The 72,089-nt window shown below is 32.8% G+C and overlaps 2 protein-coding genes across 14 annotated transcripts; both read right to left on the reverse strand.

Annotated features, from left to right (window-relative positions):
- Positions 1–2,571: 2,571 nt before the first annotated feature.
- LOC143231342 (uncharacterized) lies at positions 2,572–39,162 on the reverse strand. 13 transcript variants are annotated; one of them, XR_013017241.1, is made up of 6 exons: positions 37,957–38,491; positions 26,749–26,885; positions 17,053–17,156; positions 16,188–16,374; positions 13,777–15,054; positions 2,572–3,989 (listed from the first exon to the last, which is right to left on the reverse strand). XR_013017241.1 is itself a non-coding variant. In XM_076466021.1 (6 exons), exons 3-6 carry the CDS (start codon positions 26,855–26,857, stop codon positions 14,027–14,029), a joined length of 1,431 nt encoding a protein of 476 aa, XP_076322136.1. In that variant the 5' UTR covers positions 26,858–26,885; positions 37,957–38,104; positions 38,879–38,976; the 3' UTR covers positions 11,018–14,026. The 13 variants fall into 13 exon arrangements, 11 of the variants coding, with proteins under 11 accessions (XP_076322136.1, XP_076322074.1, XP_076322189.1 ...); XR_013017232.1 differs by lacking the exon at positions 2,572–3,989 and adding an exon at positions 11,018–11,572; XM_076466021.1 differs by lacking the exon at positions 2,572–3,989 and adding an exon at positions 38,879–38,976 and having other exon boundaries at positions 11,018–15,054; positions 17,050–17,156; positions 37,957–38,104.
- A 25,285-nt stretch (positions 39,163–64,447) lies between these two features.
- LOC143231900 (uncharacterized) lies at positions 64,448–68,611 on the reverse strand. Its single transcript, XM_076466750.1, has 2 exons — positions 68,454–68,611; positions 64,448–67,645 (listed from the first exon to the last, which is right to left on the reverse strand). The coding sequence occupies exons 1-2, from the start codon at positions 68,560–68,562 to the stop codon at positions 66,573–66,575; spliced, it is 1,182 nt and encodes a 393-aa protein (XP_076322865.1). The 5' UTR covers positions 68,563–68,611; the 3' UTR covers positions 64,448–66,572.
- Between the last annotated feature and the right edge of the window lie 3,478 nt (positions 68,612–72,089).

Raw genomic sequence — 72,089 nt, forward strand, 5'->3', positions numbered from 1 at the left:
ACGAATAGTGAGATTGACCGTCACTTTATAACGGCTGAAAGGGCGAGCATGTTTGGCGCAACGGAGATGCGAATCCGCGACCCTCAGATTACTAGTCGCACGCCTTAACACGCTTGGCTATGCCGGGCCTCACTGAAAGTAAGACACACTTCTGTTACATATTACAATTTATTTTGAAAAAGCCTGCAACTAATTTTGTTAAGTATTACAAATTGAAGTAGCCTGAAACTGAATTAAATAAGCATTCAAAATTAGAAGTTAATTGAATTTTGGAAAGTACAAAATTTACTATATTTGCCAACAAGATTGATATACAGTTTTCGTTCTCAATACAAATAGATTTTAATATACAAACTATAATACAGTTTATAATAACGGTTTTTACAAATAATGCTATATATATATATACAATAGTTTTACAAAAGTACAAATAATTTGAGTCTTCTATGTGGTCTAGAGCTGAATATCTTATCGAGGGTTCATGACGAGGTTCCTTGTGTTACTCATCATTTTGATATTTTCCTTCTGTGACACCTGACAATAAATTTACACATTACTAAACAGCTTGTGTTCCTTTCTTCTGAAAAGGTATACCTGAAGTGAAGAGGTTATTCAATCCATGACCTCAATGCCATTGACTATCAGCAAAATATGATAAACTATAATTTTTCACTGGGTATTTGCAATATTAATCATATATGGTTGGTTTGTGATGGTAAGGTGCTCTCATAATATCATAGATGACAAAAGTTTAGTATTATCATGACTTTGTTATGTTCAATGGAATAAGCCAATCCTTGTCATCTTTTATATTGATCTCAATAGTATGAGAAATTTGTTTAGAAACAGGTCTATAAGGAGAATCTGTAAATGTTTCAGTTGTCATGTCTCTTTCATGTTCTTAAACTTGAACGATTTATAACAGTATTATATGTGCATCATCAACAACACTAGGTTGCACAATATCTGAGTAAACAGAGTCTACCAAATACATTAACAGTATGTAGAGATGCATACGATCAATATCGTGTATGAATCGTAGCAAAATACATAATATTTGTTGGATTCATGAAGTAATTTCACTAACTGGTTTAGAATTCCAATTAAATCTTCAGTTTCCTTGTAATGACGTGGTTTAATATAAATTATTTTATTGTAATCATCAGAGATAGGAAAGAAAACTATCCATCTTCAGCCAACTACACAGGTACTATAATTCTCCTAAATCCACTTTCTTGAGGTAAATAGATTTCGGAAGATGTATATGATTTGACGACGTATTGGTGGCAAGTATCAGTAACATCACATACAACCAATCCTCGCACAGTAATTAGTAATACAATTATTATATAACATTTTTATGGCAATTGATTGAAATTAACATTAGATATTCAGCTGCCCCCCAGTGGTACAGTGGTATGTCTTCGGACTTATACACTAAAAACCGGGTTTCGATACCCGTGGTGGGCAGAGCACAGATAGCCCATTGTGTAGCTTTATGCTTAATTCAAAACAAACTATTCAGCTAATTAGGGATTAAGCTATTTACTTATTTGGACATTATCCTTTACATTTCGTCTTTACCCATCCTTGTTTATATAAGATATCCTTTATAGTATAGACACTGCTTGGGGACTTAATAATACATTGTAATTTGTATTCGTAAAATGTTTCATCTAATTTTATCCAAGATAGTCTTGCAGTTTGTACACTGAGGGATTTATTTCCAGTATTTTATGAATTGTAAATAATTCACTCAGGCATACACCCTTTCTTATGTTGACGTTTTGCGCTAGTAATTTGAACTTGGTCATCCATTTGAAATTGAAATTTAGCCTTTCTGATTTATAGACTATTTTCAACATTACAGTGTAGAGTTATTAACATCCATTTTAATACTATGGTTTTATAAAATATTATAAGAACTGGCTAAATCTATAAATACTGTGATGTAGTTCTGTGTTCCATGATGGGTAAAATAATGCCACATTTTGGTTTTAAGGTTATGATTTAAATGTTTAACCACAGACGCTTTTGCTTCATTATATGTAGTAAATAAGTGAATATCTTGTCCATTGAAATAAGACTTGAACACAGGATTAGTAAGTACTGCTTCAATTTTGGTTTTAAGTTTACAAGGTTTATAATCTTACGTTTAAGTAGAATAGCCCATGCTTATTTAGAAAATGCATCAAAACACGTCACCAAATATTTAAATTGATTGTTATAGAGACTTAGTAGATCGATAGATCTACTAAATTAGCCTGATATAATCACTCAGTTTCTTGAACATATTAATATTAAATAGTTTTATGTGAAGTATATGTATCTTGACGCCTTTCCTTGATCTAAACTGAGCGTTTTACTTAATACTATTACTGATCTATACAAAGGCTACACACCATATAGCTAGCAAGATTTCAATTATCATAACAAATGGATTGTAGAATGTTATTCATGTAATACATTATTTACGACACCTGATTAATTTGGTTTTTACAGCAGACAAAATTAAACCTTAGATGACTGATAATATTAACAGTATTCAGTGGTTAACAATCAAGAAACAAATGGTTATGCAATACAATGTTCATTTATTTAAAATGAGCTTATTTAGACATATTTCGAACGTTCAAATATCATACATGTGGTAGCCAGCGAAATAGTCGAGACTTTTGGCTATTTACAAATACTTGGAACACATGGGAGTTTCTAACAGAACTGGAATTAATATTCAAACTAACATTCCTATGTATTCTACAATGAAACATCATCACACTTAATTTCTTCAAAATATCTTTCGATTATAACTTATTGACGTAATGATCGTAAGCTGCTGATAAAAAACGTTCACATATTATGAATGAAAATATTAGCCTCAATACAAATTCAAACGATCCATTTATTCAAATTGCTCTCTCTCTTTCTTTAAATAAACGTTGTATAATTTTGTAGCACTATTCAGTGTATTTGTACGGCAGAATTATTATCTTTAGAATTGATTTTCTTCTTTTATATCAACAGATCTTTCATAAACTTTAGGCTGATAAAGTGAGTGTACTAGTTCTATATAAATGAGAAGCGTTCATTCTGTGTGTTCAGTTTGAAAAGTCTGGTAACATTACCAGTGGCTTATTCTGCGAAGTTACCAAATACTGAAGGTATTGGTGCTACAGGTAATACTCAAAATCATTCTTTCTGTATAAGTGAGTTTCTTTTCTGATGTTTCATTCTCAGACAACTCTCTCAATAATGAGTTGTTTCTGCTAATGACTTGTTGAAAATGGATAGTATTTTCATATCCCAGGATATATTCCTATCGATCCCTGTTGTAATATAATGCTGAGAAGGATTTAAAATATCTGAGATTTTTCTCTCCAATAAAAATAATTTAACCTCTCATTAGTAATAGATTTGAGAGTAAACCTTCTAATTTTACAACAGAATTTCCATCTTCACATAAGAATCCAAAGTTATTGAGACCACTACTGATCTATGATGAGACGTAAATTCCTCAAAATAATCTCTTAGAGGGAGATTATTATTTTTATCTGAAATGTAACAAACACTCTTAATGTTTTAGTACAAAACAGATGAACCTAATGTTTCTAGTAGATGATATAATTTAAGATTCATAGGGGAAGTGGTGAAAGATCCCGAAAAAAATATTTGTTTCATATTTCCGAGATAAGTCTTCATGGGTGTCTCTAATAAAAAAAAAACACTAACTTTTGAGTCACAAAACTGGACGCTAGACTCGCAATCCAGGGGTCGCATGTTCGAATCCCCGTCAAATCAAACATATTTGCCCTTTCAACTGTGGGTCAATCCTGCTATTCATTGGAAATAGAGTAACCCAAGAGTTGGTGGTGGGTGATGATGACTGGCTGTCTCCTCTTTATTTTTTCGCTGATAAATTAGGAATGAATACGATGGATAGACCTTGTGTAGCTTTGCGCGAAATTCATAACAAACAACGTCCTTTAAACCTATAAGTAGGGTTAAAGAAATATGAGAGAACAGTAACGATAAATTATAAGATAACTTGGAGTTTACAAAATAATATTGAATTTGAGGGTATTTGTGTTGATCAAATTAAAATAACTTTAAGATACAGATTATAGCTACATAAAGGTTACATAAGAAATAACAAAACGTAACAACAATGTACAGATAACAATACAATTTATAACAACGGTTATTACTAATAGTTATTACAAACAATGATTTATATATACAAGTTATACAAACAATATTAAGTCTTCTATTTGGTCTAGAACTGAATATTTTATCGACTGTTCACAATGAGCAAATTAATTCTGAGTTGATAAACTAGCTAGCTCACTATTCTTGGCTGGCCTCACGCCATTTACCAGCAGACTTTTCTCAGACTCTTCTCGGAAAAATATCGTCTGAAATTAATTCACTAAAATTAAACAGTTTGTAATGTTCCAAATATATATAAATGTCCCTGGTCAAATATCTCTAGGTTTTCGATTAATAAGCTTTTATATTAGCTTCTGAAAATTATAGTGTAATAACTGTAGCAAACCAACAATACTAAACTGTCAGATAATCACGAAGTGACTTCAAACAGCAGCCACTAAAGGAATACAAACATAAAACCACAAAAAAAACTAATAACGCTAATCAAGTTTAGACGTCAGTTAAAAAGACAATTCATGGAAACAAGAGATACAGGATTAAAAACACAAATAAATAAAATAATAAATCAAATCAGAGCAGAAGTAGAATTATTAAAACAAGAAAAATGGGACAATTTCTGTTCCCAACTAAATGAAAAAAAACAGATCCGAAATAATTTTGGTTGCACTTAAAACGACTCACAAATGGAGATATAGCAACAAGAAAATACCCACCACAAGAACACAACACATACAAATAAAGAAAAAAACCGAAGCATTCAAACAACAACTTCAAAACACGTTTGAAACATACAACGACCCAGACATGAATGCTGTAAATAACTTTATAATGAATAACAGTGAACTATTTGAACCACTCTTCCCAGTAGACTTAAATAATTGTCAAATGAACAACACAAACGAATACACAAACACAGTGCTAACAAGCACAATTCTCGCACAAGAACTCATAGAAGCAAAAACAAACACTAAAAATAAATCTCCAGGAGAAGACAGCATAAAGCCATTCTTCTTAAAAAAGACACTCTGAAATTATTTGAGCATCTGACAGTAGTTTTTAATTTACCATTACACTCTGGTTATATCCCGGTTTTATGGAAGCATGCAAACGTATTAATGTTCCATAAAGAAGAAAAGCCAGCCAATAACCGAAATAGCTACCGACATATCAATCTGACCAGCTGTGTAGGCAAAATTCTTGAGAGAATAATCAGTGAGAGACTCTCCACATTCTTGGAGATACATAACATCAACACTGTATGGCATAACGGTCTCCGGTTCCGAAAGCAAGAAATGGGACTACCGTGGGGAATTATTCACTGGCTATCAAACTTTCTGAAAAACAGAATATGTAGAGTTAATGTTGAATGGACCTTCTCAGAATGTTTTATTCCAGAAGCTGGCATCCATCAATGAGGGGTGCTTAGCCCTATCCTATTCATCAGGTACGTGAGTAATATGCCTCAAAAAGATCCAAATAAGGGATCTTCTCACAGTTCGCTGACGATGTGGCAGTCTGAAAAAGTACATCAACACCAGCAATAGCAGCCACAAATATACAACCACAATTAAATAGAATAAGTGAATATTGTCAAAAATATAGAATCAAAATAAACACAACTAATACTATTCACAAAGTTAACTGAACAGAAAAAAGTACAACCACAGATCTATGTGAATGGGGCATTCCTTCAGACTACTACATCTGCAAAATGTTTAGAACTAACATTGGACTCTGAATTGATATGGATAAACCACATAAATAATATTAACACAAAAATTTAGCTAAGAACAAACTATGCTGGGAGTTTAACTGGTAAATATAATGAAGCAAGGACAGGTAACATAAGAATATATAAAACATACATTAGACCCGTCATTGACTACACCCTTGTGCAAATTAATTGAAACAAATGGTCATTTTACAATGTTTTCAGCATAGCTGCCGGTGTAGGTTCGCTGGACCCGCTGATTTCCTTTAATAGTCATTTTTTCACAGAGACGGCGTCATTAGCTGTGTTTTGCAGTACGGTCGATCAATTTTTAGGATATATGACGAAATTTTGAGAAATATTATGTCATTCGAAATTGCGTTAGAAGGACAAGGAGACCAGTCAAAAACAACTTCTTACCAACTCAATGAAGAAAAACGGTATCGATGGGGTCTAAAATACAAGAACTGGACGCAAGAACAATGGAGGAAGGTGTTATTCAATGACGAGACTCATTTTTTCGTACAGGGTCAAAGAAGTCTGCATGTTCGCAGATCTCCAGGTGAAAAACTTCAAGAATCTCACATCAGTTCGTAAAACATCCCTTAAAGAAGATGTTATGGGGCTTTTTCAGCTACTATGGCGTCGGAGGTTTACATATCGTAGAAGGTATGATGCGAGGACCACAGTACATCGAAGTTTTGCAGAGAAGAGTCGTTCCAAAATTGAAAAAGAGATTTCCAGATGGATCTGGTATTTTTCAGTAAGATCTGGCTCCGTGCCACACATCGAAACTTGTGAAAAATTTTATGACTACAATGCAAATAAAGGTGCTGAACAGGCCTGGAAAATCTCTAGACTTAAATCCTATTGAAAATCTTTGGGCGATTTGTAAAGAAAGACTTCGGGAAAAAAACTGTTCTACGAAAAATACCTAACTGAGGCCATACTTGAGGTGTGGTACCGCGATCCAAAAATTATTAAAGGTTGCAGTCAACTCGTGGACTTGATGCCAAAACGGATTAATGATCTTCTGAAAAATAAAGGCGGCCATATCATGTATTAATTTGTGAATAATTTTTGGATTCTCAGAAATAAAAGGAAAAAAAATTGAAAAATCGTAATTTTCCGTCTTGTTTGAATTAATTTGCACAAGGGTGTATGTAGCCCCTGCATGGATAAATGTATGTAAAAAACTAGTAAAGTCAAACTACAAACAATACAAAATACACTACTTATAACAGCTTATAAAGTACCCAGAACTGCATCATGTGAATTCATGCATAAATACACACACATAAAAACAATAACAGATAGACTCCTACATAGTACAATAAATTATTTTGGCAAAAAATTGGAGGAAAAACGAACTAGTAAGCGAACGAGACAGATACTGCAAACATGATGAAGATAGTCCTAAACACCTTTCCATAGTAAATATATATTTTCAAAATAATACAAAAAAGCCACCTATAAACTAATAGACGTTAGCTAATAAACATTAAGAAGGATTTATGTGAATGTTTTATCGTTGACACCTATCTAATGATAGTGCAAATAATTATGGAACTATAAAGAGAAATGATTTATTTGCACCAAGTGTATATGTAGATAGTACATTGACATTGCCCTGAGTAAGTGCGGGTTACTCTAGCCTTTACGTACAATGTATAAGTACACTTGACAGTTGCTTAAACAAAGGAAGGAGGAACAGGTTGACGAAACCTGACCCTCCTGGATGTATAAACACTAATCCCAACTAACAATGAGAGAGAGAGAGAACCTCCTTGGTGACTTATTAAACATGTCAACTTCTTGTTTAATATATTGCTCATGTATCTGAATTATGGATAAGGTTGGACGACTTACAGTGTTTTAAAAAGCTTTTGATAAGGTGATTTTTAACAGTGAAATAATTATTAAGTTAGTATATTCTTATAAGTTTAAGTAAAGGAAAAATTAAAACTCCATCAACCACAGTTACAACTTAGGTTTATTAATCTCAAAAGAAATAATTAGTGTTTCTTCCTGTTCGTACTTTCTGATTAATTCTAGTAATTAAAATATTATATCATTTAATAAAATTTCTCATCATTCTTTTTAAGAAACTCTTATTATTATTATGAAATAATACGTAGTTAGATTTATATCTGTAGACTTGCTAACTTTTTGAAGTACCATAATGGAGCAAATGTACACAGTAAGGAGAAGTGTGATGTATATTCACAAAATTATATAAAAAATATTATATACCGGCGATTGGTATGAAAAGAAATATGTTGAAAAACGTTTCTGATCATGCTAACTACAAACAACGCTCTCCAGGTCATGAGAAGAGTTTTGAAAGCTAACGTTTCTGATTATGCTAACTACAAACAACGCTCTCCAGGTCATGAGAAGAGTTTTGAAAGCTAACGTTTCTGATTATGCTAACTACAAACAACGCTCTCCAGGTCATGAGAAGAGTTTTGAAAGCTTCATTAGAGAGACCGAACTGAGATTGTTATGTTCGGACTTTCTTCCTTTGTTGACAGTTTTGTGTATGACAGTGTATGCATTAACTCCCCACTGCTGCGACAGCGCAAGCATTAACTGTAATTCTTCGAGTTAAAGCTTAAGTGCTGCACTCGCCACTGCATTGGTACAAGATGGAAACTGAAGTAGATGAAGGCTTGGGTTCTTTAGGAGCATGGATTTTTTTTAAAAACTGATATTGCTCTCAGTACAGTTTTTCATATTGCAAAATAGAGGGAAAGGTGACATCATGAAAGAGCTGTGTAAATTTTTCCTTTTGGACAAATATTTTGTTCACAAGAAGACCAAAGAGACACCAAACTAGAAGAGTTACAAATGACAGTTTAAAGGAATGTGTATCAGTGCAACATTAGGTGTAAAGTATCAAGTAGGATTATGTACCATTAATAGTAAACAGCAATGGTCATCTGGTTTTAACACCTACAAGATGTGGCTTCCATCAGTCAATGTATTGTAGTGACCTCACTTTGACTGAGAGGGTTCAATTGGGCATTCAGCAGATGAGAGCTTGCTGAATGGGTGCAATACTGAGTTCAAAGAGACCACTCGGGGACTGGACTATGCATTCATCCAAATAATAATGCTCGGCACCTTCTCAGCCAAGTTATGTGCATGCGAGTCTCAGGTCATTTTGGTTTGGAATGCTCAGATGATGTGGTGATGCCAATTTGAGTAGATGTGCACTTCTCTTCTACTGTTTTGATTTTATTGTGAGCAGTAATATATTGTTTTTATTGCATATTTAGAAAATACCCCAAAATAAAAACGAATTATAAGTTTCTTTTCATCTTCTGTGAATACAAATGCTAGAATAAGTAAGAAAGTGACCCCACAATAGGAATTAACAGCATAGTGACAGTTCCTGGTCCATCCAGTATCAATGAGCTGTTGGACTGTTGGTAAAAAAAGAAAGATTTCTGTAGGAAGTATGATTAACAGAATATTAGAAATAAAAAACTTAAGAGATCCTAAGAGGCCACTGCTAGATACTTGTCATAGTGTACTTTATACAGTGAGCCAAAGCTGATCTCTAAGTTAAAGACTAGTGCAGAATATTTGTAGAGGAGTTGACCAAGAACTAGCTGACATAATTCATAGCACTTGAAGATATTCACATTTAGTAGGTAGAGTACTACAATGGCAAACTGTTCGATGATGTGTGAAGACTTACCTTATCATTCATTGTATGATGACCAGAAGAAAGAATGGATATCTTACAGATGGTTGAGTATACATTTCTGAAAGTAGTTATTGTATTGCAGGCAGCACAGTTCGTTTATTTTTTCTGTAATTTTATACAGTCTTGTTCATTCACAATGTAGGTACAATGTATAAACATAAAACATAAGATGTACAAGAACTTCAACAAGAAGATTTGATAAGTTATAAAACACAACTTACCAATAACTGAATAGAAGAACCAATACAATGTCACTCACTCAATACTCATTTGCTATTTCAATTGCCTCTTTATATTCTTGTTTCTGAATACTTTGCAACAGCTCCCTCTAGTAAACAAGCTATAATACTGAACATACAGCTTACAAAATTAAGTCTTCCTAAATGCAACAGTCCTTTGAATAATCCTAATACAAAATTTAAGTACTGCCCTAAAATTTCATTCAACAAGTCTTTTTGGTGTTCTTTTCTCTGGATTATGTCATGGAGATGAGATGGCCTCTCATATTTTTATTTAATGACATGTTAATATCTCTCTAGATAAGTTGTCAGGGGAATCTTTTAGTGGCTATTTTTATTAATCCTCTGGAAGGGCTCTCAACACAAACAATCGGCTTCACAGAAGTTCAACTTTCAGTTGTCAAATTATCCTTTGAGGTTACCTAGTTAGTTGTTACCTTCACTTACTGCTGTACACACTTGTTAGTAACAGTACAAAAACTTGATCTTACACTTAATCTTCATCCACATAAATAATCAACTGATATAAGTGTTCACTCACATCCTTCAACTATCTTATCAGAACATGGTCTTTTTGATTCAAAGTATCTGAAACCTTTAACCCAAAAGTTCAAAGTTCCATCCCTAATCTAAGTGAAGTTCTACTGGTACTCCAAACTTAAAAAAATTTGAATTTCCTTCCTAGTTTCTGATTCCTTCTTATAAGCAGTGCATGCTTCTCATGCTTTTGTTAAACAGTTTTATGCATCATACATCATTTGAACTTCTAAATTCAGTTTAATTGAATATAATCACAGAAAATATCAAGATATTAAAAGTAAAAATAACAGCGACAAAATTTTACACAGATTCATACTTTAAACTTCTCTCCCTAGTTCAAAAGAGGTATTAAAAACATAAAGGGAGCTGTTAAAGTTCTCCTTACTTAAGGGTTAAGAATAGATAAATTCAACTGTGTAAATACGAAAGTATAATATTGCAACAACAAACTTTACTTTCAACCACTATTTCATTTATTAATTTTAAGAAATACTCTATGGTTTTAGTTTCAGTGAGTGACTACCACAAAATCTTCTAATGCTTTGTCCTCTTTATATGTTAACTCATATCAATACTTTACATTTTTTACTCAAAAAATAAATATGCTGGTTAAATATCCACAAATACCAAACATTAAACAAAATGAAAGTGTAGTGATATTTTATTTAGTCTTTACAATAATTTTACTAGAAATTGTACAATTTTTCTTCAAAATGAAAAGTTGAGATGTATAATTTTAAATCATTAAGTTTTAAATCCAAGTCTATAACTGTTCAGAAAATCAAATTCATAGAAGTTATTCATAGCTGTACATAAAGCCATGTTTAAATGTTAATGTAAGGAAACTTGTTCTAATCAATACTCACCATCAATACATGAAAAAGGGAGGAAAGAGAAACTGTCAGCTATAGTTTCTTTTTTGTTAGTGGAAATATTAATATTCCTTTACTGTAAACGTATTTCCAGTAGGAACTTGCCTCCTTTCATAGAAGTAGCCATTGTCTTATAGTGCCACCCTCTATATGCTATTTTTTCCATGCTGCAGGCCTTCAGCCCCCACATACCCAATGATTAGCGTGGTTCAACTCTGTCTTGCATGAAGATCATAACAGGATAACCCTCCAGCAACAGGAATGCTACACACCCTCCTGAAGCATGTGATTTCTTCTAACTGATTCTATCAAGTTATCACTTTGGATACTGGAAGAAAATGGAAGCACCAGTTTTCAATGGAAGGGTGGAAAGAGTTAAGTATCTATCAGAAACACATTTTCAGTTATAACTTCTGACATAGTACCTTACCTCTTCTTACAAAAATAGCTGGAATCCCACACATAGAAGCAATAGCATGTGTGGGAAAGAAAGAAGCATATTTTGAAAGCATCCAAATAACACCCGGAAAAGGTAGATCCTCACAGTAAACAATTATACATTGGAAACTTCACTTCTATACCAGGTGTGGAAAGATGTGCCAAGAAATGGGAAAAAATAAGAACATCTATATGAGAGAAAACAATGGGTGGGTAGTGATCCGAACACTAAATCCATATGATGACAGTAATATGGGTAAGAGTAAAAGGATATGTATCAAGGTACCATACACAGCAAGTCAACTTCATTCAATTCATTGGGAACCAAAATCCATATAAGAGTAGAACTAGGATCATACCATTTGCAAGTCACATATAATATAAAACTGACATCCATGCAGAAACAGTATCATACTAGTATCAAGTTAACTGCAAACCAAAACAAAGCCATCTGGTGCAAGTAGGAAGGGTACAACAGACTGGAGGAATATATCACACCTGCCAATCTGTGATAACAGTAAAGTGATAAAACTATTGATCCAGGAACCCACCATCCAAACAATAAGAAGAAAGATGTCATTGTATGGTGAAATATCCTACTCAAAATCAATCAAATAGGAAATATTGCAGCACATCCTTGGTATATGAATATCCTCAAGGGATAGCACAAGATAAAGAACCACAGTAACTTGCATGTTTATCCCCAACAATCACAGCATGGTAGCAGTGAATGAGTCCAACTGAGTGAGGAAACAGAGACACCTTGAATACATGTGCAGCCTGAGTAAGTGTGCTGGTAGGTGGTATTATCTTCACAGTAGTAACTTGGACTTCAGAAATCATTGTTGAAGATTAATAACCACACATAATACACAATAAAAGAAAACTAAGAGAAAAAGGTTATCTTATATTCATGAAAAATTTGAATAATAATTCCACTTCAGAAGCAATAACTAAACAGCAGAATCAACATGAAAAGAAAATGTAAAAAAATCATTAAGTTGATTTACATGATCAACTTGGTTGACCCATGTTAATCATGAAGTATGTGGGAGCTCAAGGCAGTTAAAAATTATTTTCCATATATAGCACTGCACTATATTACAATAGCTATTTCTGTGGGAAGAGGTAAAACACCGTTATCAGAAAATAAGTTACTTCCGCCAATTTCCACTCAAATTTAATTTTAACATCTTTTAATTTTCTTTTGTCACTCTATCATGTCAAACACAAAGAATAATTCACAATTACAAACATCATAAATACATCAAAGATCGATATATTTTGGTCCTGTTTCTTGTGCATCAACAACTTTTAAGCAACTACAACATTTTGTAACAGTCACTGCAAATTCTTAACATAAACAATAACAGTATGTTTTATATCCCAGGTGTATGTTACCTGAAAATTGTTTAAATTCCTTATTAGTTCTAAAGAGTTTATCACAAACTACAAAACTGTGTAGTATTTCTCAAGTATGTATTCCTTTGTCAAAATGCATGGTAGTTTGTTGGGTGACCAAAACAAACTACTACACGGCACATTGTGCGTTATTAATGTACGATAGTTTAGCAATTTTCACCCTCTGTATTTTGACTGTGGCAATCCACACCTTCAAATATTTTTGGTACATGTGCTACACTGGAGTCAAAAGTCATACAGGTGAATGATTTTTCTTGATTATTCATTACCAAATTTTCAGCACAAATTTACAAAATATTTTGAAATTATCCTAATTAAAGACCTTTTAACACAACAAGATATTAGCTTAATCAATTAACACACATAATGATGCTTGACAGGGCTTTACCTACTGCATGGGGGTAATGATAAGAAACTGTTAATCTAAATTCCATGGCATTACTATAAAAACTACTACCATATATTTTTAAAAAATCTGGTAATTTCTGCAAAGTAAAGGTCTATCTCAAATAATTGGGTTATGATTCTATAGATAATGCAAGTTACTATTGAGTGTCAGTTTCTTACTATAATCTGTTGGTGTGTATTTACAGAAAGTCACAATATAGAATGTTCTTTTTTTATTATTAGATATCTTAATGCACTGTTTGCTCTAAACTACTTATTACTTACTATATAAACACAAGGTCACTCCTGCATATATATATTTGTTGATCTTCAAGTTATTTCAAAATTCCTTTCCACAAATGCCACAGTTGTAAGGATTCTCTTCATTATGTATACTATGATGTATTTTTAATACAATATTTGTTCTTAAGTCTTTTCCACGTACAACACAATTATAAAATTTCACTCACTGTGAATGTTTTCATGCATTTTAAACCCATTTTGTTTGAAAATGTTTTCCACATACTTCACAATTCTAAGATTTCTCTTCAGCATGTATTCTTTTATGATATTTTAATGCACTATTTGTTGTAAACTGTTTATTACATACTACACACATATAAGGTTTCACACCAGTATGTATTCGTTCATGTTTTTTTAAGTTACAGTTACTTCCAAACTGTCTTCCACAAAAATCACAACTGTAAGGTTTCTCACCAGTATGTATCATCTGATGTATTTTTAAATCACCATTTGTTCTAAAGTTTTTTCCACAAATAGTACAACTGTAAGGTTTCTCACCAGTGTGTATTCTCTGGTGCATTTTTAATTCCCCGTTCCTTTTAAAGTCTTTTCCACAGATACCACAACTGTAAGGTTTCTCCCCAGTATGTATTCTTTTATGATACTTTAGTGCACTAGTTGTCGTGAACTGTTTATTACATACAACACAAGTGTAAGGTCTCTCCCCAGTATGTACTCGTTCATGTTTCTTTAAGTTACAGTTATTCCCAAACTGTTTTCCACAAAAGTCACAACTGTAAGGTTTCTCCCCAGTATGTATTCTTTGATGTATTTTTAATTCAGTATTTGTTCTAAAGTGTTTTTCACACATTGCACAACAGTAAGGTTTCACATCATTGTGAATTTTTTCATGCTTTTTTAACCCACTGTTTGTTTTAAACTCTTTTCCACAATCTGCACAACTGTAACCTTTCTCTCCAAGATGTATTCTTTGATGTATATTTAATTCAGTATTTGTTGTACAGTGTTTTCCACAAACCACACAACTGTAAGGTTTCTCCCCAGTATGTATTTGTTTATTCAATTCACTATTATACAGATTCTCTCTTGTAGGTGTTCTCTTGTGTTCTTTTAGGTTATAAACTGTTACAGATTCTCTTCCACATGTTATATAACTGTGGGGTTTATCACCATCCTGAGGTATAACAGATTGTTTTATGTTGTTTCCATTTAAGTTTGTTTTTCCATGAACATCTTGTTTTAAAACATAATTTTCAGGAAACTGACTTCCACAACAGATGTTCACACTGCTCTTTACATCTAAGGTCAAAACAGAAGATACAACAAAGTTAAAATAGTACAATACATATATTTATTTCATAAGTTTTTTTAATTAATTTGATCTATTACAACTTTCAGCATGAAGAATCATGAAACAAAAGATGTATAATACATAATTCATTTCAAAAGTTTAATATAGTAAAAAATATCAATAGGACAATATTAAAAACAATTATAAAGAAATTTTCATAGTCCCACACACAATAAATAATTACCTCTGTAGTACAATTCAGTAATGGAAACGTGGGTATAACAAATTGTTGAACAAAAAGGTTTATAATGGACAAAGTGTAAAATAAACTGTATATATAATGGAAGTGTAAAAATAACCAACTTAAATTTAATAAATACCTTATTACTTTAGCTAGATAAATATCACAATATATCCTAATGTTTTGTCCTCAACATTTTGAGTGACATCAATGTCCTAATGTTTCTCTTCAAGAGATCTATATGCAAGTTAATTACCTAGAAATTCCAAATCCTTCACATAATGAAGTTGTTTATCAATGTTTTTTTATTCTGCTATCAAGTTTAGGATCACTTTTACTATAAACAGTGTAAGTATTTGCTTCAGTATGGAAAATTACGAAAACTTTGGATTCATCACCATCAAATTCTCAGGTGCGAGTGTTTAAAAAAATGAAATACACAAAAAGCAATCACAGCAGTAAATCCTCTGTACATGTTAAAATACTAATCTACATAAACTGGTTCCAACCATTACTCACACAAAGTGTATACATAAAGAACTATAAACATCAGACAAATTGCTAAGTTAAAAGGTTGTTTCATTTTATAGTAACAATGACTGTTCTCTCCATCCATTTCCATTCAAATGTAATGTTAACATTCTTCTGTTTGTTTCATCATTATATAGTAAAAGTCCTTCTCCAGACAATCTTAATTTTGGTGTATTTTAATTTTTTTTTCCTTTTACTTTTCACTTCAAAATATTCCTCATAGTATAAATAAAGGTATAAAAACACAAGATATAAAAATGTGATACACCTATAATTAACAGTCTTATGTAGGTTAACAACTTCTAACAAATCAAACACTTCTATTAAGACAGTGTCAATCAATATATAGTTTTAGATGTTTCTACTTACCAGATGTACTTTCCAATCTAGAATCAACACACTGAACATCTTCTTGTAATTCAGTTTCTATCTTCACATTGATAACACCACATTTTGAACTATCCAAATCATCATCAGTACTTTTACTGAACTTTGACATAACCTCACTTTGTGTTAGATCATCAGACTGTTCTGTTTTCATTGTGACAAATATGTTCTAAATCCAAACAATACATTCAACATGTTAATTACAACTAGTGGCATAATTAAGGCTAACAAGTACATATATCCAGTATATTACTGTAAAATATAATGATATAAAACTATGACTTCATTATTAGTTATGTGTGTATTAAAAATATATATAGTTTTAGATTAAGACATAGTAACATATCAAAAATCTAGGATAAGTCGACTTTAATAAGAAGAGTGAAACATCTTTAGATAACCAACATTAAAGTTGCAATGAGAACAGTGTAACATTTGCGAACAACTAACATTACTGCTACAATGAGAACAGTGTAACATCTGTGAACAACTAACATTAATGATACAATAAGAAGTGTAACATCTGTGGATAGCTAACATTAATGTTACAATGACAACTGTGTAACATCTGTGAACAACTAACATTACTGTTACAATGAGAACAGTGTAACATCTGTAGACAGCTAACATTAATGTTACAATAAGAACAGTACTGTCTGTGTACTTCCATCATTAATGACACTAAGATAACTCTACTGAACAGTTTACTAAATTTGTAATGAATTTCTTAAGACTATAACAACAAACATCTGAACAATGATACAGGTCTAGTCAAATTAAAATACATCATTACAGCTAAACAATCACTTCAATAATAAAACTGTAAAGTCTTTAGTCTACAAACTACCTCAGTTTTTTCTGTTACTCCATACTTGTCTTCTTGTTCTTCTTTTACCAGACCAGACTTCAAAATGGTAGTTAAAGATCTTTCTTGTAAGGAACCAGCTTCTTCTGTTGGTATAAATAATGTACATTTGTCTACAACAAGTGTGGATATAAATCATTTTTCACTGGATGTGGTTTATACATACTCTAACATCCACCAGTAAAGTACTAATTAACATCAAAGTGCAGAGAATAATTCTAAACATACAATGAAACAAGAAACACAAGTAAATCAATATTCAGTCTTTATTCATACACACTAAGTTTTTATTAACTAAGATGTATATATTTACAGTGGAACTTTACATCATTCAATCTACTATAATACATACAAGTTGTACTTTTTATTCTGTGCACTTCAGCTGTGTCATATGCAAGATTTTGTTTATAAGGAGTATTGGTGAGAAAAGACAAATGATTAAATCACTGATTGACAACAATGCTTGGGTGGATGAGAAGTACCTCAACACTCATGAACACGAGTTTACGTTCAAAATTTAAAATGATATACCATAAGACACAACCATGGTGTACAGATAAAAAAAAGTCTGACTTGTAAATGTGACAGCTGCAGCCGAAAGGTTAACTTTCTGCTCGAACAGAGAGAGACACATCATAGGATAGATATTAAAGTACATTTTAAAAAGTCTAAATTTAAGTGATACTTTCTGATAGAATATTGTAACCCTTTTATAACATTACTGAGTTGTCTTCTATTAACAACTACAAGATGTTTGATTTGAATGATCTGGAATTTGTGCCATCATATTTCTCAAAGTTCTCTACTTTACCCCTTTCTCCACAGCATAAGTTCTATCAGCAGAGGATACATACACAACTTTTCCTGCCATGAACCAGATTTTTGTTTATGTCATGATGCCATTGTGAAGGAGAGGGTGTGAAAGTACCTTTTTCAAATTAATTTTAATAGTAAATTTTGACAAGATGTGAAATGACCAAAAATTGTCCTCAGGGCAACAGTGCTCTTTCATCATGAATCTACACAAGGTTGATCATTTTCAATAACCACGAAAGAGAAAATCTAAACCTTTTATCTTTGTAACTTGAAATTGCTTTACTTTATTCTAAATAAATATAAATTATTAACAGTATACATCTATTAATAGTTACATTTTATTGTTTTATTGCTCTTTAATCTGTATCTAACTAATAATCCTACCATACAAGTTGCAAATCATTTGGCAAACGTGTAGTTCATGTAACCTTACTGAATTATGCAACTCGCATGCTACAAGTAGTTTGCTTGCAAGCATACCTTGTGAAAAATTATTCTTTATTTAACATAATGTAACTTTACCTAACCTAATTTTTACATTTTAGTTACTTTCATAATAATAAATACAGAATGCATATGAAAAAAAAGTATATATATAATACTTACCCAGGTATTTTTTATTTCCTCAATCGACTTTTGAGAAAACACAATCATGATGTTTTTTCATAGTAATGGTACTACTGCACTAAATAATTTTTTATTTAAATACATAATGCACCAAGAACACAAAATAATAAAATGCAAAAAACAATGCAGACAATTACCAGTAATTAACAATTTTTCTAGCATTTTAACTTTGACACAAGAGCCAGTTGAAATTCAGCTAAGCGCATCAACATTTTTCCTGTGGGAATAAAGTTTGAATTGGAAGTAAAATAGATAATTCTTTGTACAGAAAACAGCACAATAAAAAATATTATTTGGTAGGTTAGAACTTTATGTTCTATTGATTATAAATAACATAGTATTAAATGTTAGGAATAACCATTAGTAAAAAAAGGATTGTTGGTAGGAAAAGGTTCTCATTTTGTTATTTTATTTTGTTCACCATCAAATTACAGATTAGCATTCACTTTTAGTATTACAATTAGTCAAATACTCTAAATATCAAATTTTGTGTATCACATGGTATGATTCATGAGATTACATTTTATGATACCTATAATATGTCTAAAGTTTCTTACAAGTTAGAAACTCAGTTTACATATATTGCAAGCTATAAAATAAAACAAGAACTTCTCATCTTTTCCATTTGCTGATATATAATTATATTTAGAGAATCAACCACTGTGGCCATTCCACTTTTTGGAAATACTTGTTTACAATACACCCATTGCTTTCTATTACATATTTATTATCAACTGAAAGCTCAGATTTTCCACTGTATATAAATTTCAATAACCAAAAAGTCATAAATAACTACACTGATATCAAAGAATTTCACTATAATTTATTAAGCTTATTAACTAAGATTTTAGATTTAAAAAAATATGAAACTTTCAGCAACTAAAGACACAACCTACTTTCTTGACAAAACAACACTCTGGGTACATTCTAAACTGTTAATTGGTTGTTCACATGTCACATATTGAAGTAAGTGTACGTAAGGAACCATTTAAAAAACAGAAAGAGTTGAACAGGGCCATCTTATTTGATTCAGTACATAAGCCATATCTCAGCAAAATAAAAAAGATATGGTGTTATTATTTTATATACTAGATTGTTAATATTAGTATTTTAAGTTTCTAATTTCTGTGAACCTACAGACTTTGTATTTTGACATCACAAACTCCTAATTTTAAACAGTACTGCATTCAACATACTATTTAACTCACCAATATCTACACTCAGTGGCCACTTTATAAGGTACATCAGCTCTTTAATGTCAGTAGCCAAACAGTGAATCATGTGGCTGCAACTCAATACACAAAGAATGTAGACTTGGTCAAGAGGTTCAGTTGTTGTTTGACCAAACATTAGAATGGGAAAGATGTGTGATCTAAGTGACTTTAACCGTAGTACCAGACATGGTGGTTCCAGTATCTCAAAAGCTGCTGACCTACTGGGATTTTCATGCAGTATAATCTCTAGAGTTCACAGAGAATGGTGCAAAAAACAAAAACATTCAATGAGCAACAGTTTATTGGGGTTGTTAATGAGAGAGGTCAGAGAAGACTAGCCAGTCTCATTACAGCTAACAGAAAGGCCCCAGATACTTAAATAACCACTTTTTACAACAGTTACATGCAGCAGGATATCTCTGAATGCACAACACATTGAACCTTGAAGTGGATGGGTTACAACAACAGAAGACCATGTCAGATTCCATTTCTGTCAGCTAAAATGAGGCTACAGTGGACATGAGAACACCAAAACTGGACAATTTACAACTGCAAAAAAACATTACCTGGTTTGAAATCTCGATTTCTGCAATGACCTGCAGATGGTAGAGTCAGAATTTGGCATAAATAGCATGAATCCATGAGTCAATCCTGCCACATTTCAATGGTATAGGCTGATGGTGTAATAGTGTTGGGAGGATTTTTCTTGGCACATATTAATTAGATCCCTTAATATCAACTAAGCCTCATTTGCATACAGTTACAACAGAAAGTGTTCGTACCCCTACGCCCCAAGTAGGTTTTTGATTATAACTTAAAAATTATCATGATTAGGCTAATAGACATATATTATAAATATTATACTAACTCACATCTACATAAATTTTTATGTAAATTAAATGACAAATAAACTGTTTATAAACAAATAACCAAAAATAGGAGGAGCAGAAAGTGTTCATACATTTAAGAACATGTGAAAAACTGATATTCCTGTAAAAATTTTGTTTAGTTTGGTGAATAAACTACATTATACCATTCCAGAACTAGACATTGGGTTCATAGTTATTGGAATTTAGCCAGCAAAAAATGTACTTCCGTCAATTTAATGCCGTCCCGTCATTATCTGTTTGGTCATCATGGCAAACAGGAAACAACTGTCCAGTGATTTAAAAAACCAAATTATTGTAAAATACAAGTCTCGTGTGTCTCTTTCCGGTATTGTTACACAACTTAATGTGCCAAAATCTACTGTTCAAAGCATAACTGAAAAGTTTAAGCTTACAGGATCAACTGCTAACCTCCCTCATTCCGGATGCCCCACCAAAATTCCAGAGAGAACCAAGAGGAAGGTTCTCAAAGAAGTTAGTAGGAAGCTTCGTTTAACACGTGCTTCTTGCATACCTTAATCGTGCTTCTAAATGAACAGACTTTAAATATGGAGTTCTAAGAGGACAGCATGCTTTGAACTCAGAAGTAAGCACCTCTACAGTTATGAACATGTTACGCTCTTCTTGGTTCAAAGCATGCCATCCTCTTAGAACTCCATATTTAAAGCCTATTCATTTAGAAGCACGATTGAGGTATGCAAGAAAGCATGGAGATAAACCCTTTACCTATTAGAAGAGTATTCTTTGGTCAGACGAGACTAAAATCTAGCTTTTTGGCCACAATGATGTTTGCAATATTTTCCGTAGGAAGGGGAAACGAAATCTTCCAAAGAACACCATCCCTACAGTTAAACACGGAGGTGGCTCCATCATGCTATGGGGTTCCTTCAGCTCTTCTGGTGTAGGCAGCCTTCACCGCATCAATGGAATCATGAAGAAAGAGGAGTACATTGATATACTAGGCACTTATATCAAGAATGATGCTCAGAACTTGCAGTTTGTGCATCGTTGGATTTTCCAGCACGACAATGACTCTAAGCACACATCGAAATATGTGCAATCCTGGTTGCAGAGGAACCATATAAGCATTCTGGAGTGGCCATTGCAGTCACCTGATCTCAACCCAATTGAAAACGTTTGGCATGAGTTGAAGACCAGGGTTCATCAGTGTCATCTGAAAAACATGCAAGAGTTGGAGGCCTTCTGTAAAGAAGAATGGTAAAAAAATACCAGTCGAGTACTGTCAAACGATCATGGAGGGCTATGAGGAGAGATTGCACCAAGTAATTCACCTGAAAGGCTACACAACTGACCATTAAAGTAGATGCATGAACACTTTCTACCCCTCCTATGTTTGGTTATTTGTTTATAAACAGTTTATTTGTTGTTCAATTTTCATAAAAAGTTATGTAGATGTGTGTTAGTATAATATTTATAATATACCATACTTTCATTATCCTAATTGTGATACTTTTTAAGTTATGAAGAAAAAACTACTCACGACGCAGGGGTACAAACATTTTCTGTCGTAACTGTACCACAGTGTACTTTAGCAATTTTGCTGACCACGTGTTCCTTGTATGGCCACAATCTACCTGTTTTCCATTGGTTACTTCCAGTAGGATAAAGCATCATGTCACAGAGCATGCCTCAACCAAAGATGGTTCCACTTTCATGACACTGACTTCAGTGTTCTCCAATGGCCTGAACAGTCCCCAGGTCTCAATCCAATAGAGCACCTTTGGGATGAGATGGAATGGGAGGCTCAAAGCATGAACATACGGCCAACAAATTTACATGAACTGCATGATACTGTCAAAGCAGCATTGACCAAAATCACTACAGAATATTTCCAGCACCTTTTTGAATCCTTGTTATTCTAGGAGCAAAAGGGAGTCCTAATTGGTACCAGATAGGTGTACCTAATAACTTGGCCACTGAGTGTATATTTAAGTTCTTTTAATATTTACTTTTAAATTGAGAAATTAACTCTTGTAATATTAAAGTCTGAGTGATAAGGCACAATTTCATACAAAACTTATTGACACAAGTTTATAAAGTAGTAGTTCAATAAAATTTTCAATGCAAGTCAACAAACATGATGACATGGCCTTTGAGCCTTGATCTGTTTGAAAGGGTTAAAGTATAGCAGATTTGAGACTTTTGTTACAGCATATGATATATTTTATATCACATATTTTCAGACAACATTTGCAATATTGCCATAGATCATCATCTACAGAACACTCACAATTCTTATGAACCTACAAAAAACTACTAAAATAATAAGCCACAACTCCTTCGGTCATCATCATTCTGTGTGAACCTGACGATGACCGAAGAAGGTCGAAATGTTGTTCGCTCTTCTACGTAAAATATTTTCTGAACTCAAACGAGCCGTTTTTACATATATATTTTTCTCTACAAGTGGGTTTTCTTGACATCATTAAAGCTACAACTTCCAAGTGTCTGTTCTTTGGAATTACAAAAGCACAACTGCTGCTCAAAAAGACAAATGTTACCAAAGATAAAGAGTCTTCAGTGGCAGAGGTGCCACAAATAGTATGCAAAAATGTGTCTGTGGGTACAGGTTTGGTAAACTTATGAATGTACTTAAAGGGGCAATTATAGTCATAGAGGCAATCACTTCGAAAGGAAAGAGGTGCCCGAGTCTTGATGGCTAAGAAGGTGGAGGAAGAAGCAGAAGTTCTAGATACCTGGCAAAAGCTTTCACCTAGATTATCAGCAATGCTCTGGGTATCAGCTACTTCCTGGCAATCAGATAGCAAGATAGCGAGGGGGACAAAATTATATTGCCCAGTAACATTTCGAATCTTGTCCCATATCACTTTGGAACTGGTGGTAGAAAATATGCTGGTTGTGAACAAAATTCAAGAGTCCTTCTGGCTTTGACGTCTTACCCACCAAGCATATCCACAGGCCTGCTGGAAAGTATTGCGGTGCGAGAGTGTGGGATACTTACAAAAAGTATCCCAGGCCCGTTTTTGAGCCTTCCATGCCATGTGGCAGACAGGATTTCACCATGGACAAGGATATCGTGGAAAATGTGTCAAGGTTTTAGTAATACAATGAGCAGCTGCCTGTATAATACAGTCAGTTACTGCTGCTGCACAGTTGTCTATTGATGGATTACAGATGATGACAGGATCAAGTTCTGCGAGAGCAGTGAAAGAGGACCAGTTTGCTTGATCCAGTTTCCACTGGGGCACACATGGTGGGTGGCATCTACAACAGCCAGCCTCTCTCAGAATTATAGGAAAATGATCACTGCCTTATGGGTTATTGTCAACCCTCCAATGAAAAGTGGGATAATAGTGAAGGGGAGCAAACTGAGAGATCAACAGCAGTAAAGAACAGACTAGGTGCATGAAAATAAGTATAAAAACCACTATTGAGAAGAGAAATGTTGTGATCAGAGAGAGTATACACTGTATGGAGTGACCCCTCCCATCAGTATCAGCACTTCCCCAGGATTATAGAGGGAGAGGGCAACTGTTCAATGAGAGCATCAAGGATGATTGATCATAGGTTTCTCCTCTCCAGGCAACAGGTAAAGAGAACAAGCAGTGATGATATGACCCAAGGAAACACAGATGGCTATGGCCTCCAAAGGTGTGACAAGTGGCAAAAAAAGGGTGGGCACATGCTGATCAACCAGCAGTGCCACCCACCCCTTCATGCACTTGTTCATCACACAGCCTGTCAATTCTATTCAAAGAAAACTGCAGAAAGTGCCTGTACTGGCAGGTTTCAGAAATGTTTCCTGTAAGGAGAGACATACAGGATGGTAAGAAACAATCAGTGCTTTGAGGTCATCCAGAATACAACATAAACCTCAACAGTTTCATTGTATCAAGGTGGCCATATTTATTTATGTGTAGGCCAATTCAGTGGAAAGCCCTTCTGTTTACAACCACGTCTTTTATCTTTATTGTCTTCATTCGTGAGAGGTCTATCAACCTCCATGGATCCTGCCCTGGATTGATTGAGCATGTCTTTGTTGTTGGAAAGGAACTCCAGGGACTGAGGACATGAAAGAATGATCGTTTCACATCTTGGGGTTGGAAAAGAAGATGTACCAAGGAAATGCCTGTACCCGGAACCAAAAAAAGTGAATTTTGGGGTTTGTTGGAAGGTATCTTAGGGACAGAGATGAGTGTTAATGTTGGTTCATCAACTTTTTTAATCATGGAAGTCCAAAGACTTTTCATTTGATTTGAGAATGATTCATTTGGAGGCACAGAGAGATGTGTCTGCACTCCCATCTTGGACAGCAACTTTTGAGCCTCAGTGTAAGTAATGTTTTGAATTGTTTTGAAATGCTGCACCTTTTTTTCTTCCAACCATTTAAGGCAAGAATGAAAGTAGGATTGGTGAGAGCTTCTGCAATTGACACAATGAGGGTCTGTTTCACACCTGTAGGCATCATGGTCCTTGCCACAACAAGCACACTTCAAGGAACCACAATATGATGTCTTTGAGTGACCAAACTGCTGAAACTGGAAACATCTGAGAGGGTTTGGAATGTATGGTTGTACCTTGCAATTAAGATAACCTGGCAGGTGGATATGGTGATGTAAATGTCAGAATGAGGTCATTAGTCGGCATCATAATTCTATCTTTGAGATTAGAGATATACACCTCACTGCAGAAACTCCTTGGGTGGAGAAACCAGCAAGAATCTCTGACTCAGAAATGTTCTTCAAATCCTTTTCAACAATAACTCATCATGATGAATTCAAAGTAGCATGCGGTGTAATCTCAATAGGTGTATCTTCAATAGACTATGAATGCAAAAGGAGTTCACTGTGTTGAGATGTGGATATTTCCACCAATATGTCACCAGAGAGAAGCTTTTTGACTGACTTTGGAGAGCCAGCAAGTTCCTCTAGTCCCTTCTGAAGGAGAAAAAGAGACATCTGCCTAAAGGTTTGTCTGAAAGAGAATATAGTGTAAGAAAATGAGGTACACGTGTTACAGATTTTGAAGATTGCTGCTCAGAATCTTCAAGACGTGGTCATTTAGCTATGGACTGTTTTTCACCATTTTATTTAAGTTTTTATTTGGAGGATCCATAATAAAAAAAGAACATTTCAGTGCCCACTGACCCCATCCACCATGGAGCCCTACAAGGGGACACACTACAATGCCAAACAAGGACACTGCAGCAATGCCAGGATTTCATGAGCACTATACCAAAACACCAGCATCAGATACAATGTACACAACACCTGTTGAGAACATCCAACACTGGTACTTGGTTGATCCTTGCCCAAATGGACCAGCCAATTGACCCATGGCGGTCACCCCAAAGCTGCCCTTCTACAGGAATTCAAAATGAAAGTGGTGTTAAAGTTGAACCCCTCAACTATCAGGATTCTCTCCTCCCCTTCACATGTCACCACACACAGCAAACATGTGGGTGGATGTTTAAATCCAAGAGGAGTTAAACTGAAAGAACAGAACCTTCCCTGGTATGTCCCCTCACCATGTACAGGAATCCACACCAAGGGGAAAAATGAGAGAGAAATACTAAAATAATGTGGAACGGCATGACCATAACATGAAGGGGTGGCTCATTTTGGTAGTATAAAAACATCTTAATAACTAATAGAAAAAAAAAACAGCAAAATTATCCTTGGATCGTAACCCACACATTCCTCACCTTAGGCTTACAGATTTCCAGATATCGATCAAGACTGTCATATTTTCTGACTGAATCAGAAATTGCTTGTTGACAACAACATTGTAATTGGTAAGAAATTATGATAACTACACAAATATCATGGAATAAATGTTTCACTTTCAGTTTATACAAAGTGCTTTACCAGCAGTAGATAACTGGTTAATCTTTTAGCTTAGTTAGTGCAACACTCACTTATCATTTTGAGGTTTATCCTTGCCAATAATTATGACAATTTCATTGTGTTTAAGTTTCTGATATCAAGACTAAAATACTACCCAACCTTGAATAAATCTCTGGGACAACATAGATGTATGAAATAGTTTATTTACAGTCAATAAAATGAAAAATTTAGACACACAATAGAATCGGTAAAATGGCTGTGTTGTAAAACACACTAAACATTTAACTATTAAAGATACACACTTACTACTTGATAATGTAAATGTTTCATCTTCATTTCTCATCAGTTTGACAGCTAACAAAGCATCCTGCTTATCATCGTAAAATGGTTCAGTTTTTATCTTTAATACTTCCATGGTTATATCTTTATATTCTTGTCAAAACCTAATTTAAACAAAAAACAAGTAGGAATTAGTACTTACATTCTTCACAAATATTACAGTTTTAATTAAATACTCACTTAAAAATTCACATTATCTTCATAGTTTTTATGTAAATTAATAAACTACTTTACTTTTAAACTGTTACAAGTTCTCTTTATCTGACACTGTTTTTAAAACAAAATATTTAGAAACAAACCGTGACAATCTTTTCCAAGTTTCACGTAGTTTAAACATGACTAGCAGTAGGTTTTACCCCACTATATATACATATTTTACAAAACAGATAACATAAATAAACAATAATATAGACCTTGTAAAGATAGTATAAATTTTATTAAGTGTTTTAATGATGAATATAAACACTGCACATATATCAACCGTTTTGTGTTTCACATGAGTAGAAAGATAAAGTAAACAATAATAAACTTTGTCAAATATTCCAACACAGTCCTACCTTCCCATACACAAAGCAATCTGAATCTCTTTCTACCCTCTAAGCACTGTTGAAAGACATTTTGTGCTCAGTGCACCAGTCAATATACTTCACCAATTTGATTCTACTACTGATCATGTACATATCATTTAACTACTAACCACCAATGCTATCATGACACCAGCTTCAGCACTTATACTCCTTTCTGCTATTAGCACTCAATCCTCACTTTCTAGATTGGCACAACTTGTTTGTATCTACTATTTATGATTGTGCTATTTTGTCTTTCCATTTTTTTCACAAGATGTTTCTCCTCCTGTTTGCATTCAGTTGTGTTAACAAAATTTTGTTACATTTGGTTCTTGTTGTCAAATCAAGCAAGAACTTTGTATGGATTAATGATTCCACACATCAACTATAGTAATTCCTGTTACAATAAATAATACTACTGCCACCACTTCACAGGAATCAGGATAGAATATCAGTAGGAGAGGTACAGGCTTTAACTGGAATTTACTTCCATTGGTTTCCAGTTAACATTAGCACCATGGCATTGGGTCCCATTCCACATAGAAAAAAATACAAATACAATTTATTAACATAAAGATGTTTATGTATATTTGTAACTTGTGACTGACTACACACTATTTTGCTCAATGTTTAAAATATGAGTAATGTGAATAGAAGAATAACAGATTTATTACAAAAACATTATTCCAAAAGTTTTAAACTGATCTCCTCAATAGTTACTTTAAACAAATTTTTGTTAATCTTTTCTTCACATCTTACATTTAGTTTAACACAGGATAGTCCTAGTTCAAAACTTCAGTTACAGGTATATTAATAGCCTCTGCAAACAACCTAGGGCTTACTCTATTTATCTGTGAACCATCCATTCCAAAAAGCTGCTTTCTTCCACTGAAATGATCCCACAAATCCCCCCAGCAAGCCTGCTCATCCTTACATACCAATCCTAAGCCTAGCATTTAGCCCTGGTGACCTACTTATATCATCACTACAGTTAATTATGGACAGTATCCCTAACAAAATTAAGTTATGACCCTTTCTTTAAATGCTTTTATTGATCCATTGTACAGGGTGGCCCGTAAGTTCCTACCCATTTATATATCTTGTGTATCCAGTGTATCTGTGTGCTATCTCTCATTCCTGCTGCATAATATACCCACAAACTTGTCACAATATGCTCTTTAAGTGTAAATGGGCTTACATCAGCCATATTTCTCTTAAAAAAAGAAACAAATTTATAATACATGCTTAATTGAATAAAACATAATAACATATGGATGGGTAGAGACTTACGGGCCATCCTGTACTTATTAGTTCCTGTGACCAACCTTTCCATACATCATTAGCCACAACATGCACCACCAAAACTGCATCACTGCTACTTCCCCTTTCTTGTTTTATCAATTATATTCTCCACCTGAGCCCCTGGGTGACATAATCTGATTCTTTGCTCCTTACCCCACAGACTATCCTATTCACATCTTATCATGGAGTCACTTACAACCATAACCTCATAGTTCAATATATTACACATAACTTGTATATTTAGTGGCTTGTGATATATATATAAAAATGTCTCAAAAGGCATTTTCAAGCTGTATTATTAAATATCAAACTTTATGAAATTACAGTTTTGTTGGATCAAGAAATAAAGCACATTTGTGGTGTTCAACAAATATGCTGGGTAACAAGAAAGAACAAATAACTGAAAACTGCCCTTGAGTTAACACTAAAACATCAATACCATAAGTAAAGATGAGAAATCACTGACAGAATGGGCTACATGCCTAAGTGGAATAGAGAAGATTTTAACCTCCTTACACTCCATAACAGATGAACAAATTTACTGTCTCAAGTTTCAGTCCTTTTTCTACAGATGGTGAGTCTTCTTGTTGAAGTAGGAAATGGGACGAATGATGTCAAGATGAGGAGTAAAGGAAAATGTTGAGAAAATTTGTTAGTGGAACTGAAAATTATGAGCAGTGAAAATGACAATGCTGAGACAAAGCATACATCATGATACAATAAAGTAATTAAATGTTGACAATGAAGAGGTGCTGTCATAACGAAGATCCATACTCTCCAGTCAACATGTTTGATTTTCACCTTTGGCCATGTAAAAAAAACTAAGAGGTTACAAACATGAAGAAATTGACACATCATATTATTCAAGCTATATTGTGCACTCCTGTCATTAGAAGAATCAATGAATTTGATTATGTACATCACTAGAAATATCAATAGACCTGTTATAGATGAATATGAAAACATTCCAGACATGTTTTGACTCTAATGAACATTATATTGATAGTTTCCCCATCAATGGGAGAATGTGAAATGGAATTTAGTCAATCTAAAAACATTAATACATGGGCAAGGGTATCCAAGTGAGGAAACTTTGTATGCTTTGGTAAGAAGCAAGATAGGTGGGGTTACACTAGATTGTAATACAGTAAAAAGCATTGTGAATTGGTTAAAGGTGGATAAGATATATTGAAGGCCACACATGCTATGACTTTAAAGGAAAATATCGAATACCTAGTAGACAATTTACACCTGATTAAACTGAGTCTCAATAAATCTGGGAAATGTTGTATATGTTGTACAAAGTATTATAATTATATGCATTATTAGTAGATATTTATAAAAAAAAAGGTGTATCAAAATTCTTGTGTTACTGATGATAGACGTTTTGGTCAGATGGAATGCAAGTATCGTTCTAGTAAAAAAACAGGGTAGGTACTGTTTTTTGTATACAATATACTGTTTCCGCAGTACATTTGGTTATTAGTTTGTATACGAGTTGTAGTAATAGATGAAAATTGATGTGAATGCTTGTGTTAGTTCAGGTATAGGAAGTTTAGACAATATTGTATTAAAAGAGATATCAGGGGATAGCTATCTTAGAGTTAGCAAGAACTAATCAGGAAGAGTTAATTGAAAAACTACAAGATATTAGATAGACAATACTATGATGAGATAAGTGACTTGTTATCAGAATTAAAGGATATTAAATACAGTATATCAATATCACACTAAACTCTACAAAAATGTGGTTTGACTGGAAACATTTTGAAATTCTTATTCGAAACTGTGACCACTGACAATCTACGTGAATTAAACAAAGACATAGAGTGACATAAAAAGGAATCTAGAGAAATGATTCTCTTGATAGGTGAACAGGTGACTATAATCAGCTCATTATTTTAGACAGTTGAATTTTACTGTCAAAAGATTATTAGGAAAGTATCTAGAGCCACAGTAACTGTTACTAATGCATTGATACATACCATAGTATACAGACTAAACTTCATAAAGCAGGAATTAAAATGTTGGTTTATTAACACTCACATTCAGAATAAAATACACCAACAAACTTTTACTGTAGGAAGCAATAGAACAGAGTTAGACAAGCTAGTATAAGTCTTGTATGTAGCTGTGAATAAAGTTGAGTTTATATTTCCTACACTTGAGTAAATTGGAGTGTTCGATGAAATTGAAAGAAGACTACCCCATCATCTACAGTCTGTGATCTATATATATACGTAGAGATCAGATTAATGTGTGTTACACGTGCACTAATGTAAAGACAGCTACAGTAAAGGATACCTTATGGATGTTTACAGAGATACTATTGAAAGCAACAGATAAAATGTTTAAACTGTATAATACTGTACCCTTGCCCTTAGCATTAACCCATTCATTAGCTTTAACCATAGAGAATTAAATTCTATACATTGCTGTTTCTAGTACAATTAAAACGTTCCTCAAGTTATGTCATCAACAACAAGTATATTTGTTGATCTTTTGAACAGTTTATTGTTGAAAATCTAACCCATAACAATGGTTTGTTGTTGAATGTTAGTAATCGATGATAAGAATGTTAATATCCATTGAATCACTTTCAACAAGAACCAATACTGCATTACCATAGAACACAGTTATTTGATAAGATTACAAAATTGATCTTTACTCTTAGAATTAAACTAAATCTTTAAAACAAAACTATGGAATGTTGAATCTATAATATTTTAAAGAAAATTACACCTATAATAAAAATTGCAATATTTATTAGTGTTTTCAAAGAGAGGACAATATCCCAAAATTGCCTGATTTATGTGCCCCACAGTGACACAACAGTACATCTGCAAATTCATACAGCTAGAAACCAGGTTTTGATATACGTGGTGAGTAGAGCACAAATAGCCCATTTTGTTGCTTTTTGCTTAATTATAAACAAACAAACTTGACTTATGTTTAAGTTCTTGAGTTATTGGAGAGAAAGAACATTTCTGTAATTATTTAACCTTGGCTTTTTAGAATATTTAAGAAAGCATAATTATTATTAGTTTTATTAAAAATTTCAAAAATGTGAATACATAACAGGTAAAACTTTAACAAATACATTTTAAATGTTGTTGGATGCTGCAAAAATACACAACCAGTGACTGAAGCTTTATAAAAATACAGTGTACAACTAGTTTAACTGTTAGAAAAATCTTATAATTTTAAGAGACTACTTATAAAACATCATGTAATTTTGAGCTTAACAAATAATACACAAAACCATATTTGTCTCTAATGTGATTTGTGGTTCTGTTTTATGAGACAAACCTAAAAACATTAATTATAAACTTAGAATTTTGTCACAATAATGGAAAAGTTAATAAGGAGATAAAAAAAGGTGATGTGTAATAAAGTATTTTTCTCACAATAGACTCTTGGTACTATACAATTGACATCAGCACTGGATAGGGATTAGTGTATGACATTTCAGACACTCCATACTTTAACTCATTTGTTATTAATAACTACTAGCAGATTTATTTTGCTCTACATTATACATGTTAATAATTCAGATACACATTTTGACAATTCTTGCAATACCTGAGAAACACCAATGTTGCTGAGAAAATCTCTTGATCTGAGATGATCCTGAGCATTCTTAGTGAATGGTCAGAAACAAATAAGTCTAACCCTTTTGCAATGGGCTCTGTATAATATACACAAGTTTATCTACACATTTGCATACATTAAGTATTTGTACTATAACCTTTCATACAGCATGTGTATCTGCACAAATTTTGGTAGACTTTTAGTAAGCATTACAAGTACTTTGTACACATAAAATCAGATTTTTAATGAAATATTTATACTAAAAACTTGTTTGAGAAAGTAGTCTTTCTTTACTAGTCTGAGTGAAAAGTGTTTTCATGTTATAATTAAAAAACTTGTTCATCCTCAAACTCTCAAATATTATTTACATAATCTCTTTAAAACTTCCTAAATATATTTCAAATGTTTGTTTTCTGTAAAACTTCATATTTTTCTTATTTTCTGTACTCTAAACATGTGGGGATCTGTCACACAACCAACCTCATAACCACCATACAAAAATTAGGAAAAAAAATATGAGTTATGCTTTTTTGGTGCTAAAATGACTACAAGTTATAACATGGAAATACAACTAATTAGTCAAAGTAGTTTAGGTCTTATTGTGTTATACGAACATATACATTTTTTATTATTATATTACCCTTCCAGCCATGCCTACCTAACATTACATAGCTTGCATTGACACAGTGCATGTGCTCTCAGATAACAATATCCAATAATATAAAACTGACCTTTGTTTTCCCTGTTTTGGCTATGTTTTAGTGAACTAGTATTTTGTAATATACAGTCACATTTCAATTATTATATATGTATATATATAAATTATTACTATTTATAAATAAATTATTAAACTTAGTTTTCTTAAAATATAGAGCACTCAACCAAGAAGTAAAGCAAACAATTATTTATTCTCAATATGACCTTTATAATCAGTTGTTGCTGGACACTGGTTGCTAAGCCTTTAAAATTTCACACATGGAGGATATCACACAATTTTTTTTTAAGGTTTTATATACATACAGTTGAATAACAAAAAAAATCATAAATAACTATATTGATACAATATAATTCTACTATAACTTATTGAGCATACTATGGCTTTTTGTTTTTAATTTTATAAAATATGAAACTTTGGGTTGACTATAAGTCTACCTCCTTGGAAGCTTATCAAAAAAAAACATGATAGCCTTTTCAAAGATTAAAATGGAAGAGAAAACCACTCTGAAAATATACCAAGCTGTAGATTGGTTATTCACATGTCCTATACTGTAGTGAGAGTATAAAATGGACCTTTTCAAAACATGAAAGAGTTGAAGAGGGCCACCATGTTTGAATCAGTAAATATCCATATCTCAGCAAAATAAAAAGATATGATGCTCTTATTTTATATTCTAGGTCGTCAATATTAATAATTTGGCTTTCTAATTTCTAAAAAATTATAGACTTGATATTTTGACATCATAAGCATCTAATTTTAAACAGCGTTGCATTCAACATATGTGGCTCACTAAAATCTATATTTAAATGTGTTCTTTTAATACTTACATTTAAATTAAGAAATTAATTCATACATAATATCAAAATTTGAATTATAATCTGGGTCATTCCATGTCAAATCATCCAGGGGGCTGCAGGTGACTCCCACAGAATGCCTTGAAAAAATTCACATGTGCTCATCTACCCATACAATGAAACACTGCCAAAGATTAGATAAATATCTCTACTAGTTTCTGATTTACAGCCCTGTAAATTTTTTTTTTTGAATATATGGTAAAAATCTGAAAAGGCTGAATAACTGGTGACATGGTCAAACTGTGGCCTGAAGTAGGGCTATTTTTAGCTAAATCATGAAAAGTTGCATGCAACTAAATTTTGTTACAGGAGATCTAACAGACTTTTAATTACAACAATTGTTGATCTATCAACTGATATATTACAGGAAATTTGAAAACAAAAATTCAGCTTTGTATTATATTAAGTCTTAGAGCTATGACTTATTAAATAAACCAATGTTTTTTTACAATTTTGGGTTTTCAGGTGATTTTACACCCTCACTAGGAAAATCCTAAGAGAGATAAACATGGTTTGAGACCATTTTTGAATTCTGTGGGATTAAGTCAGTCAGAGTAGCAAATTTCAGCCTTCTACCACCATTACTCTTGCAGCTTTAAGCAGCCAAAGTTGCCCGAAAAACAATTTGCCAAAAATAACAAAAAACTAATTAAATTTTACAGGGCTGTAAATCAGAAACTATTAGAGATATTGATCTAATCTTTGGTAATATTTCATTATATGGACAGATGAGCACATGTGAATTTTTTCAACACATTCTGAGGGGGTCACCTGGAAAATTTTTCAAAATCTGGGTGATTTGACATAGAATGTCACATCCATAATTATTCCAGACTTATGGAGAGAAACTTATAAAGCACTAGTGCAATAAAATTTTGAATGCAAATCAACAAATGCGATGATATGGCCTTTTAACTTTGACCTGACTTGTAAGCTGATAAGTGTAAGGTGGTACAAGCTGGACCATTAGTGGAACTCATTAATCAACTTAAGAAAAACAAAAAAGATGTCAAAACATAAAGTAGAAGGTTCTTTTAATGACGTACTTCTACAGAAGTTTACATAAAAAACACCAACAGAATGAAGGTAGATGGTTGTCAAATATGAAGTGAGTGGGGTATTAAAACATGTATATTTGTTTTTACTTAGCCTAATTGTTAGTATTCTTAACTTTTACATTAAGCATTACCTGCTGGCTGCAGCATGAAACAGCAGCTAAGGAGGTTGGTAGAAGTCCAAGTTCTATCCAATACTTAGAGTGCAGTAATTATTATTAAATTAGTAGTTCAAGTAACTTAAAAACATAAACTACATTTTGTCTCCTATATCCAGCAATAGCATGGCCTTTCATTTTCATCACATAACACAACTAAAACTGTACAATTAAAAGATTACCTATGAGCAAGAATTAGTGTTAAATAACCAACTAAAACTGCACTAACATGAAAGAAATAATCAAATAATAGAATTTAACATTTTAAATTACTACCATTTGTGATTTTGATTATTGTATTTATCAAACTGTTGTTATTATAATTTTTCATTATCATTTTTGGTTACCACAAGGTTCATAATTGTGAAATACTTTATAACTTGTACAATATTTTGTAAGCATACCATATCTATCTTAAAATTTACAACAGTGGTCCTTCAAGCTTGGTTTTATCTCTACTAGTACCATATAATACCAAAATAATGTCACACATTTCTCACTGGCTCTAAACAAACACCACATCTTCATTCTTGTACTGGTGATATGCAAGTACATCAGTAATTGCTTTTTATTTTGATTATGAATCAAAGTTGGTTAATTACTATCAGTAGGCTTACACTGTATATTTAATATTGGAACTTTATATTTTAATAACAGTTTCTTTCTCTGAGCAAGTTGTGAACCAAAATGTAATGTTGATCCTTAAGCCTAACCTAAATGCTTCTTTGTCAAATAAGAAGACAGAAAATGAGGCATCATTTATTTGAGCAATTTCCTACAGCCTGCAAGTTTAAGTATATCTTAAATGCTAAAAACCATTCATGTACTCTCAACAACCTTAGCTATAAATGTCACAAACAAGTACATGCTTCAACAGTTAACATAATATGTAATGCCCCACTTGTATACAAACACTGGCCTTTTGTATAAGCCATACTGTTTAATTTTTGTTCAGAAGTTTTTATTAATACTGTGTAAGATCACTTGGGTAAGCAAGCCTCTTTCTTACTCCATCTCCATTCTTGTATAGGTCTGCAGTAGTTCATGAAAGTACAAGCAAATATTAAAGTATTACAGTAAAATCCAAAAATGAATATAGAAGGATGTTGGATGAATTCAACAAAGTTGTCTATCTTAAGTTTTCAAACTAAAAAAAAAAAAAAGGTTTGAGTCTAATCATAGAAACTGTTAAAAATAACACTAGTCCTAAACATTGTATCACTTATCCAAGTTACATTAAATAAAGTACAGGTGTAACCTAATTTCTGAAGATAAAACAATACAGAACAATTTATTATGTGAAGCTGGAGATTAATCAAAAGGTTTAAATATGAACATATTTTCCTCAGGGCTGATTTTTAGTGTACAGTGATGCACTATAGGTCTATTTGAAAATAAAAACAGAAGTGTTATAGAAAGATTGAGTTTCACAAGATGAATGATATAGATTATGAAAAATAGTTTAATACAGATACAGCCACATGCTGAAGACTTTATTCCTCTAACGTCAAATACATTATTTACAATGCACAACCACATCGAGTATTAAATTATTTTGCTTGCAAGGTCAAACTTAAAATGTTAGTTCAACTAAAATGTTAAATCACCTGTAATTGTTAGTTTTACTAAAAACAGGGAGAATATATACAGTCTTGTCAAAACAGTTGAAGTTCAGATGTGTTAAAATATGAAGAAAGAAATTCATCAAGGCAGCAAAAAAGCAAGTGAAGTCTGGTTTTTCTCTAATACTGATGAGAATGTTGATGACAAATCATCCAAAACCTAAATTCAGATTTTTATGTCTAACCTGATCAAACTTCATGTGTGTACTGAATACCATTGCATTTTAAAATTGCAAACTAACAGTAATTGTAAAATTGTTTACTGTGAGAACATGTTTTTATCAAACTGAAATTTTGAGTGGGTAACATTATGGTGCTGTTCAGTGTATTTAGCTTTCTGGCTGTGTAACTTCTTTCATGTATTGTTCTGAGAATAAAAGAATCAACTACATTAGCACAAAATGTCTTTGTCCTTCACTTGGAAGTATTTCTTCATCCAGGTTCAGGCCGAGTGCCTGCTGTGTAAGAAAGGCACAAGACAAAGGCAGACAAAACACAAAAAAAAGGAAAAGAAAAAGAGATCTCAGGAATAACTGTCTCTCAAACAAAGAAAATTAGCAATCAGTGGTCACTCAATGACCAGGAAGGAATACTTAGAAAACAAAAGAAAAAAATTAAGGGACTTTAACAGTCATCCTGCAGTGGTCATTTACCACAAAATTATGAAGATGATTGCAATGGATAATCACCCTTTCAGCATTGGAGAAAATGTTATTAAACTTGGAGGATATGAAAACTTAAAGTCATTAAAGGATGCCACATGTGAAGACTGTCTGTCATGTTATGAAGATGAAGACCTAAACAGATCAGAAACAACAAGGAAGAAAATAAAGGATGAGCCAAGCCTTTCTGAATTAATAACTGAAATTGAAAAATACATCCTTCCATCTACTGACAGTATATCTTTCTGGAGGGGGTCATAGATAGGCAAGGTCTTCCTAACCATTTCTCAACTGGCATGCAATTTTCTCTTTTGTCCATCTCAAGAACTCCTCTTAAGCCAGATGTGTATTTGACACTTCCCCACACTGGGGAAGAACTTGTTTCTTTACCACAACTTACACAGATCATGAAGAAGAATGTTCCAATGACTCCTAAAGAGCTATGTCCTTTACTTTAAAAATGCACAAGTTAACTTCTACCATATCATTTTTCAATTACATCTTCAACTTAATTATGAAGATATAACTGCTGTATGCATCATCTAACTTGTTTAAAGAAAACTAATCACTTTCATAGAGTACACTTATTTCAACTGAGGTACATATTTTAAAAGATCTTTTTTTCAGATACTTGACTGGATCCATACCCAAAATTGGTATCTGGCTGGAACTGAGGTCTAATCCATTTCTTTCTTTCTCTTCCTCAAGAAAATCCAAAATATGGAAGAAGTTTCCTTTTCAGATGGACAACTGCAGTCAACCACTAAACAATGGAACACTTGCATGCCTTTGTGCCTATGAAGCCAGTAATGTAGTTTGTTTGAAACCAGCATGTGTTGGTATAATGTGCCATTACACTTCAATATTCTATTAGTACTAATGTTAAATAATTTGCTGTGAATATATACTTTTCCTGTACTGCTTTTATCTCACATTTACTTTCAATTCTTCTGATTATTTTTTAAGATTCACACTTTCTAGTTCAACAAACAGAATATGATAACTTAAAAAGTTAAATGTGAACCCACTGAAAAAAACTTGAAAGTATAAACTTGCAGGCCTGAGTTGGCTACGTTTTCTCGGCGAAACTAAAACCGTAAAAAATCTTAAACCCCAATATTAATAAGTATTACATTTTCTAACACACGGTTTACAAATAAACTACGTTCACTACCACTAGTAACACACACCTTAATGACTTCAAAACAAGCTTGCGTGAAGTTCATAACTGCACGTAAACACAAAAAGAAGTTAATATACGAAATGATAATGTGTGCAGCTGGTAAGAAACTTGTTATTTTAATCGTTATCATTTATAACCATTTTCAGAAACACAGAAATGAGTTAAAATAAAAACAACAACAATGAAGGCTTTAAAAGTCTTGGGGATCCTGGATAGAAAAATAACTTAGTTTTTGTACCATGGCTTTTAATGAGTGTCATTACAGCAATCATTCAGAGAAACGTAAAAAATTTACAAAACACCTCATTAAATTTTACAAATTATTTCATGGATCATACGTAAATAATAGCGAAAATAATAACAGAAGTGTTGATGCGTTTCACTACCTGCGGAAACAAATAACAGCGGTGTCAATATTACTAATTTAACTACTTATTAATGAGATTTAACATAGTGATCGTTGACGGAAGGTAGGAAAACACAAATACATATATAAACAAATAAGTACAGAATTGTATATATTAATAAAAACATTTTTAAAAAAGTGTACCATACTTAACCAAGGTAAGTATTAAATATCAATTTAACACAGGTCTGCGGATTTAAACTTCATGAACATTGTTTTGGTTTTATGAACAGGTTAGCTATAAATCAGCAACGCAAATTCTGAAAATAGTATTAATATTTTTTACTATCACGTATTATTACAAATCCGAAAAACCCTTACTTAGATCAAGTTATTATTTCGTTCAGCACAATGTACATTTTTATTGTTATGCTTGTCAATAAAAACACTAACATTCTGAAGAAAGGGAAGAACATTGATTTCAAATGAATATGCATCCTCATTCATCTTGATTTGTACGTATATGTGAAATCTATGTATTATAGTCTCAAAACTACTTACTGTGGTTTTCACTTCATGTATTGCGTCTGGAGGGTCTTGTTTTGATAACCAGTAACAATCAGCTATAAAGTTTATGTTTCATTTTTCCCGACACCACCTCTCCTTGGCATTTGGGCATTCTCCAAATATGTAACATCAGCCAGCTTATTCATCAAAGACTCTTTTAATTTCAAGTCTAATCTTAATCAACTTAATCATAAAGCCTTAATGGCTAGTTTCGATGTTATATCCCTCTTTACAGAAGTTCCAACCGCTGAAGCCTGCAAGATAGTCTTTGAACTTTATAATCGAGACCCTAACCCATCTATAGACATTCCCAGCAACCAATTAGTAACCCTCATAGAATTCACCACGATGAAGACAAACTTTATGTTCAATAACCACAACTATATATAAACAAATGGCCTAAGCATGAGTAACCCAGTATCACCAGTTGTAGCCAATATTTTTATGACATAAGTTGAAACACAAGCAATTACCACAGCATTACATCCACCATTATACTGGTACAGATATGTAGATGACACGATTGAGGGATTCACATACACAGAACACACTTAATTTCTTTTCAATCACATTAACTCTATACATCCCAACATTAACTTCACATGTGAACAAGAAGAAAGCAATCGAGTATCATTTCTTAACCTCAAAATTACAAGAACCGATACACAATTTAAAACAGAGATCCACCGAAAAATCATTCACACTGGACTATACATTCCTTTAGACTCAGCACATGAAACAAAACAAAAACTCAACATACTAAGAAACCAAATAAACACAGCCATAAACCTATGCTCACCAGATAAAATTAATGATGAATTAGAGGAAATGAAACAATACTTCATCAACATCAATAAGTTTCCTCCACAAACCGTAGAAAACATTATACGCACACACCTAGACATAAAGCAAAATCAACCAACAAAAGTAAATATATCTCACGAATAAAAAAATCACGAAACCATATACTGCTGCATACCATATATTCCCGACATCAGCAGACAAATAACCAACATATGGCAAAAACTGGTAACAAAGTATAACATTCCAGATATTACCAAATTTATCCAAACACCAAGCATAAACTAAGGTTTATACTGTGTAAAAACTACACTGACAAACATCACATCAACATTATTTATAAAATACAATGTGATAACTGCCACGACTTCTATATTGGAGAAATAAGTAGAAAAATGGAAACCAGATTCAGAGAACACAAAAAGTCACCTTCACACGTTTTCGAACACTGCAAATCAAATAAACATAACGTAACTAAAGAAAACACCCAAATACTAAATAAAGAAACAAACATAAACAAACGCAAAATTAATGAAGCCTTACTTATACAACAACTCAAGCCCAAAATAAACCAATACAAAGGAACACCTTAATACCTAAATTAATAAATATAATCAAACATCTAAGTACGCCCTATACTCAATTACACAACCCCCTTCAAACATGTGGTCAGCTATCGGTCAGTTACCTCTTTCTTTCTTTGTCAACCTGATGATGACCGAAGAAGGTCGAAACGTTGTTCGCTCCTTTACATAAAAAATGTTCTCAACTCAAACCAGCTGTTTGTAAGAATTACACAGCAAAAAATATTTGTGGTGGTTTGTAACAATTACACAGTAAAAAATATTTGCGGTGGTTTGTAAGAATTACACAGTAAAAATATTTGTGGTAGTTTGTAAGAATTACACAGTAAAAATATTTGTGGTGGTTTGTAAGAATTACACAGTAAAAGATACTTGTGGAGGTTTGTAAGAATTACACAGTAAAAATATTTGTGGTGGTTTGTAAGAATTACACAGTAAAAGATACTTGTGGAGGTTTGTAAGAATTACACAGTAAAAATATTTGTGGTGGTTTGTAAGAATTACACAGTAAAAGATACTTGTACGTTACTAGGATTTGTATGATTTTATAGAAGGTTTATATCCCATCTTCCGTTGCTGGCAAAACCTTTAACCAAATTGTCTAAGGAAGAAACAAAATTTCAGTGGACAGATAAAAGACAGGAGACATTTGAGAAATTAAGAGATGCTTTATTAAAGGCACCAATTATAAGCTACGCAGATCTCAGTGAAAAAAAAAACTAACACTTGGGAAAAGCTTTAATAAACTATTCAATCACAGAACAAGAATGCTTAGCCGTACTGCATGGAAATAAAAACCTTCCGTTGGTATTTGTATGGTAGAATGTTTACTGTTATTAGAGTTCATGCACCATCGAAATCGTTAGTGGCATTAAAAGAGGGAACAAAGAAAAGCAGTTTATTAACAAAATAAATGGAGTAAAAACAGTAAATGAAGACGAGTTAAAAGTAATTTGGTATTTAGAACACGTAATTAACGAAGAAAAGGAAGAGAAGTTACTAAATAACTTAAAAACAAAGTATCACATGAAGAAGTAACAGAATATACATTAGAATTAGATATCTGATGTAAATAAAACTGATAACGACAGATCATTACAGAGAGTTGTGCCATATAGTTTGAAAATTAAAATTATGAAACATATTACGACAGGCTATGTTTTTGCGAAAATATATGGTAGAATAAATAAAATATTCTTTTGGGTAAATATGCAAAAATACATTAAAGTTGTTTAAATTGTTTTGGAATTTCGCACAAAGCTACTCGAGGGCTATCTGTGCTAGCCGTCCCTAATTTAGCAGTGTAAGACTAGAGGAAAGGCAGCTAGTCATCACCACCCACCGCCAACTCTTGGGCTACTCTTTTACCAACGAATAGTGGAATTAACCGTCACATTATAACGCCCCCACAGTTGGGAGAGCGAGCATGTTTAGCGCGACTCGGGCACGAACCCGCGACCCTCAGATTACAAAGCGCACGCCTTAACGCGCTAGGCCATGCCGGGCCCAAATACATTTAAGATTATTGTGCCTCATGCATTGAATATCAAAGGTGAAAGACTAGTCCACGCTCTAAAACACCTCCTTGCAACGAATGCCAAGTTTAACCATGCTTTTTCAATGAATAACTATGGATATCTTAGATCCATTGCCCATATCTTATGTTGTTAACAAATACGTGCTAGTAGTTGCAGATTACTTAACTAGATTTCTAGAGGCAAAGCTTGCTTGATCAAAAAGCAGAAATGATGGCTGAATCATTTGTTAATACTCTAGTAACTAGACATTGTATACCACAATACTTATTAACAGATAGAGACAGTAACTTCACTTCGAAGCTAATGAAGGAAGTTTGCAAGTTGTTAGGTGTTAAGAGACTCGAAACCATAGCCTGTCATCCAGCTGCTGATGGGTTAGAATAAAGATTCAATAGAACCTTGCTGGATATGATATCAAATATTTGAGAAAGATCAGAAAACTTGGGATGAACAGGTTCCTTTATTATCGTTAGCATAGAGAAGTGCTGAAAGTAATTTTCAAACCAGTCGCTGAGCTGTGTTAGGTGCTCCTCAAAAACAGATTTTAGTTCGTGGGTCAAATCAACTTCATTGTATAAACAAACAGTTATTAGACATTTATTTATATATATATATATTAGTAGTAGGCATATCTACAGGTCTGCTAGCATCTACTGATGGTCAGAAAGATGATAGGACAGTATTGTTGCAGTAGAGAATAAGATGGGTATAATTTTTTGAAGACGGAAATTTTATATTATCTAGAGATGTGTGGATAATTGTCGTTTCTGCAGTACGTTCTGTTATTAGTCTGGTTATGATAACAAATAGTAGCGTTTGAGAACTCGTTCCACGTGATTACTCTTGTCAGTTTAGATGTAAGAGGTTCGATGTCATGTCGCGTGACAAGTCGGGAACATAGAATCTTACAGGACGGACTGATTAAGGATTATAAGACATTAGTCAAACAATATCTTGCTAAGATAGAGGATCTATTACTAGAGATGAAATATATTAAAGATAGTTTTTCGATTTCAGATCGAAGTCAACACAAAAACGTTATATAATAAATGTAAGTGTTTTTGTTTGGAACTACAACTACAGACGCTTTACGTGAATTAAACAAGAAGGTAAAATGTCAGAGACAGATACCTAGAGAAATGATTCATCTAATATGTGAACAGACGCTTATAATGAATTCATGAAAACACACACTTGAGTTACGTGACGAAGAGATTTGGAAAGTATTTAAAGCACAAGTAAATATTACTAATGCCTTGATACATATTAGGATAAGACAGACTGAACTTCCTAAGGCAGGAACTAAAATGTTAATTTTCATTTCTAGGATTCAGAATAACTTACAACAGTTATTATTTATGGTAGAGTTAGCTAAGTTAGTACGAGCATTGTATGTAGTTGCAGATAGGAAGTTAATTTCATACTTTATACCCTCGAGTAAGTTAGAGACTGTTTGTTTCTGTTTTTTGAATTTCGCGCAAAGTTACTCGAGGCATCCCCGCCGCACCAAACATGCTCGCTCTTTCAGCCGTGGGGGCGTTATAATGTAAATCAATCCCACTATTCGTTGGTAAAAGAGTAGCCCAAGAGTTGGCGGTGGGTGGTGATGACTAGCTGCCTTACCTCTAGTCTTACACCGCAAAATTAGGGACGGCTAGCGCAGATAGCTCTTGAGTAGCTTTGTGCGAAATCCAGAAAAAAAAACCAAAAAAACAAGCTTTAACTGTAGAAAATAACAACCCCTACATTAGTGTTTCAAGTGATCAGTATATGATGGAGTATATAACCCTAATTCAGGAATCAATTCAGTATCCATTATGGCTTGTAATTATATAATGTTTGCTTGAATTAAAGATAAAACAGCTGAGTTATGTAAAAGTGAGTAATTATCCCTAAGCCATTTTACTTTTCTAAAATAAAGACCCTATAAACTTGGTTGTTTAATGTGAAAGACGAACTTACCTTATCAGCGGTATGTACTAAATCAAACATATATCAATTTGACTACCATACTAAAGTAGTTAAAATAAAGAATAACGAATTTCTTAGATTGGTTAGAAATTGTTCTGTTTGTGTCTTAGGTATTACGTTATCATCCAGTTGTACAAGTAAATCTAAGTATACAGGCATCCCATTAAATATAAGAGTACCCGATTGGCAAGAACTATTAACTTATCACAGTTAATTTAGAGCATAAATGCAGATTCAGGCCTTATAAAGCTGACAGGCATATTAGAGGAAGTTCGAAACTTGCCCCACATGAGAACATGTGAAAATATCTGAGAGCAGTATTAAATATTAAAGAATTTTGACAGAATGTAGACTGTTTAAGTGCTACAGTAGAGTAAAGTAGATTAGATAAGTAGAAGCTGTCTGATTCGGTGATGATAACATTATGCTTGATGGTGGTACTAATAAGTGTAGTGTTATAGTATGTGACAAATTGGTTTTGATGAAACTGTGAAAGTTAAATGAGCTGTTTAAATTTGAAAAACAACAGAGCAGAGCCAAACAAAGATAGAAGTTTGTCTTATTCAAAGGTCACTGAAGTGGTTGAATTAGATAGATCTAATTAGGATGTTGACTGGTGACAATATTTAAACTAGTATGTTTGTAATTAAGCACAAAGCTACACAATAGGCTATCTGTACTCAGCCCACTACGAGTATCGAAACCTGGTTCCTAGCATTGTAAGTTTGCAGACATAATGCTATGCTACTGGGAGTTAGTCTAACAAACTGATGAGGTTAGCTGATTATAAAATGAACATTATTGATCAAAATTATTGGGCAAAATTAAAAGGATTAGAAAAAATGTTGAAGGATCAAGTTGAGATAACTTCGAGAATTCTTAGGAAACTAGAACAAGAATTGTTTATCCATAATGATAAAAACTTCTAAACCTAGAGCTAATAAAACAAGATTAGTTAGCAGGAGGTGACAATGAAAAAAGTTATGAGACATGACTTAATCAATGATAAAAGAGGACAGAGGGCTAACACTACGATGGTAAATAAAACGCTATTCAAATCATTCAAAGAAAACTTGAATAGAAGTTATCAAGTTGTTAGTTATCAAGTCAAAGTGTGCACAAAATAGTGAAGTTTGTGACAGAAATTTCAGAGAGATTAGAAACTGCTAGTGTTGTATCGGGTCGATAACGAAGAGGTAGACGAGGTCATGATAGAAAATACTGTTATGTTGACAGTCTTTGGGGTTCTCCTAACCTAGAGTAAAACAACTGTAGGAAAAGAAAGGATAAAACTACCATAATATAAGTTGTAAAGTTTAAAGTTGCAGATGTGTACCTTGTAAAAGAGTTAGCCATTAAAGACACACTTACTGGATAGACTGACACCTATAATTTTAAAGCACAATTTTCAAGGGAAATGTTATTCAGCGAAGACAATAGACATATTAAGTGGTGTACAACGCACTTGCATAATTTAGTGGTAAGAATGACACTATGACTTCCCATACCAAATTGAAATTTGGACTGACGTGAATCAAAACTACACTGAGAACTACTCTAAAGAACTAGATAAAACAAGGTATCTCAGCTGATTGACAGTTATTACATGTGGTGATCTCGAGAACTTTGGATGTTCTATATATAGACATTTGACTCATGATATACAATTATCGTGTATACCCTTCTGAACATTGTACCAAGTGGAAAGCTTGTGTATTATATAAATGGATTCTTAACAGCAATGAAACAGTATTTCATTTCATCTGCCATGAGGTTTAGAACACAAGAACATTAAGAGAAGGCAAAGTTACCAGAAGACTTGAAAGAAATGAAGAAAGAAGATGTTGATTGGTTGTCATATGATGACGTGTTCTTCAATTTGATTAGGTATTATACAGGATGGCCCGTAAGTCTTTATCCATCCATATGTTGTTATGTTATATTCAATTACGCATGTATTATAAATTTGTTTCTTTTTTTCAGAGAAATATGGCCGATGTAAGCCCATTTACACTTAAAGAGCGTATCGTGACAAGTACGTGAGTACATGAAATGACGGACAGCACACAGATACACTGGATACATAAGATATATGGATGGGTAGGGACTTACGGGCCACCCTGTATAACTATTGTTAGACTTAATCATGAAAAAAAATATATAATTGTTTTAAGTAAAAACGTATATATATAATTATTTAGATAGTTAAGGAGTAAGGAAGTAAAAGTAGTAGTTTGTACTCTGCTGACCAAAAAGTAAAATATAAGAAATAAAGTATTCTAAATATTGCTCGATGTACAAGTGGAAGGGTGGAAACAGAGAGGTTCACTGATGAAATTTTTTATGAGGGATAAATATTTCTATTGGAGGAATGGTGCATTTCTGGGCATTTAAAATGCTTCAAGTGTTGTGCAAATATATGCAGTAAAGAGAAATGGGAAGCATGCTCACAAAGGTTTCAAGTATTGTGCAAATATGTGCAGTAAAGAGAAGTGGGAAGCATGCTCACAAAGGTTTCAAGTATTGTGCAAATATGTGCAGTAAAGAGAAGTGGGAAGCATGCTCACAAAGGTTTCAAGTATTGTGCAAATATGTGCAGTAAAGAGAAGTGGGAAGCATGCTCAGTAAAGAGAAGTGGGAAACATGCTCACAAAGGCATAAAAATATTATATAACGATGACTGACCATGAATAAAAATATGTTGATAAACATATTTATTTATGCTATCTACAAACGATGCTACTGAAGTCATGAAAAATGTTATGAAAGCCTCATTTGGGAAACAGGAAATTAGATCACATTCAACAAACGTGCATCACTACAGCAGTGAGAAAGCTATGGAAAATGTTTACATTATCTTGCACAATGTTGCATAGAAAGGAGTAAGTCAGAATTCTGATGTAGTATCCATATCAAAATTGAATGTAAAGACACAGTTAAGAAGGTTGCCAACTTACTGACTTATGTATTACCAATGAACAGGTGGTTTTGTTTTTGTTTTTTAGAATTGCGAAATGATCAAGGTAAAACAACCAATTAAGTGTCAGAACTACTTACAAGTAGTTGTGTACACTATTTAGAAGATTGTAAGAACACCAAAAAATAGTTTGTATAAAACCCATGTTTGATGCGAGAGATTTACTTAATTCAAGATTCAGAAAAAGAGTGAATTAGCAGTTGAGTGCCAAAAACTAGTCTTTGAAGCCTATAGAAGAACTATGACTATCCTTATGAAGGACTTACCGAAAGTTTCTTATCTAAGCTCAATGTAAGTCATTTATTACCATCTTTCTTAGAAGCGAATAACAGTATAGTGTAAATGATTTAGCAGCATTATTGGAAGTATTTTGTTAGTTTATTACAAGGTACTTTACAAGTTGATTGTACCAAACTATTGTGATAAAGTATATTAAAAGGGTCTCAGAGTCAGATTCTTCACTGTAAAGTTTCTTGAGTTAGTTTTTGTGTTCTCTACTTGTCACCACATTCCTTAACTTAATATGAATAAATTGTGACTGGTAGTCACAATAGTAGCAATAGCCTACTAGCCTGCCTGTCACAGCAGCAGAGATTTGTAGTCTTGGTTAAAAACTGTCTAAGTCCAAAGTTGCAGTTGCAAATATATAAGTCTCCCACAACCAAAATATTAAATTATTGTACATTTATTGTACATCAAGCAAGAAATTAAAAAATCCCACAGTACTATTAAATCTGGAGTTTGTATCATTCATAACCATATTCTCACTATTTGTAATTTGACTACAAAAACGAGATCTGGAAGGGTCAGGTTTGATATTACACCTATTTCTTCCTTCAGTTGTGTTTAATTACACTGTTAAATGTTGAATATCATATGAATGAGTCACTTAAAGTCATTGTTATAATTACAATACTTCTATCGGGGACTGTATATTCATAATTTGTACAGGTGTATACTATGCTCCATTTTTATGCTAAAGACTTACATATTACAAACAGTCCCATATAATGCAGTGTTGATCAATCCTTTAAAATATCTTATATGTAATTATATACACAAACCCTTTTTAACACATAACATATATATTATATATATGATTTATTTAAGAAGTGTAGCAGTAGATGGCTGGTCACTAATCTACTAATACATACTTAGAGGTGAGAGGTACTTCGGCTGATTTCCATCATGTATGATATAGTGATCTAATGTACATAGAAATACATTTTAAGAAATGAGTGAAAGATCTATTTAGAAGTCTGTTATAAAATGGTTTATATAGTTATGTAATACGTGGGAAATTGTTGTATGTAAGACTTTGTATGCACTTGTGAATATTGAATTTTGCAATTTTTGCAGCATAATTTTTATTTTATTTAGCCCTATCTTTATGTTAATCTATGCCAGACAGTCACACTCTATCTAAAAATATCTTAGGTGTGAAAAAAGGTGTGGCAAAAAAGGATTCAACGTGCGACTAAAGGGAATGAAATCAAAATTGATGTCACAAAGTTGACCAGGCTGCAATTTTTGTCCAGCTTTAGGAATGATGGTGGGTCAAATAACATACACAATCTACCTAACTAATGAAGTCCTATTTACTGCAACTTTTTACTCCGTTCTATAGGTGTATCTACTAACTTGGATTTCATTACCTTAAGTCGCACATTGAATCTCAATTTGGAAATACCTTAAGTCGCACATTGAATCTCAATTTCGAAGTACCTTAAGTCGCACATTGAATCTCTATTTGGAAGTATCTTAAGTCGCACATTGAATCTCAATTTGGAAACACCTTAAGTCACACATTGAATCTCAATTTGGAAATACCTTAAGTCGCACATTGAATCTCAATTTGGAAATACCTTAAGTCACACATTGAATCTCAATTTCGAAGTACCTTAAGTCGCACATTGAATCTCAATTTGGAAACACCTTAAGTCACACATTGAATCTCAATTTGGAAATACCTTAAGTCGCACATTGAATCTCAATTTGGAAGTACCTTAAGTCGCACATTAAATCTCTATTTGGAAGTACCTTAAGTCTTACACTGAATCTCTATTTGGAAGTACCTGAAGTCGCACATTGAATCTATTTGGAAGTACCTTAAGTCGCACATTGAATCTCAATTTGGAAGTACCTTAAGTCGCACATTGAATCTCTATTTGGAATTACATTAAGTCGCACATTGAATCTCAATTTGGAAATACCTTAAGTCGCACATTGAATCTCTATTTGGAAGTACCTTAAGTCGCACATTGAATCTCAATTTGGAAGTACCTTAAGTCGCACATTAAATCTCTATTTGGAAGTACCTTAAGTCTTACACTGAATCTCTATTTGGAAGTACCTGAAGTCGCACATTGAATCTATTTGGAAGTACCTTAAGTCGCACATTGAATCTCAATTTGGAAGTACCTTAAGTCGCACATTGAATCTCTATTTGGAATTACATTAAGTCGCACACTGAATCTCAATTTGGAAGTACCTTAAGTCGCACATTGAATCTCAATTTGGAAGTACCTTAAGTCGCACATTGAATCTCTCTTTGGAAGTATTAGGTTGAGGAATAATTCGTGAGCGTTTTTAAATAATTTCATTCAAGCATTACATGCAAGACTATACAATACTTCAATGCATGAACACATTACACCCAAAACATTTATTATGATACTTTATTTCATGTAATACCTAGGTATATAGTATGCATTGTTTTAAACGAAATTGCAAGAAATTAAATGCGAAAAGCAGATGGTGTCGAAAATGCTCGATTTTGTCCACTTGACATTCCATTCAATGAGCTGAAAATGAAAGCAAAAATTAAAGACATATAAAAATCAAACACACCATCTATTAGAGCAAAAAATTATCTACCAAATGACATGAAATATTTTGCGAAAGCGTTTCATTTATGAATATTTTTTTTTAACTTGAAAAAACGCTCACGAATTATTCCTCAACCCAATACATTAAGTCGCACACTGAATCTCTATTTGGAAGTACCTTGTTTTCAACCTAAGGAATATTTGATTAGATACTATGATGCTTTTTTAACACACCAACAAACTACACCAAATAAGAAAGTGACACTTAATAGTAACCAACATTAAGACAGCAACCTTATTCGGAACAGACCCTAACGACACCAACCATATTCTTTAAAATGTATAGTGACAGTCTTTTCTATCTAAAATATTGTTACTAGCTCAGAATGTAGATTAACAGTTTCTTGTCATCATCCCTATGCAACTGATAAAACTGTGTAAGTTATCATTATTTATATTAATTCCTCAAGCTAATATGACTTGACACTAAACACTTTGGATGATTTCATAAAATATGGTACACTTGTGCTGAAAAATTGGCACTGAATAATCAATAATAGTCATCCACTTGTATGGTCTTTTGAAACCTTGAGCTAGGAACTGCTAATTCGGTTTGCTTGGCTTAACCAATACCTATGTATCAATAATAGAAATGACACAAAAACTGAAAATATCCCATTTTCGGTCTTAGGTAAACTGTAGTAAAAAACGTCAGAGCGATAACTCATGCGACCACATGTGCAGGCGTGCACACATATTTTCATCAAATTTCAGCGGTTTTTGTTGAATAACTTTGCAAGCGTGCTTTATATTTACACCAAATAAGATTCCTAATTATAGGATGTAATGATTCTTCAGTGTACTAAATTAAAAACAAAGATAAGAGTTAAGTATGTTTTCCTTATTGTCGACGGAGAGGAAAATCAGGAAGACATTCAATCAAAATTGAAGATGTTATATCTCAAACATTTCTTAATGAATTACCTTGAAACTTGGTATGTGAAGTAATAAGCCAGTGAAGCGTATCAACTGAATGAAAGTGTGTGATAAATGAAGTAAAAAGCCAGTGAAGCGTATCAACTGTATGAAAGTGTGTGATAATTTGGAGAAACACGGTCTGAACTATATAAGGTGGAAAATAGCTAAATTATTACTCCTATTAATAACACGACCCCACCTTCGTGACACAATAATATGTCACCAGATTTCGATACCCGTGCTGGGCCCAGCACAAATAGTCTTTGTGTAGCCTTGTGTCTAATAATAAACAATAAACTGCTAACAGTACAATGTATCTCAGAGATCGTTCTTTCACCCGTAAGACAAGCTACAGTTTTATTTTATTAATGGTCATATTTACTATTCGTATATAGTTATTATTTTCAGTATGTTTCTCCTGTGTTATTTTCAGACAGGTGTCTAATCTCATAAAATCGTCTCCAGATTTTGTTTCTAATTTCATTTCTGTGTCTCTAACATGTTATTTTTTAATCATAGGAAGAATCTCGAAACTTTGCTGATCTGGAGATAGACTTCTGAAATCTTTGTGGGGAGTTTAGTGAATTATGCAAAAACGAGATTCTGTGTTCTTGGTATATTAATTTTTATTCTCTTCTTTTGACAATATTCTGCTATTTCATTTAGAACAGCTTATAAGTTTGCAAATTGAAAAGTATAGCACGTATCTGAATTGGTTAACGGCATGTCGCTTATATACCTAAGGATAAACATGGGGATAATTACCCCTACTGAAGGATTTGTTTGTTTTTTAATTTTGTACAATACTACACGAGAGCTATTTCCACTAGCCATTTCTAATTTAGTAGTGTAAGACCAGAAGGAAGGTAGCTAATAATCGCCACCCACCGCCAAGTTTGGATCACTCTTTTATCAGTGTATAGTGGGATTCAAACCCGCGACCCTCAGATTGCAAGTCGCATGCCCTAACCATGTGGCCATGCAAATCTCCTCTTCTTGAGGAACTGCTGCTTCAAGGGTAAAATACTCTGACTAGGTACCATCAATGTTATCACTGCATTTTCTATTATCGAGGAAGTTTGATAACCAACAAATACCTCACAGTACCAATGGCAGTTAAAACTTTAGATCTGTGTGCCACATATGTATCGAAAATCTTCTCTAGATCAAATGTACTGTTTTTAAAAATATTTAGATTTCAACTGATTTAAGTATGTGATACGTTGTTTGTCTGAATTTATTAAAAACATTTTGTACTTTCGGTAATTTAGAATTTAATTATAGCTTGTTTTTTAAATTAAGCACAAAACTACACAAAGTGCTATCTGTGCTCTGCCCACCACGGGTATCGAAACCCAGATTCTAGCGTTGTAAGTCTGCAGGCATACCACGGAGCCACTGGGGGGCTAATTATAGCTATCTATTTAATCTGTTACTTATTATTCGTTCTAAAAGTTTGACTACGCAGCTGGTTAGGCAAATTGATATGTAGCTCTGTGGTTTATTCGCTGGTGTTTTTTATTCCTTTAAAAGTGTTTGAATATACGCTTGTTTCCAAGAGACCGGATATACTATGATATATAAATTTATCATGACAACCACACATTTCTTCGTGCCATTCGGCGCCTACCAATGGGTGAATACTAGCTTCAAAAAGATGGTTGGCCAATGGGTGAATACTAGCTTCAAAAAGGTGGTTGGCGAATTGGTGCTTATCAATTAAGAGTCAGTCACATAACAAACGATAGCTTTCTTCATGTATTCTTTGGTTGTTGGTTGTTCTATTTGAAAAGAAGAATAAACTTTTAAACCATCAATAAATGCAACTGCTCATTCAGTGTAAAAAAGCCATATGATAATTTTTTTGCAATTCCATTACATAATTTCTCCTCTGTTGAGACTTTACAAAACTTTAATGTCCACCATGATAAGATCTATATTTCAATTATGGACAAGCAATAAAAGGAAAGTGGAATTACTGAATTAATTAGCGATGTATGTTTGAATAATTATAATTATTGATCATATTAGGCAGATAAGGAAGGGAGCATACAATCATAAAATTTAGAACAAAGAATCATGGGGACTTTTGAAAAATCTTCATAACCAATCTGGTCTTTTTGAAATGGTGCTGATGGTCCGAACCACCCTAAGTATTTATACCATGATAGAACAGCCTGGGTGCTTCTCATACATGTAATCACAACAGCGAATATCATTGTCAAAATACCTCATACAGTGTTACCAAATTAAATGGTCAGTTGGATGACACCACAACCTTCACTAATCCACTACAGTTGGCTCAAGCGGACAAAATTAACTTCCGATCAGCCAGCATTAACTATGTTCTCTGTGCTGTGGTATCAATTTTAACTGAACTCGACATGTAGTACTTCTATACTATCGGAACTACTGGAACAATGAAGGATCCACCCTCTTCCTTTCCCATATATATTCGTATGTCTCTCTCTGTATATAATGATCTGTCAAAGGAACAAACAGTGAGACTCAACAGAACACAAACATGAAGGCTACAGAAAATAAGCTTCCTCAAGCAATAACTCGAGTAACTTAAACTTGGAGAAAAATCGTCATTACGAAGTAGGAACTTTTGGTATTTTTATTTTATATATATTTGTATATACTATTATTTTCTTTTCTTTCCCTTCTAGCTTTCCTTATCACCGGGCCCGCCATGGTCTAGCGCGTTAAGGCGTGCGCTTCGTAATCTGAGGGTCGCGGGTTCGCGCCCGACTCGCGCCAAACATGCTCGCCCTCCCAGCCGTGGGGGCGTTATAATGTGACGGTCAATCCCACTATTCGTTGGTAAAAGAGTAGCCCAAGAGTTGGCGGTGGGTGGTGATGACCAGCTGCCTTCCCTCTAGTCTTACACTGCTAAATTAGGAACGGCTAGCACATATAGCCCTCGAGTAGCTTTGTGCGAAATTCCAAAACAAACAAACAAACAAAATCCTTATCACCAGACTCACTGCAGCCGGTATCTTCATGGTACCCCCACAACATATACTGCCGAGCCTGCTTATCAAGTCGGCTTTCCGGTACACACCTGTGAGGCTTTTCCTGCTACAATAGACCTTATTTAGCACGTCGAACTCCAAACCTTCAAATCAACACCAGCACGTAATAACCTAACCTCATTTTGCGCGCGAGGCTGAAAAGAAATTAAAGTATCTGACAGCCACCGATTCACACGCAAACACCATCGGGGCTTGTGTGACTAAAAACCTAAAGGACTGCCATGTACGACTGGATTGGATTTGTCACACCATCTACAAAAGTATGAAGCAAGTAGTATACAAAAGGTAGACAAAGTGAAATATGTTTAAGCTTAGTAACAAGATATATTTAGGTTTAAAATATAATTTTACACGTCCTACTATTTAGGACATTTGTGTTAAACCAAAATATGAAATTAAATTGGTTATACGAATATTAATGATCGTGGGTTTAGGCATGATATACATGATCGTGTATGTGAAGTTAATTCCTAAACATGTTGTTTATTAGCGTCTCATACTGATATAATTTTTACGGGTTCGCTAGGTATTTAAAGCAGTGGGAAACTCAAGTTTAAGAGATGCACTAGCTTAAACAATTGTAAAGGTACTAAAAATTCATTTTAAAATACGTATGTTCAAAACAATACACAAAATATGGTAAATGGACACAAGGGACTACCTGCACTTTGTCTGTTGCGTAGAACTGACCATTGGATTTTAGTGTTGTAAATCCATAAACTTGCCATATGCCCACAGAATAACAGTTCAATTTAAAGAAGAGAATTATAAGCTTTTACTGACACTGAAAGTAAAAGAAGTAAGAACAAATTGTGACCTTTACAATGAGATCGGATCTTGCTATAAAAAAGCATTGAATTAAGAATTAAAATAAAAAATTTAAGATTTAATGTAGAAGCTTTATTACATACACTTGTATGTCAAAGTACGAATTAAATGTTGTAACTTTGTTATTGTGCGTTCTAGTTTCAGTAATTTTTGTAGCAAAAACGCTATATCATTTTAAAATTCACAACTGTAAGGTTGTTTTTTCTTACTTTCGGTGTGCGTAAGCGAATCTAATTTTAATATTTAAATCGCACTTTACTTCGACAAACTGCCGCGACTTCGAGCAACTGCATGTTTACTATTCTTGCCTCGAAGTATTATGTTTGGGGGCTCATATTGCTATAAAACAAGTTTTGATACTCGTGGTGAGCAGAACACGGATAGCCCTTTGTGTAGCATTCCGCATAATAACAAATAACAACTAGTATTCCAAGGAAATCATATCGAAATTTAGGAAAGTTACTCTTGGGAAAAGCGTGAAAATACATAAAATTTAATACAAATGTTCCCAGTGTCTGATGGCGAGCCCTGGACTTTACCCACAATTGGTGCGTCTACAGCGCACATTTTAAATACAGAAGTTATTAAAATACTTTTGCCCCTCATCTTATTCATTTGATTTACGTTTTATACGCCATCTATCTTCATTTTTACCGTCACTTAATCATGAAGCTTTATTCGTGCTTATAAATTGTAGTTGTTAATTTTTAAAATAAGCTTTTCGGTAAAGTAACTTTCTCTTTTTATCTCATACTCACAAAAATAAAACTCATCTACTACAGCAGATTAGAGATACATTGGTCTTAAATTTAGTACAACTGTTATAATGAATATTGAGAAACGGCCATTTGGAAGTTCCTGTGTAGGGTCGAAGAGAACTTATGTTTTTTTTCAAACAACTTAGTATTTTTGTAAGAAACATCATTAGTATTTCATCCGTCTTTATTTTCGTGCTCTCACGAAAATTTAATTTCTACAGCACGTTTTACAGTTTTATTGTAGCAACAAAGTTATTAAGTAAAGTAACTTATCAGTTTTGTTATAAAAATAACTCAATTAGCCTTTGTGGACTATTGACGGACAACAACAAAAAAACGAGATAGTTATTTGAAGCTCTAAATACAACCGTGTTAACCAACAAAAGAAGTGTAAGGAAACGTGAAGTTAGACTACATGATGGTTTTACAGTTTAATAAAGATAAGAAAAAGAATGTTTCTTGTCGAAGAATCGTCTAATGTAATTCAACCCGTTTGTGTGGGCGTTCACGAAAACGACATAATTATTTAAAGTTCTGTATACAACTATGATAACCATCGAGGTAATGTAATGGAATGTATTGGAAGATTGGATAGTAAGAAAAGGGGAGAGAGAAACCTAAGTAGTCTTGTCAGTTGGATTGTAAAGTAATTCAATAAACTTGTGTGAACTTTAGGCAGGAACAGATAATTATTTAGAATATTAGATACAAGTGTGATGTCATACAGTGTGAAGAATTTTTGCGTACGTTTGACTTGTTTTAAGTACATTATTTCAAAACAAGTTAATCGTGTTTATTTTTCAAACTTATCGTCAGCAAGTCACACGCACCTACTGAGAAACAGTCTCAGCCCATATACATAAACATGACGCTTTTCTCTTGTCTTCAACATTCAGTAGTAGTTGCTGTTTGTTGAAAATTCTCCACAACACAGTAGCTAACAATATGGTTTCTTCAAGGTGTGCTTTCTCTGAATAATTTTTAATTCGTTATTTGTTCCAAATTGTTTTCTACAAACTGTAAAACTGTATGGTTTCTACGCAACATTTATTCCTTTGAGATATCTAAATGAAGTATTGGCTCAATGGTGTTTATTTCATACAACACAACTCTAGGTCTTTCCACAATATATATTCGTTCATGTTTCTTGAAGCTAGAGTTACTTCAAAACTGTTTCTCCACAAACTGCACAAGTATAATGGTTATCTTCAGTACGTATTCGTTTTTGTTTCAACTCACCATTTTACAGTTTCTCTCCTGTAGGAATTTTTCTGTATAGTTTCAGTTTAACAACTGTAACGAGGTTTATGTATTAATGGGTTGTGGTCTTGAATATAAAGTTCTAAAGCTATCTCGCAGTACCTATCATAGAGGTAGGAAGTTCTTATTTTATATTTTGCTTGTCTATATCTCAAATTCGAGTTTCTAATTCGTTAGGTACCTTTCCGTATTGTAAGGTGAGCATAACAAAATAGACACAAAGCAATAAAACCGGATGTGTTATGTGACACACAATAACCGATACTTAACATTTTTTCTTTATATTTAAATTAAGGCATTAAAACATATATAATTTTAAAACTTAAATTATAAATTACGTTTTGATGCCAATCTCATTGGCGTGGGTAGTAATTATGCTATTTAATACAAATTTGAAATTAACCCTCCAAACGTCATGACACTGCACTTTAACCTACATTTAAAGTTTCTATCTTACAAACAACCAACTTTGTTATAGAAAGAAAATAGATAGAAGTTATACTCATGAATGAAAAAAAAAAGACATAATGAACAGACAGTGGATGGAACTTGTAAGAAAACCACCATACAAAACAAACAACATATTATACCAATATACCTGTAACTAATTAGTTCTTCCATATTGTGGAGCATCACACAGTCTCACAATTCATGTTAATCACTGCTTCTTATCCTTTCCACTTATTATTGTCTCTTAACAGCTTCTATTTCATTCTATGTATTTTTAAAGCTAATTATAAAATATACTGTAGTTCGCACTATTTGTATATCTCATAAAATAATTACATATGTATTATGTTATTATAGCTATATAATTAGTATTATAATTGTACTTTAATATCAGTACAACAATAAAACAAATATAATAATACATATACGCAAACTAGCGAAATAGACCATCAGTGGCGTAGCTAAGGGAGGGCAAGGGGGTACATCTGTCCCCGGGCGCAGCATCGGAGGGGCGCCAAACTGATGTTATATAATTAGGAATTATGGTTACATTTTGTCATGAGGGGGCGCGAAAACTGACTTTGTCCCCGGGCGCTGAAAACCCTAGCTATGCCACTGTAGACCATTACAAGTATTTCTGTAATTTAATGACTATTGTCATTTCATAAAGCTGAAGAAGCATGGTAGGCGAAACGTTGATTAAAATAATAATATATCTGGAATATGAAGTTCGTTTTTTCTAAACTTTTTATCAAAATGTGTAAATTCCTCCAGTATACAGTACAAATTTTGAAATGGAACATTGAATTTAAATATATTACTAATTTTCTTTTACGTTCACTTCACTTGCTGATAAAACATTTTTTAGTATAAGTTACAGTATTCATAATAAGTAATATTAATTTTCAGAACAGGTACGATGTTTCAATCACTGGTACGATCATTATAAAATGGACAACTTTTCACAGTAAACAACGTTTTAGTATTTAAATTAACATTCAAAATCTAACAACGTATTTAAATTATAGAACTGATAGTTACTTATCCATATCAATATTAATATGCATGAACTTTTAAAATTTATTTAGGTATAGTTATACAAAAAAAAATATAAAGATGAATCAATATACAAAACTATGTAATATTTTATGTAAAATACGTAAACTAAGAAATGTCTGATGAAGAATGATCAAAGATATATAAAGATATGTTTGGGTGTTTATCAACTGTGAGGTTGATTTTATTAATATAGCTTCTCCGATTTTTCTTCTGTTCGTATCAGAATAACGTTTTAGTACTGTGATATTCTGTTCAGAAAAACTGTTTAATTTTAATCATATTCACATGCACTTGGGAAGGCGTTTTTTGTTGTTTTTTTATGTTATTTTAACCTGATTTTCAAGTTATGTCCTGTTTCACTTATGTAAAAGTGAGCAACTGTTACACTGTATTTTTGTAATGTTTTATGTTTCCTTAGCGTGTGTTTAATTTTTATTTCATGGATGTTATATATATATATGCCAGTCTTTTCAAACTTTCTGACAGAAGTACACTAATATTTTCTAGGTGGAAGTAATTACTTTTATATTGGAACATGTTTAACTTTGCTTGTTTGTTAAACGCCTCTTGTCTCTGTGTTTTTTAATGTATTAACAGCTTCTATTTTTCTTTAACTAAATTAGTTAACGTTAGTGAAACATTCAGTTTAGTGTATAACTTCTTTATCGACGTTTTCTGCTATACATACCGTGGCTTGTAAATTTAGGCCTTTTGGAGTGCCTAGCTTCTGGTGGATTATATTATTTCCGCTGTGTTTTTTCTATGAATTTTAGTGGTGAAACCTTGGTGGGGGAGGTTCGTTATGATGCTAACGTTTGAAAAATTAATCGTATCATTGTTTTCGTCTTTCTCTGTGAAATGTTTGTCTTTGTGTAGATTGTGTTTGAGAAATTATGTTCATTCATCTTGACAAGTAAAAATCACAGAAAGCTTTAGCTGTATATCTAAACAAAATTGTAGGTTTCTTTTTGGAAGTGACTAGTTCATGCTATTGTATGTGATATAAGAAAAGAACGGTCGAAGTGCAGGACAATCAATGTATTTCCCATGGTTTCCCAGTTCTATTGCTTCGTGACAAAGGGTTTGAAGAAATAGGTTTAAGACATCAAAGCCAAACCTAATGACCTTACGTGTTCTAGATGCAGAAAATATGTAGTGTATTTTAATGGAGTGCTTTTTTTTTGGAAAAAATAACTTGCTAAAATGCAGTTGAAGTGTTTATGAAGTTTGCAGTTTAGAAAATTATAATGATACATAATTGGGGGCACGGTTTTATGAACATTTGGTAAACCATAGCATTTGGTGTTTGTATACTTGGTTTGTATACAAAATATCAAGTTTAAAAGTAATATTTTTCTTTTAATTGTAAGTAATTTCTGGTTCTTTTGTTTTATATTGGATTAATATCAGTATATGACGAGATAAACTTTTTAGATGTATCATTCAATATACTTACCATTAAGGGATAATACCGTTTGGTTGTTAATGACATAATTTTCATCATCGGTTCTTTTCGTGGAGAAAGTTCAGCTCTGTGCTTTTTTTTTTTTATAGTTTGCTTTAAACGTTTAATTTGGGATTTTTCTATGATATATATATATATTTTTTTTGATTGGACTGAGGGTTCACTTTTACTTTTAGGAAGGTTGGTGTCAATTTTTCTCATTTCAAAAAACCTTTTTAATTGCATCAATTTCTTTGTAATGTATTCTTCTTTCCTATCTCGCCATAACAGTGATTCTTTCGGTAAGGCTTAGATCGATTAATGGTAACATTAGGATTAGTTAGCTTTTTAAAGACATATGACATGGAAATTAAGCTAAAACTTTGAATTTAAAATATAAAAAATATAAATCTATGCTCAGAGCTTTCTTTGACGAAATAAATGATTATTTTTAACTTTTTGTCAACACTCACTAATATATCGACCGTTAGGCCTACATTAATCGTCAAGCCTTCAACGACGATTAACATTTCATTGGCCTAATTCTGTTTCCTGACTTTTCGTCTGCTCACTTTTTGTCCGCCTGTCACTTTATCCACTCTTTTCACATTATTTACCTTTATCACTCAATCATCTGTTCGCCACAATCTAGACATCAATAAATTTTACGCGACAACCGGTAGTCTCAAACATCAGTGAGTTACAAACACAACGTACGAGTATTACCGTGATACTTAATTAAACGTGTTATAACGTTTACTTTAATTGATTGTAAATATCATGTCGCGAACAAAACTAAATTATCATAAAATATTTACTCTTAAAATAAATTAACAACATCTACACTGAACACCCTTTTATATCATAATAATGATATAATGTCATATTTTCTGAACTTCCTGCAACAAAACTAACATGAGTATTCATGTCAAATGAATTCTCAAATTGCGAAATTCTTCTAGTTGTTCTCGAAAACAGACCAATAAACGTACATGCTGCTAACAGGACATGTCTTCAAAATTATCATCTTATCTTTACAAAACATGAAATTTAATTATTTTACACACAAAAACTATCCACTAGGTGTGTCCTAAATGGAACCCGAATTTTGGGGCAGTGTAGATTTCAATTTATATACGGATTATTATGTTAAAAATGCATAATTTACTCCTATATACTGATTGTAAGTGAATGAAGTATTTCATAAAATATTATTATTGATTTTATTGATTGTACTTGTTCTGTCTATACTATATAAATTATTATTATTCATAATATTTTTTATTTTTTTTGTTATAAAATCTCTAAGTCTTTTACAGGAGTGAAGGATCTATAAATCTTTTACAGGGGTGGAGAATCTATGAATCTTTTACAGGGCTGAAGGATCTATAAATCGTACAGGGATGAAGGATCTATAAATCTTTTACAGGGGTGAAGGATCTGTAAATGTTTTACAGGGGTGAAGAATCTTTTACAGGAGTGAAGGATCTATGAATCTTTTAGAGGGGTGAAGAATCTATAAATCTTTTACAGTAGTGAAGGATCTATAAATCTTTTACAGGAGTGAAGGATCTATAAATCTTTTACAGGGGTGGAGAATCTGAATCTTTTACAGGGATGAAGGATCTATAAATCATTTACTGGGGTGAAGAATCTATAAATCTTTTACAGGAGTGAAGGATCTACAAACCTTTTACAGGAGTGAAGGATTTATAAATCTTTTATAGGGATGAAGGATCTATAAATCATTTACGAGGGTGAAGGATCTATAAATCTTTTAGAGGAGTGAAGGATCTATAAATCTTTTACAGTGGAGAAAAATCTGTAAATCTTTTACAGGAGTGAAGGATGTATGAATGTTTTAAAGGAGTAAAGGATCTATAAATCTTTTACAGGGGTGAAGGATCTATAAATCTTTTACAGGAGTGAAGGATTTATAAATCTTTTACAGGAGTGAAGGATTTATAAATCTTTTATAGGGATGAATGATCTATAAATCTTTTAAAGGAGTGAAGGATCTATAAATCATTTACAAGGGTGAAGGATCTATAAATCTTTTAGAGGAGTGAAGGATCTATAAAACTTTTACAGGAGTGAAGGATTTATAAATTTTTTATAGGGATGAAGGATCTGTAAATCTTTTAAAGGAGTGAAGTATCTATAAATCTTTCAGAGGAGTGAAGAATCTATGAATCTTTTACAGGGATGAAGGATCTATAAATCATTTACAAGGGTGAAGGATCTCTAAATCTTTTACAGGAGTGAAGGATCTCTAAATCTTTTACAGGAGTGAAGGATCTCTAAATCTTTTACAGGGGTGAAGAATCTATAAATCTTTTACAGGGATGATGGATCTATAAATCGTTTACAGAGGTGAAGGATCTATAAATCTTTTAGTGGAGTGAAGGATTTATAAATCTTTTACAGGTGTGAAGGATCTGTAAATGTTTTACAGGGGTGAAGAATCTATAAATCTTTTGCAGGAATGAAGGATCTATAAATCTTTTACAGGGATTTAAGATCTCTAAATCTTTTACAGGGATGAAGGATCTATAAACCTTTTACAGGGGCGACATATGTCTAAATCTTTTACAGGGGTGAAGGATCTATAAATCTTTTAGAGGGGTGGAGAATCTATGACTCTTTTACAGGGATGAAGGATCTATAAATCTTACAGGGGTAGAGAATCTATGAATCTTTTACAGGGATGAAGGATCTATAAATCTTTTACAGGTGTGAAGGATCTGTAAATGTTTTACAGGGGTGAAGAATCTATAAATCTTTTACAGGAGTGAAGGATCTATGAATCTTTTACAGGGGTGAAGGGTCTATAAATCATTTACAAGGGTGAAGGATATCTAAATCTTTTACAGGAGTGAAGGATCTCTAAATGTTTTACAGGGGAGAAGAATCTATGAATCTTTTGCAGGAATGAAGGATCTATAAATCTTTTACAGGGATTTAAGATCTCTAAATCTTTTACAGGGATGAAGGATCTATAAACCTTTTACAGGGGCGACATATGTCTAAATCTTTTCTTTTACAGGGGTGAAGGATCTATAAACCTTTTACAGGAGTGAAGGATCTATAAATCATTTACAGGGCTGAGGAATCTATAAATTTTTTACAGGAGTGAAGGATCTACAAACCTTTTACAGGGGTGAAGAATCTATAAACCTTTTACAGGGGTGACAGATGTCTAAATCTTTTACAGGGGTGAAGGGTCTATAAATCTTTTACAGGAGTGAAGGATGTATGAATGTTTTACAGGAGTAAAGGATCTATAAATCTTTTACAAGAGTGAAGGATTTATAAATCTTTTATAGGGATGAAGGATCTATAAATCATTTACAAGGGTGAAGGATCTATAAATCTTTTAGAGCAGTGAAGGATCTATGAATCTTTTACAGGGATGAAGGATCTATACATCTTTTACAGGGGTGAAGGATCTATAAATCGTTTACAGGAGTGAAGGATTTATGAATCTTTTACAGAAGTGAAGGATCTATAAATCTTTTACAGGGGTGAAAGATCTATAAATCATTTACAAGGGTGAAGGATCTATAAATTTTTTACAGGAGTGAAGGATCTAAAACTTTTACAGGAGTGAAGAATCTATAAATCTTTTGCAGGGATGAAGGATCTATAAATCTTTTACAGGTGTGAAGGATCTGTAAATGTTTTACAGGGGTGAAGAATCTATAAATCTTTTACAGGAGTGAAGGATCTATGAATCTTTTACAGGGGTTAAGGGTCTATAAATCATTTACAAGGGTGAAGGATCTCTAAATGTTTTACAGGGGTGAAGAATCTATAAATCTTTTGCAGGAATGAAGGATCTATAAATCTTTTACAGGGATTTAAGATCTATATATCTTTTACAGGGATGAAGGATCTATAAACCTTTTACAGGGGCAACATATGTCTAAATCTTTTACAGGGGTGAAGGGTCTATAAATGTTTTACAGTGGAGATAAATCTGTAAATCTTTTACAAGAGTGAAGGATGTATGAATGTTTTACAGGGATTTAAGATCTATAAATCTTTTACAGGGGTGAAGGATCTATAAACCTTTTACAGGGGTGAAGGATCTATAAACCTTTTACAGGGGAGAAGGATCTATAAATCTTTTACAGGAGTGAAGGATCTATAAATCTTTTACAGAAGTGAAGGATCTATAAATCTTTTACAGGGTGCAGGCCTATAAATCTGAAACTGGGCAAATATCTTATTATTTCAATTCATTTTTAAAATCATGTTAATCTGTTTGTACGTATAATGTTCTGTGGTTTCTCTTTAGTGATTATTAATCACAAACTTAAGTTTACTAAATTTGTGACATGCAAGAGTATGAATTCCCTTTTTTTTTTTTTTGCAAATTGTTCAGGATAAGTTCTGATCTTTCACAATAGTAAACATGACAACAGTAGGAATGTAGAAATCCTGTATTGTTTTGTTTGTATAAAACATGTTTTCAAGGATGTTTTCAAGAAAAATTTATATACATAAAGAATCTTTCTACACTTAATTTTTTAATGAAAAATATTTTATTTTTTATTTGGATTAATGTTTTTACAATTGTTTATCTACACTTTCATTTTCTACATTAAAGTGTACTTTCTTGTCTAATTATCACACTTGTTAAAATATATATTTTATTTGTGTGTGATGTTTTTTTAAGATAAATGTTACAATAATGTGCCCCTGGATCACATTGCTGGTTAGAGAAGATTAATTTTAAAGATAATTTTATTAGTTGTTTAAAGACCAGCTTAAATAGAGAAGGAAGAAATATGTTATATTAATTCATAACATGTGATTTTTACATTCTAAAGGTGATATAAATTTTTTAACAATCTCAATACTCAGTTTCCACAATGTTGTCATGGTGGAAACAAACAGTCCAGAAAAAACATTTTTTGTTATACTTTCCTTCCCCTCTTCAGTAGGTGACATTTTCGCTCTCTGGTTTACTGATTGACTGCAAGGCAACAGTAGAGTAATACTGTCAGAGAATAAAGGTCATGAGGTAAAAATCATCCACTGGACAACACAAGAAGACCTGCTTTAGGAGATTGTTGCTTGTGTGTTTATTAAATGGCATTCAATCTTGAAAAAAACTACACAACAAGACAGTCTAACACTGGCCTTCTCAGGTGTCCAATTTTCTGTCGACAAACTCTTCTCTAGGGTTAACCATTCTCTCTCCAAACTACTTCCAGTGACGATTACAGTACATGACTTGGCCTGGATTCTATAAATCACATTATATTATATTCAGCAGAATGTGACCCTTCCTAATTCTTGTTTAACTTTTCAGTTTGTTCTTTCTTGAGGCAGTGTTTACATGAATGCCATATCACCTTGATCAAATTCAGTACTACTAACATTAACATGACAGAGTATTATCATTTTAACATGATTCAAGTCTTTCTAGGTGGTCATGCATGGTTTTCATGCTGATACTTATTCATATTCTGTGAGGTTCAGCTGAATGAATGTTTTTGATTCGAAAAGATAGTTGGTTCAATGGCACATTTATGTGTCTACCAAATATCAGTAATAATGGTATGCTATATGTATCTTCTATACTGCTATACAATAACTTATCAGTCATAGTGGAAGATCTTGATCGTACATTTCCCGAGGTTCCTCCACACAAATAGCTAATTGATGTAACAGTTCATGTGTCAGTTATCTTATTAGAAGATGGATGAAGGGCTGCTTTCTTGGTCTTTTTAATTCCAAGTATCTGACACATTTCCACAAACATTGGTTCAAAGTTCCATTCCTGATCTGAACGAAGTTCCACAGACACTCCAGTCTTAAAACAAATTTGTTGAGTTTGTACTTCTTGTTAGAAACAGCATATGGTTCTGACCATTTTGTGAAACAATTCAAGTCATCATACATTATTTGAACTTTTAAATTCAGTTTAATCATCAGATATAATCACAACAAATATTAAAAATAAAATTAATTATGCAAACAATTTCCATAAATAACACCTCAGAAAACATTTCTCTATAGTTCAAAATAGTACTGAAAACATAAAGTGGAAGAATAAATTCATATAAAAAAGTATACAAATTCAACTGTGAAAATATAATATCATCACTTAATATAATACAATATAATCACTTAATATAATACAATATCATCACTTAATATAATATAATATCACCACTTAATATAATATATACACTTGACTTTCACCCATTACTTCCTTGATTAGTTTAAAGAAATATCTTCTTAGTTTGAGTGGTTGAAATTTACTAAGTCTTATAATGCTTTGTCCTCTTAACTTGACTGACATCAATAGTTTAAGAGTTCTTACTCAAAATATCTATACACAAGTTAAATATCTATAAGTACCAAACCCAGGATAAATAAAACTGTTTATCAGTATCTTATTTATTGTTTTATTAGTTTACAACAGAATCGTGTTACTAGAAATCTTACTGTTAATTTCTTCAGCATTCAAAGTTATGAAACTGAGGGTTTGGGATCATTAAATCTCAGAGTCCAAAATGCTGTAAGAGTTCCAAAGAATTTTGGATAATTAAACAGAAAGGTCACTCAACAATGTGTGTTCCTTCATGCATTTTTAAGTCTACATTTATTTTAAGGTCTTCTGCATAAATTACATAACTCTATGGTTTCTCTCCACCATGTATTCTTTTATGATATTTTAATGCACTATTTGTTATAAACTGTTTCTTACATACTACACAACTGTAAGGTCTCTCCCCAGTATGTATCCGTTCATGTTTTTTTAAATTACAATTACTTCTAAATTGTTTTCCACAAAAGTCACAACTGCAAGGTTTCTCACCAGTATGTATTCTTTCATGTTTTTTTAAATCACCATTTACTCTAAAGTGTTTTCCACAAATTGTACAACCGTAAGGTTTCTCTCCAGTGTGTTTTTTCTGGTGAATTTTTAACTCCCCAATTCTTTTATAGTCTTTTCCACAGATACCACAACTGTAAGGTTTCTCCCCTGTATGTATTCTTTTATGATATTTCAATGCACTAGTTGTCGTGAACTGTTTCTTACATACAACACAAGTGTAAGGTCTCTCTCCAGTATGTGTCCGTTCATGTTTCTTTAAGCTAGAGTTACTTCGAAACTGTTTTCCACAAACAACACAACTGTAAGGTTTCTCCCCAGTATGTATTCTTTGATGTATTTTTAATTCAGTATTTGTTCTAAAGTGTTTTTCACACATTGCACAACAGTAAGGTTTCACATCATTGTGAATTTTTTCATGCTTTTTTAACCCACTGTTTGTTTTAAACTCTTTTCCACAATCTGCACAACTGTAATCTTCCTCTCCAAGGTGTATTCTTTGATGTATATTTAATTCAGTATTTGTTCTACAGTGTTTTCCACAAACCACACAACTGTAAAGTTTCTCCCCAATATGTATTTGTTTATTCAATTCACTATTATACAGATTCTCTCTTGTGGGTGTTCTCTTGTGTTCTTTTAGGTTATAAACTGTTACAGATTCTCTTCCACATGTTATATAACTGTAAGGTTCATCTCCATCCTGAGGTATATCAGATTCTTTTATGTTACATTCAGTTAAATTTGTTTTTTCATAAATGTAACTGTATAATTTTGAGCATTTGCCGACTTCTGTTAAAATATCTTCTTGTCTTAAAATATGATCACCAAGAAACTGACTTCCACAACAGGTGTTCACACTGGTCTCTATATCTAAGGTGAAAATATATAACATAGTTAATATAAATAGTATCATACACATAGTTAATATAAATAGTATCATACATTACTTTATTTGATGAGCATCTAAGTTCATTTTTATTGTCTATTACAAATACTTGCTTCAACATAAACAATTAAGAAATTTATGGTTTGTAATACATAATTAATTTTAATAATATAGAACACTAAATAATTATGATACGATTACTCCCTTCATTGATTTTATATTGTAACATGGAGTAATTATGTCTAAACCTTATCTTATAATTGTATATAATGGAACAACTAAACAGATCAAACGTCATGTACTATCTGTACATATTAAGGAGCACAACGTTGAAGAAATCCGATGGTTATATGTTTCAACCATGGTTTCATTCGTGAAGCCATCATCACGTACAGAATGAAATGTTTTATGACCGGGTTTATATATATGTTTAAACAAAGAATCATAAGTGACTGTGACATTCACCTACAAACAGATAAGATAGAATAAATGTTTCACTTTAAATTGATACAAAGTGCTTTACTAGCAATACATAATTGGTTAATCTTTTAGCTCAGTTAGTACAGCACTTATCAGTTTTAGGTTTAACCTCACCCTTAAGTTTCTGATACCAAAACCAAAATAAGTAACAAAATATACAACCTAACCTTATAAGCATATATCTCTGAGACAGGAAATAATAATCAATGCATGAAATAGTATATTTCCAATCAATAATGGAAAATTTACGCATGTTGTTAAACATATATTCACACTATTTGTGTTGAAAAAATCGCAAATATACACACTTACTACTTGGTAATATAGGTGTTACATCTTCATTTTTCATCAGTTTTATATCTAATAAAACATCCTGCTTCTCATCAGGAAAGGGTTCAGCTTTTATCTTTAATATTTCCATGGTAATATCTTCACCTTTACATTTTCATCAAGTTGTGGTTAAGACTCCTGAGAGAGAGATGAAGAATTAATGGTCACATGTTTCAAACAGTTTACAGGTTTCAACAAATATTCATTTCAGGATGATGAGAAACCTACTTGAAATAAATGTGTATTCTAAAGATGGCTGGTGTGGGTATTAAAGCTTTAATTAAATGTATATTACATAAGTATCTGTGGTTATGAATATTATAAATGATTTGCTATTAAACTGTGCTGGGTAAGAGAATACCTGATTAATTTCACCATATTTCATTAGTTTTAAAAACAGTAAATAAAATATATTAAGACTACACAAAAACAGAAGAAAGTACATTACTTAACACAATAAAAGGAATATATATGCATAGAATAACATGTTACATGCATGTGGTAATGTTTAATAACTTCCCAAAACAGATTAAATAGAAATAAATAACATCATGACAAGAACTTTATTACAAACACTGTTCATAAATTTGATATTATCATTACCTCAAGATCTTTTACTGACATACACTAACACACAATGGACTGATATTACACAATGACACTGCCACAAAGCTAACATCCATACACATATTGAATTATTCTATGACACAATTATAACCATCCACAAATAGGAGGACACCACCTGACCCTCTTTTCCCTTGTATAATAAGTACCTTGTGTATACCAAAAGCTTCATCTGAACAAGCAAAAGAAAGAGACAAACCATAACTGTGGAGAAAGAGTTATTGAATCTTTGTAGAGGTTTATTATTACTGGAAAGCAGTAAAAGAAAAGAAAACCTAGAACAACATCATTTGGTAAGAGGCTGGATGCACCTAAGTCCAATGAATGAACACTCTTCACACAACAGAAGTGTTTGAGTAAACAGTATTTCATACATGGTAATAAAATCTCTCAAAGGTAGGTGATATAAAAAACTGCTGTGCTGAACTGTAAATCAAAGGAAGTGAACAAAGCATAAATGTGTTGTGTAGATATGACTACAAGTCAAACCATACAGTACATGGGAAGTACTAGTCACAATAAACAGGTGCATGAATGAAATACCTCAGACCTCAACAGTGACCACATAATGTGTTGTGTAGATATGGCTACAAGTCAAACCATACAGTACATGAGAAGTACTTATCACGATAAACAGGTGCATGAATGAAATACCTCAGACCTCAACAGTGACTACTTAATGGGGAAGCAAGACAAAATGAGAGAACATATATAAAGGACAATGCATCAAAATTATGAAGATGAAATGCAAATTTACTGTCATTATACAGGATAAAATGATTATTCTAGTATAAATATAACAACCATTCAATGTAAGAATATGAGCTTAAAGAAATATGGTCAAGAAAATATTAAAATGTTTAACTACAAGGAAAAAATAGACAACAGTTTGTTTGTTTCAAAGTGAAGCACAAAGCTACCCAATGGGTTCTCTGAGCTCTACCTACCATGGGTATCAAAACCCATTTTCTAGCATTCAAAGTCCACAGACCCACTGCCATGCCTAGGGGGCAAAAATAGATATGAATTATTATTTTAAAACAATGAGTTGCTGCTGCAGACAAGTGAACTCCTTTTGACATTGTTAATGATGTACATGGTAATAAAATCTATCTAAACCAAGTAGCATACCTAGTGATAAAACCTGTATAAACCAAGTGGGGTACATAGTGATTAAATCTATATAAACCAAGTGGGGTACATAGTGATTAAATCTGTGTAAACCAAGTGGGGTACATAGTGATAAAATCTGTGAAAACCAAGTTGTGTACATAGTGATAAAATCTGTGTAAATCAAGTTGTGTACATAGTGATAAAATCTGTGTAAACCAAGTTGTGTACATAGTGATAAAATCTGTGTAAACCAAGTTGTGTACATAGTGATAAAATATGTGTAAACCAAGTTGTGTACATAGTGATAAAATCTGTGTAAACCAAGTTGTGTACAGTGATTAAATCTGTGTAAACTAAGTAATGTACCTAGTGATGAAATCTGTATAAACCAAGTGGTATATTCAGTGATAAAATCTGTGTAAACCAAGTTGTGTACAGTGATTAAATCTGTGTAAATTAAGTGGTATATTTAGTGATAAAATCTGTGTACACCAAGTTGTATACATAGTGATAAAATCTGTGTAAACCAAGTTATGTACAGTGATTAAATCTGTGTAAACTAAGTGGTGTACATAGTGATAAAATCTGTGTAACCAAGTTGCATACATAGTGATTAAATCTGTGTAAACTAAGTGGTGTATGTAGTGATAAAATCTGTGTAAACCAAGTTGTGAACGTAGTGATAAAATCTGTGTAAACCAAGTGGTGTACCTAGTGATGAAATCTGTATAAACCAAGTTGTGTACGTGGTGATAAAATCTGTGTAAACCAAGTTGTGTACGTAGTGATTAAATCTGTGTAAACCAAGTTGTGTACATAGTGATAAAATCTGTGTAAACCAAGTTGTGTACGTAGTGATTAAATCTGTGTAAACTAAGTGGTGTATGTAGTGATAAAATCTGTGTAAACCAAGGGGCGTAACTTGTGATAAAATCTGTGTAAACCAAGTTGTGTACGTAGTGACAAAATCTGTGTAAACCAAGTTGTGTACATACTGATAAAATCTGTGTAAACCAAGTTGTGTACATAGTGATAAAATCTGTGTAAACCAAGTTGTGTACGTAGTGATTAAATCTGTGTAAACTAAGTGGTGTATGTAGTGATAAAATCTGTGTAAACCAAGGGGCGTACGTAGTGATTAAATCTGTGTAAACCAAGTTGTCTACCTAGTGATTAAATCTGTGTAAACTAAGTGGTGTACCTAGTGATAAAATCTCTGTAAACCAAGTTGTGTACATAGTGATAAAATCTGTGTAAACCAAGTTGTGTACGTAGTGATTAAATCTGTATACACCAAGCTGTGTACATAGTGATGAAATCTGTGTAAACCAAGTTGTGTACATAGTGATGAAATCTGTGTAAACCAAGTTGTGTACATAGTGATGAAATCTGTGTAAACCAAGTTGTGTACGTAGTGATTAAATCTGTGTAAACCAAGTTGTGTACATAGTGATGAAATCTGTGTAAACCAAGTTGTGTACATAGTGATGAAATCTGTGTAAACCAAGTTGTGTACATAGTGATGAAATCTGTGTAAACCAAGTTGTGTACACAGTGATAAAATCTGTGTAAACCAATATGTGTACATAGTGATAAAATCTGTGTGAACCAAGTTGTGTACATAGTGATTAAATCTGTGTAAACCAAGTTGTGTACATAGTGATAAAATCTGTGTAAACCAAGTTGTGTACGTAGTGATTAAATCTGTGTAAACTAAGTGGTGTACCTAGTGATAAAATCTGTGTAAACCAAGTTGTGTACATAGTGATAAAATCTGTGTAAACCAAGTTGTGTACGTAGTGATTAAATCTGTATACACCAAGCTGTGTACATAGTGATGAAATCTGTGTAAACCAAGTTGTGTACATAGTGATGAAATCT

This window comes from Tachypleus tridentatus, chromosome 1, assembly GCF_004210375.1.
Source record: "Tachypleus tridentatus isolate NWPU-2018 chromosome 1, ASM421037v1, whole genome shotgun sequence".
Taxonomy (NCBI): domain Eukaryota; kingdom Metazoa; phylum Arthropoda; class Merostomata; order Xiphosura; family Limulidae; genus Tachypleus; species Tachypleus tridentatus.

Coding starts and splice junctions, on each gene's coding strand:
- LOC143231900 (XM_076466750.1), bottom strand. CDS start 68,562: ATGGAAATATTAAAGATAAAAGCTGAACCCTTTCCTGATGAGAAGCAG. Junction 67,646..68,453: donor AACACCTATATTACCAAGTA/GTAAGTGTGTAT, acceptor TTTTCACCTTAG/ATATAGAGACCAGTGTGAAC.
- LOC143231342 (XM_076466259.1), bottom strand. CDS start 26,857: ATGGAAGTATTAAAGATAAAAACTGAACCATTTTACGATGATAAGCAG. Junction 17,157..26,748: donor AACATTTACATTATCAAGTA/GTAAGTGTGTAT, acceptor TTATACCAACAG/AAGAAGCTGGTTCCTTACAA. Junction 16,375..17,049: donor TAACAGAAAAAACTGAGGTA/GTTTGTAGACTA, acceptor GTTTGGATTTAG/AACATATTTGTCACAATGAA.